Source organism: Oncorhynchus mykiss, chromosome 8 (genome assembly GCF_013265735.2).
Source record: "Oncorhynchus mykiss isolate Arlee chromosome 8, USDA_OmykA_1.1, whole genome shotgun sequence".
Classification (NCBI taxonomy): domain Eukaryota; kingdom Metazoa; phylum Chordata; class Actinopteri; order Salmoniformes; family Salmonidae; genus Oncorhynchus; species Oncorhynchus mykiss.
In genome coordinates this window covers 79,890,522-79,962,610 of record NC_048572.1, presented here as the reverse complement: position 1 = coordinate 79,962,610, position 72,089 = coordinate 79,890,522, and the positions used below count along the sequence as shown (strand labels likewise).

At 42.9% G+C, this 72,089-nt stretch overlaps 4 protein-coding genes across 4 annotated transcripts; all 4 read left to right on the top strand.

Annotated features, from left to right (window-relative positions):
• Nucleotides 1–14,028: 14,028 nt before the first annotated feature.
• Nucleotides 14,029–15,338, top strand: LOC110530729 (C-C motif chemokine 4-like). Its single transcript, XM_021613982.2, has 4 exons — nucleotides 14,029–14,209; nucleotides 14,355–14,469; nucleotides 14,632–14,709; nucleotides 14,840–15,338. The coding sequence occupies exons 1-4, from the start codon at nucleotides 14,122–14,124 to the stop codon at nucleotides 14,874–14,876; spliced, it is 318 nt and encodes a 105-aa protein (XP_021469657.2). The 5' UTR covers nucleotides 14,029–14,121; the 3' UTR covers nucleotides 14,877–15,338.
• A 17,735-nt stretch (nucleotides 15,339–33,073) lies between these two features.
• LOC110530730 (C-C motif chemokine 4-like) lies at nucleotides 33,074–34,558 on the top strand. The gene is made up of 4 exons (XM_036986858.1): nucleotides 33,074–33,255; nucleotides 33,399–33,513; nucleotides 33,676–33,753; nucleotides 33,994–34,558. Exons 1-4 carry the CDS (start codon nucleotides 33,168–33,170, stop codon nucleotides 34,028–34,030), a joined length of 318 nt encoding a protein of 105 aa, XP_036842753.1. The 5' UTR covers nucleotides 33,074–33,167; the 3' UTR covers nucleotides 34,031–34,558.
• A 5,699-nt stretch (nucleotides 34,559–40,257) lies between these two features.
• LOC110530731 (C-C motif chemokine 20) lies at nucleotides 40,258–42,090 on the top strand. Its single transcript, XM_021613984.2, has 4 exons — nucleotides 40,258–40,421; nucleotides 40,546–40,657; nucleotides 40,928–41,005; nucleotides 41,156–42,090. The coding sequence occupies exons 1-4, from the start codon at nucleotides 40,334–40,336 to the stop codon at nucleotides 41,190–41,192; spliced, it is 315 nt and encodes a 104-aa protein (XP_021469659.2). The 5' UTR covers nucleotides 40,258–40,333; the 3' UTR covers nucleotides 41,193–42,090.
• A 14,248-nt stretch (nucleotides 42,091–56,338) lies between these two features.
• Nucleotides 56,339–57,838, top strand: LOC110531007 (C-C motif chemokine 20-like). Its single transcript, XM_021614286.2, has 4 exons — nucleotides 56,339–56,502; nucleotides 56,627–56,738; nucleotides 56,991–57,068; nucleotides 57,219–57,838. Exons 1-4 carry the CDS (start codon nucleotides 56,415–56,417, stop codon nucleotides 57,253–57,255), a joined length of 315 nt encoding a protein of 104 aa, XP_021469961.2. The 5' UTR covers nucleotides 56,339–56,414; the 3' UTR covers nucleotides 57,256–57,838.
• The last annotated feature ends 14,251 nt before the right edge of the window (nucleotides 57,839–72,089 follow it).

The following is a 72,089-nucleotide window of genomic DNA, read 5'->3' as shown; positions in this document are numbered from 1 at the left end:
TTAACATACGAAGCCTAAGAAACAAGGTCCCTGAAGTCAATAACTTGCTTGTAACAGATGACATTCATATTTTGACTATCTCTGAAACTCACTTAGATAATACCTTTGATGATACAGTGGTAGCAATACATGGTTATAACATCTACTGAAAAGACGGAAGTGCCAACGGAGGCGGTGGTGCAGTCTATATTCAGAACCACATTCCTGTAAAGCTTGGAGACGATCTAATGTTAAATACTGTTGAAGTAATATGGCTACAGGTTCATCTGTCCTCATCTAAAGCCCATTCTGGTGGGAAGCTGCTATAGACCACCAAGTGCTAACAGTCAGTATCTGGATAACATGTGTGAAATGCTTGATAAAGTATGTTTTCTGGGTGATTTTAAATATTGACTGGCTCTCATCAAGCTGCCCACTCCGGAAAAACTTCAGACTGTCACCAGTGCCTGCAACCTGGATCAGGTTGTCAGTCAACCTACCAGGGTAGTTAGAAACAGCACAGGAATTAAATCATCAACATGTATTGATCACATCTTTACTAATGCTGCAGATATTTGCTTTAAAGCAGTATTCAAATCCATAGGATGCAGTGATCACAATATAGTAGCCATATCTAGGAAAAACCAAAGTTCCAAAGGCTGGGCCTAATATAGTGTATTAGAGGTCATACAATAAGTTTTGTAGTGATTCATATGTGGATGATGTAAAGAATAGTTGCTGGTCTGTGGTGTGTAATGAGGAGCAACCAGACGCTGCACTTGACACATTTATGAAACTACTTATTCCAGTTACTAATAAGCATGCACCCATTAAGAAAATGACTGGAGGACCAAAAAAAGCCGATAACGATTAATCTGACAATTTTTAAAATGTATTTGTAATAATGACAATTGCAACATTACTGAATGAACACTTATTTTAACTTAATATAATACATCAATAAAATCAATTTAGCCTCAAATAAATAATGAAACATGTTCAATTTGGTTTAAATAATGCTAAAAACAAAGTGTTGGAGAAGAAAGTAAAAGTGCAATATACATTGGTGCGGCTGGCTTTCGGGTTAAGTGGGCATTGTGTCAAGAAGCAGTGCGGCTTGGTTGGGTTGTGTTTTGGAGGACGCACGGCTCACGACCGTCGCCTCTCCCGAGTCTGTACGGGAGGTGCAGCGATGAGACACGACTGTAATTCCCAATTGGATACCACGAAATTGGGGAGAAACATTGGTAAGAAAAAAAAGAGTAGACCTCCAGTAGAGCTACCCAGAAGGCAGTGGGGGACTGGCAGCGGAACATTTTTGACACTGAGGCAGGGCAGATGATCGTCAACAGCCAGAGGCAGAAAAGGAAGGAGCCCCTGTACCCCTTCTCCCCCCACTGGGGCTAGGCAGGGGGCACCACCTGGTAAAGAGAGAGGGCACAGGGAAACATGTTGTTGTTCAGGCACATGCCCATTTATCAGTGTAACCTCTCTACACTGGCTTCCTGGCTTCCTTCAAGGTTTTACTGCTAACCTACAAAACGATAGGTAGGCTCGTTCTGATTTGGTCCTGCCGTACATACCTACACATACGCTACGGTCACAAGATGCAGGCCTCCTTATTGTCCCTAGAATTTCTAAGCAAACAGCTGGAGGCAGGGCTTTCTCCTATAGAGCTCTATTTTTATGGAATGGTCTGCCTATCCATGTGAGAGACGCAGATTCACTCTCGACCTTTAAGTCTTTATTGAAGACTCATCTCTTCAGTGGGTCATATGATTGAGTGTAGTCTGGCCCAGGAGTGTGAAGGTGAACGGAAAGGCACTTTAGCAACGAACCGCCCATGTTGTCTCTGCCTGGCCGGTTCCCCTCTCTCCACTGGGATTCTCTGCCTCTAACCCTATTACAGGGGCTGAGTCACTGGCTTACTGGTGTTCTTTCATGCCGTCCCTAGGAGGGGTGTGTCACTTGGGTGGGTTGAGTCACTGACGTGATCTTCCTGTCCCGGTTGGTGCCCACCCTTGGGTTGTGCTGTGGGGAAGATCTTTGTGGGCTATACTCGACCTTGTCTCAGGATGGTAAGTTGGTGGTTGAAGATATCCCTCTTGTGGTGTAGGGGCTGTGCTTTGGCAAAGTGGGTGGGGTTATATCCTGCCTGTTTGGCTCTGTCCGGTGGTATTGTCGGACAGGGCCACAGTGTCTCCCGACCCCTCCTGTCTCAGTCTCCAGTATTTATGCTGCAATAGTTTATGTATCAGGGGGCTAGGGTTAGTCTGTTATATCTGGAGTATTTCTCCTGTCTTATCTGGTGAATTTAAGTATACTTTCTCTAAATCTATTTCTTTCTTTCTCTCAGAGAACCTGAGCCCTATGACCATGCCTCAGGACAACCTAAACTGATGACTCCTTGCTGTCCCCAGTCCACCTGGTTATTTTATGTCATTTTGGGCGAAAATTGAAAAAAGGCGCGGATCCTTAATTAAGAGGAACATAACAGGAGGGTCAAAGTGGCCAGTGATTCCAAGTCTATGTATATAGGGCAGCAGCCTCTAAGGTGCAGGCTTGAGTCACCGGGTGGTAGCCGGCTATTGATGGCTATTTAACAGTCTGATGGCCTTGAGATAGAAACTGTTTTTCAGTCTCTCGATCCCAGCTTTGATGCACTTGACCTTGCCTTCTGGATGATAGCGGGGTGAACAGACTGTTGCTCGGGTGGTTGATGTCCTTGATGATCTTTTTGACCTTCCTGTGACATCAGGTGCTGTAGGTGGCCTGGAGGGCAGGCGGTGTGCCTCCGGTGATGCGTTGGGCAGACCACACCCCCCTCTGGCGAGCCCTGTGGTTGCGGACGGTGCAGTTGAATGCTCTCAATTGTACATCTGAGTCTTAGGGACCAAGCCAAATTACTTCAGCCTCCCGAGGTTGAAGAGGCCCTGTGACAAAGGTACAGCTTCTGCAACAAAGTTGTAGTTTTACTGTTCACAACAAACCAGTGGTGGAAAAAGTACTCAGATACTGTACCTTCATAGAAAATGATTAAAGTAAAAGTGAAAGTCACCCAGTAAAATACTACTTAGTAAAAGTCTGAAAGGATCTTGTTTTAAACGTACTTGAGGACAGTGGTGGAAAAGAACTCAAATGTAACACTCGCGTAAAAGTAAAAAGTACAATTAAATGCTTTACATCGACGTCCTTATATTAAGCAAACAGCATGACAACATCCGTTACTAACGCAGTACTTGTGTTTAGTTAGTCCGCCAGATGCTGCGTACCATTTTGCGCAAAGCTCTGTTGGTGTGATCAAGGCGTTAGTTACACATTCACCTTCTACTGCCATTTCTGTCAAGCCGTCTATGCATACATTTTGATGCATACGTTGAATAAATCCAATGTATGGACAATGTACCACACTGAACATACTGCAACTTAAGGTAAGGTAATACGCAATGAAGCTGTCGGTGTGATCGAGGCCTGCGCCATGGACCAGAACTATTTTCCCAACTCCTGCAATTTTTGTTTTGAAAATATGAGGATGATGGCTAGCTCGCTAGCAAACTAGGTATGTTATTTGATTGCTATAAGAAAATTAGAAAAGCTTATTCAAATGCTGAAATCCCAGATTATTACGCTTATAGGAAAACTCTGCAAAGAAACATAGCAGTTAGCTAAATACCTGAAAGTAACGTAAACTCACCCCATTCCGTACAAATGTGCGCAACCGCAACATTCAAACGAGGCAACAAAGAAAACTAATGGGACTGTAGCGACTGTGTTGACGTCAAAATCGGGGGTGTGAACTAGGTTTCTATTCAAGCGTTGATCGACATGGTAATGCCTCTATAGTATTGGAGAAAAGTTGAAAAAACGGACCCTCCGTTACATTGTGACGTGTCATGTCGTAACGTACAGCATAAAGCAACTATTTCTGTCTTACAATCTCTCTCCACCAGGTTTAGCACTTCTCTCATCCTTTAAAAACAAGAAATGGACAGTGACGGGGGTAAGGGGGGATACCTAGTCATTTTTTTCGTCATCATTGCATGCAGTCATCATTCTCAAAGCCGCTGTTTACTTCTAAGATCACTTTAGCACCGCACTAAAAACCTGATTCAAATTCGACACAAACCTTTAAATAGGTAATGACACATTATATAAACTCTTTCTGGTGTTTTATTTACATTTTAGAGGCGATAAGGTGATAAGTTGGACAGATCGAGTGAAAAAAAGCAATTTTCCCACACATCTCTCCTTCTCACTATCACGCATTAGTTTCGCTTCCCCACCCGCCATTTTTAAAAAGACCCGACGGGGCTCATTGCCTGCTTGAATTATGCAGAAACGGGCAGCGTGGGGGTCATGTAATTTATTATGTTGGAAAGGGGAGAAATTGTGCTTTACAATGGTATTGACATTACAGTTGATCTGGAAGTATTACGTTTTTGGGGTGCTAAAATAAGGTCAATTGTACGGACCAAGGCAATGTACGAGTTTACATGAGTTTACGTTACAAATGCTAAATCTCTCTCGGAAGGACAGCGACTGCCACCCGTTTCGGAGTTTATGGTCTTATGGTGCAACCCAGTGGCTGTAAATTTCATTGCACAAGGTCTATCTGGAATGTTAATTCAAAATTGTGTAGGGTTAGGCATAAGATTAGCATTGTGGTTAAGGTTAGGGTTAAGGTACGGCAACTGCTCGGCCTCCGACCGCAAGGCACTTCAGAGGGTAGTGCGTACAACCCAGTACATCCCTGGGGCAAAGCTGCCTGCCATCCAGGACCTCTACACCAGGCGGTGTCAGAAGAAGGCCCTAAAAATTGTCAAAGAATAGCCATTTATTATAAAAATAGATACAACATTATTTATTGTACTGAACATTTACATCACATTTTACACTGAGTACAGTATTGTTTTCACCCATTTTTATTTTTAAAAATGTTTATTTCACCTTTATTTAACCAGGTAGGAAGGTTGAGAACGTTCTCATTTGCAACTGCCAAGATAAAGCATAGCAATTCGACACATACAACAACACAGAGTTACACAAGGCATAAAAACAAAACATAGTCAATAATACAGTAGAACAAAAGAAAACAACAAGTATATATACAGTGTGTGTAAATGAGGTAAGATAAGGGAGTTAAGGCAATAAATAGGCCATGGTGGCGAAGTAATTACAATATAGCAATTTAACACTGGAATGGTAGATGTGCAGAAGATGAATGTGCAAGTAGAAATACTGGGGTTCAAAGGAGCAAGATAAATAAATACAGTATGGGGATGAGGTAGGTAGATAGATGGGCTGTGGACAGGTGCAGTGATCTGCTGCTCTGACAGCTGGTGCTTAAAGCCATAAAGATCATCAAGGACATCAACCACCCGAGCCACTGCCTGTTCACCCCGCTATCATCCAGAAGGCGAGGTCAGTACAGGTGCATCAAAGCTGGGACCGAGAGACTGAAAAACAGCTTCTATCTCAAGGCCATCAGACTGTTAAACAGCCACCACTAACATTGAGTGGCTGCTGCCAACACACTGACACTGACTCAACTCCAGCCACTTTAATAATGGGAATTGATGGGAAATGATGTAAATATATCACTAGCCACTTTAAACAATGCTACCTTATATAATGTTACTTACCCTACATTATTCATCTCATATGCATACATATATACTGTACTCTATATCATCGACTGTATCCTTATGTAATACATGTATCACTAGCCACTTTAAACTATGCCACTTTGTTTACATACTCATCTCATTTGTACATACTGTACTCGATACCATCTACTGTATCTTGCCTATGCTGCTCTGTACCATCACTCATTCATATATCCTTATGTACATATTCTTTATCCCCTTACACTGTGTACAAGACAGTAGTTTTGGAATTGTTAGTTAGATTACTTGTTGGTTATTACTGCATTGTCGGAACTAGAAGCACAAGCATTTCGCTACACTCGCATTAACATCTGCTAACCATGTGTATGTGACAAATAAAATTTGATTTGATTTGATTTACATAGAAATGTGGTGTTTCTCATTCAAACAGTTATGTTACAGTTCAGTCTTCTGTGACGTATATAAAGTGTAATATTGGGAGGCAAACTCAAAATGTAATACATTTAAACTCTATATCTGACATGGTACAGGTGTCCTCTTTTTTTTAAGCCCATAACCATGTGTGTGAGGTGTATACTTTTGTTTCAAAGTAGATTTGTTTAAGACTACCAATAAACACTCTGTGTGACCCTGATTTACTGTAGCCCACTGCCATACATGGTTAACTTGAACATTCAGAAAATAATCTCTTCTAAAACATATTAGAAAATAGGAAATAGCTGAATAAAACATCTGCTCTTCCTAGTTGTATTTGTAACGGTTTTCTTCGTGAGAAGGAGAGTCGGACCAAAATGCAGCGTGTCGATTGTGATTCATGTTTAATGAAAAAACACACTAAACACAAACACTACAAAAACAATAAACGTAACGAAAACCTAAACAGCCTATCTGGTGAAAACACATAGACAGGAACAATCACCCACAAACACACAGTGAAACCCAGACTACCTAAATATGGTTCCCAATCAGAGACAATGACTAACACCTGCTTCTGATTGAGAACCATATCGGGCCAGACATAGAAATAGACAAACAAGACATCCAACATAGAATGCCCACCCAGTTCACACCCTGACCAATCAAAACATAGAAAATACAAAGTAAACTATGGTCAGGGCGTGACAGTACCCCCCCCCCAAGGTGCGGACTCCGGCCGCAAAACCTGAACCTATAGGGGAGGGTCTGGGTGGGCATCTGTCCGCGGTGGCGGCTCTGGCGCTGGACGTGGACCCCACTCCATGACAGTTTTAATCCCCCTCCTAAACGTCCCTAAATAGGTTACCCACCACAATGATAACATGGGACAGAGGGACAGCTCGGGACAGAGGTAACTCGGGACAGATGGGTAGCTCAGCCCTGAGAGGAAGCTCAGCACTGAGAAGAAGCTCAGCACTGAGAAGAAGCTCAGGCAGGTGGTTAGATCCGGCAGATCCTGGCTGGCTGGCGGTTCTGGAAGATCCTGGCTGACTGGCGGATCCGGAAGATCCTGGCTGACTGGCGGATCTGGAAGAGTCTGGACGACTGGCAGATCTGGAAGAGTCTGGACGACTGGCAGATCTGGAAGAGTCTGGACGACGGGCAGATCTGGAAGAGTCTGGACGACTGGCAGATCTGGAAGAGACTGGTCGACACAGACTGGCTGCTCTGGCTGCTCCATGCTGACTGACAGCTCTGGCTGCTCCATGCTGGCAGACTGCTCTGGCTGCTCCATGATGACTGGTAGCTCTGGCTGCTCCATGCTGACTGGCTGCTCCATGCTGACTGGCAGCTCTTGCTGCTCCATACTGACTGGCTGCTCTGGCTGCTCCATGCTGACTGGCTGCTCCATGCTGACTGGCTGCTCCATGCTGACTGGCGGCCCTGGCTGCTCCATGCTGACTGGCGGCCCTGGCTGCTCCATGCTGACTGGCGGCCCTGGCTGCTCCATGCTGACTGGCGGCCCTGGCTGCTCCATGCTAACTGGCAGCTCTGGCGGCTCCTTGCAGACTGGCAGCTCTGGCGGCTCCTTGCAGACTGGCAGCTTTGGCGGCATCCTGCAGACTGGCAGCTCTGGCGGCTCCTTGCAGACTGGCAGCTCCATGCAGACTGGCAGCTCTATGCAGACTGGCAGCTCCTTGCAGACTGGCAGCTCCTTGCTAACTGGCAGCTCTAAGCTAACTGGCAGCTCTATGCTAACTGGCAGTTCTGAACAGGCGGGAGACTCCGGCAGCGCTGTAGAGAAGGCAGGCTCTAACAGCGCTAAACAGGCAGGAGACTCCGACAGCGCTGAAGAGAAGGGAGGCTCTGGCAGCGCTGGACAGGCGAGGCGCACTGTAGGCCTGATGCGTGGTGCTGGCACTGGTGGTACTGGGCCGAGGACACGCACAGGAAGCCTGGTGCGGGGAGCTGCTACCGGAGGGCTGGGGTGTGGAGGTGGTACTGGAAAAACCGGACCGTGCAGGCGCACTGGAGCTCTTGAGCACCGAGCCTGCCCAACCTTCCCTGGTTGAATGCTCACGGTCGCCCTGCCAGTGCAGCGAGGTGGAATAGCCCGCACTGGACTATGCAGGCGAACCGGAGACACCGAGCGCAAGGCTGGTGCCATGTAAACCGGCCCAAGGAGATGCACTGGGGACCAGCTGCGTAGAGCCGGCTTCATGGCATTAGGCTCGACGCTCAATCTAGCCCGGCAGACACGGGAGCTGGAATATACCGCACCGGGCTATGCACCCGCACTGGAGACACCGTGCGCACCACTGCATAACACGGTGCCTGTCCGGTCTCTCTAGCCCCCCGGTAAGCACAGGGAGTCTGCCCAGGTCTCCTACCTGGCATAGCCATACTCCCTGTTAGCCCCCCCCCAAGAAATTTTTGGGGCTGCCTCTCAAGCTTCCATCCGCGTCGCCGAGCTGCCTTCTCATACCAGCGCCTCTCTGCTTTCACCGCCTCCATTCTACGGTAACCTTCCTCGCACTGCTCCAGCGAATCCCAGGCGGGCTCCGGCACTCTCCCTGGGTCGGCCGCCCACCTGTCGATCTCCTCCCAAGTAGTATACTCCATACTGTACTCCTCTTTGGGCTGTTCCTGTTGTTTCTTCTCCCGCTGCACCTTAGTGCGGCTACACTCCCCTGGTTTAGCCCAGGGTCCTCTCCCGTCGAGGATTTCCTCCCATGTCCAGAAATCCTTATTGCGCTTCTCCTCGCGCTGCTCCTGCCTGTTGACACGCTGCTTGGTCCTTTTGTGGTGGGTGATTCTGTAACGGTTTTCTTCGTGAGAAGGAGAGTCGGACCAAAATGCAGCGTGTCGATTGTGATTCATGTTTAATGAAAAAACACACTAAACACAAACACTACAAAAACAATAAACGTAACGAAAACCTAAACAGCCTATCTGGTGAAAACACATAGACAGGAACAATCACCCACAAACACACAGTGAAACCCAGACTACCTAAATATGGTTCCCAATCAGAGACAATGACTAACACCTGCCTCTGATTGAGAACCATATCAGGCCAGACATAGAAATAGACAAACAAGACATCCAACATAGAATGCCCACCCAGTTCACACCCTGACCAATCAAAACATAGAAAATACAAAGTAAACTATGGTCAGGGCGTGACAGTATTTAGTTTAGTTTAGTCAGCCTCATCTTGGGGATGGGGTCCTTTTAGTATTTTGTGCAACATGTTGTGTTCTGTGCATTCTTGTGCCTATTTTCAGAGGACCTGCACAACACAAACATCACAGATATTAAGACAAACAATAAGATAATACAAAAAAGTTAAACTAGGTGGGAAACTAAGATATGACTAAGCCAACATTGATGGCAGCGAACAGCACATTTGATGACAGTTCCTGTCCTATTTACTAGTTTCACCCAGAGTCATCAGTGCCAACAACAGCAGCAGCAGAGTAGAGAGAGTCACAGCAAGCTTTGCCATCTTGTCAGGTTCAGAGGTCGAGGCAGGTAGTGAAGTTCAACAGATACCTGGAACTCTCTCCTCAGAATGAGATTCCTAGATGATCTGATCCAATGATCTGGAATTCTAGTTTAAATACTTTCACAGTTGGAAATATGATGCCCTTTTCTGGATCGTAGACCCAGCGTTTGAGGAACAAGGTGGATTTTTATTTGGGTCAGGGAGGGAAGTGTGACAAACAGGCCCCATTGTTTGTAACTTGGTACAAAACCCCCTTCCACTCTCTGGCCTCGTCAAGAATTTACAGCAACTATATATTGGTGCGTGTCAGCAACAAATGAAGGAAGATGTTATTGTTGTACTACACGCTTTGAAAAAAAGTTCCCATCTAGAACCTTTTTTGTTCCAGGTAGAAACTTTTTGGGTTCCATATAGAACCCTTTCCACAGAAGGTTCTACATGGAACCCAAAAGGTTCTACCTGGAACCAAAAAGGGTGTTCCTACTGTATGGGGACAGCCAAAGAAGCCTTTTGGAAGCCTTTTTTCTGAGAGTGTAGATCATTACATAATATTGGAACCGTGTGACATAATGTGATGTTATGTACAGTAGCCTTAAAAATAAGTTTGAGTGTTCAATTCAAACACAACAAATCTTGACCGTTGTGATTAGTAGGCCTACTGTATGTACTGTAGGAGATACTTTTCCATGTATCGCAACTGTAATATCAGCTACTGATATTACAAAAAGAGAACACTTGACTGCAAGAATCCTTTGATATATTAAATAGAAAACAAGTAGCAGTGGGTGTAAAAATGAAGCTTTTTCTCATCACTTCAGTCCATTGAAAGTGGTCTTCAATGGCTCTGTGAATGGAAACGATCCTTCATTTCAGTTAGTCTTTCAATCAGTATTGTGATCTCTGTTGTACATGATTGAAAGATTACCTGTAAGTAGTAATAGTAGTAATGGCTTTTTGTCATTTTATTTACAAAGGGTATTTCTATAGCAGAAAACAAGAAAAAGCCAACAATCTTAACGTTCTCCAAAGTGGAAGAACCATTCACTGCCAAATATTGTGAAGCTAAGACCACGTTTTTAAATGGTCGTCCTACAGTAGTTCTATGTCATTGTTTAACGTCCCCATCTTGATATACATGAAAATATCAAAAATGAGCGCATCGTGTGACAAACTCAAGGGGGAAAAGGTTGTGGTTGTCACAGGGACAGTTATGATGCAACAACTGAAGAGGAACTGTTAAAACTCCTTCATCATGACCTGTTTAGTTGTCACAGAAACACTTTTCCCCATTTGAGTTGAGGCCTCAACACATTCTGTGTTCCTCTGACCTAGAAAATAACCATATTATCAAGACAACCTACACGTAACAGCCCACGTCCCTGCACTTCAGTGCACAAGGTCTAAGTCACCAACCTGATCTCAGAGCATTTCATATTATTCTGTACGTAAATCCCAGACACTCTATTTAGAATGATAGGTTATGTTTGGTATAGTTTGGTATAGTTACATAAGACAGATGGTTACCTAATGCAACAATGAAAGGAGGGTGGTTGATCAGGGTGGACAGGTAGGCATGTAACGCCAACGTCTAGCAACCCAAAGGTTTCAAGTTCTAATTGCATCATGGACAATTTGAGGAAATAAGCGAATGTTCAACGACTTACTACTTTTTAGGTGCTTTGGAACTAAGGTGGCTTGCGACAGTATTCATCCCCTTGGCATTTTTCCTATATTGTTGCCTTACATCCTGGAATAAAATTTGATTTTTGGGGGGAAGGTTGTGTCATTTGATATAGACAATATGCCTACGACTTTGAAAATGCATTTTTTTTATTGTGAAACAAACAAGAAATAAGACAAGAAAACAGAAAACTTGAGCGTGCATAACTATTCACCCCCCTCCCTCAAAGGCAATACTTTGTAGAGCCACCTGTTGCAGCAATTACAGCTGCACGTCTTCATAATGCCCCTTGTTTGGTGGTGTTGCAGACTCTGGGCTCTTTCAGAACAGGTGTATATATACTGAGATCATGTGACAGATCATGTGACACTTAGATTGCACACAGGTGATCTTTATTTAACTAATTATGTGACTTCTCAAGGTAATTGGTTCCACCAGATCTTATTTGGGGGCTTCAGAGCAAAGGGGGTGAATACATATGCAACACTTTTCCGTTTTTCATTTAAAAAATGTTTAGAAATAAGTTATTTTTTTCATTTGACTTTTTTTTGTATATTTTGTGTATGTCCATTACATGAAATCCAAATGAAAGTCAATTTAAATGACAGGTTGTAATGCAACAAAATAGGAAAAATGCCAAGTGGGGTGAATACTTTTGCAAGGCACTGTACTTAGCATGTTAGCTAACCCGTCCCCGTCCCCTAACCCTTTATCCTAACTCCTAAACTTCAGTCTAACCCCTAACGTTTGTACCTATTCACCTAGCTAGAAATTGAAACATTTCAAATGAAATACAGTGTCTCAGATTGACATAATCATATGAAATGCTCTGAGACTAGGTTGCAGTCACACACACTCACACATAGAAGGGACTATTGTATTTATCAGATAAGATATTACATTCCTCTGTTGTATTTCAGTACAAATCAAATCAACGTTTATCGGTCGAGCGCACAGATTTGCAGATGTTATGCTTGTGTTTCTAGCTCTAACAGTGCAGTAATACCTAGCAATGTCACGTTCTGACCTTTATTTCCTTTGTTTTGTATTTATTTAGTATGGTCAGGGCGTGAGTTGGGTGGGCAGTCTATGTTTGTTTTCTATGATTTGGGGATTTGTATGTTTCGGCCTATTATGGTTCAGAGGCAGGTGTCATTAGCTGTCTCTGAGAATCATACTTAGGTAGCCTGGGTTGCACTGTTCGTTTGTGGGTGATTGTCTATGCTAGTTGCTTGCGTCAGCACAGGTCTCATTTGTAGCTTCACGGTCGTAATTGGTTTATTGTTTTTGTATGCAGTGTTCAGTACTTTCTTTAATTAAATATTCACTATGAACACATACCACGCCGCATTTTGGTCCTCTGATCCTTCTCGCCTCTCCTCTTCAGATGAAGAGGAGGAAGACCGTGACAAGCAAATGTAAATCAATAATACACACATCAATCCCATTTATATTCCCCTGCTCAACAGGTTAGAGGAGTGTTCCTCTAGTATAGAATGTTGACCATCAGTCAGAGCTTTAGAATTAGGAAGTACAACTCAGAGCCCTGGGGTCATTATGTCATCATAGCTGCCATATGTCTTGTAAGAAAAGTTCTTGCTCATCCTCAGTGAAACACCCTGTGGTGAAATTAAAGTTATTTACTGGTTCTGTGGTGCTATTGTGGTTTGTTTGCTATCCAACAGTCCAATCACGTATTTTCTCATCAATATCACCATCTTAAATGTGTCAACTGCTTCATAAGCTACAAACAGGGACAATCCTTTGGTTTGACTGTACAACCTTACCCACTGCGGTTCACAAAGTATTGTGATTCCTCCTAAATGAACTGATACATCTGATAACTGTAAATACAGTATGTTCAATGTTGATAAGATCTGCAGTGGTTTCCCAGACGTGGGTACATGGCTACACACACACACACACACACACACATAATCACAGAAAAAGGTGTTAATTTTAGACCACAGTGTTTTACTTTGTCTGAATTAAAATACATAGGTTTGATCTGATTGGCACATCTCACATATCCTTTCCTTATGAGGCCGAAAGTGGATTATACTGTGAGGTACAGCGGTTGGCAATGCAACCTCATAATAGAAAGGCAATAACCTGACACTCTCGAGGCTGTCAGATATGTGTATGTGTATTTAGGATCATAGGAAAGAGTATCAACACAGGCCTCCCGGTTGGCGCAGTGGTTAAGGGAGCTGGGTTCGCGCCCAGGCTCTGTCGTAACTGGCTGCGACCGGGAGGTCTGTGGGGCGACGCACAATTGGCCTAGCTTCGTCCGGGCATCGTCCTTGGTCGGTGGGGATGTCCTTGTCTCATCGTGCACCAGTGACTCCTGTGGCGGGCTGGGTGCAGTGCGCGATAACCAAGGTTGCCAGGTGCAGCCTCCGACACATTGGTGCAGCTGGCTTCCGGGTTGGATGCGTGCTGTGTTAAGAAGCAGTGCGAGCCCGTATGGGAGTTGTAGCGATGAGACAAGATAGATACCATGAAAAAGGGGTAAAAAAATATTTTTTTAATAAATAAAAAATAATAACACAAATTCTTCATTTAAATATTAGGTACTTAATACTATTACTTAATACTATGATTGCCGATCATGAAAAAGCAAGTAAAGATTGGGCTCAAAACATTCTCCCTCTTGTTCTGTTGAAGAATCTTGTTCCTTTTTGTTGCTCATTGGGGAAAGTGATGGGGAAATTCTGCTGTGGAACTTTGGTTTTAAAGCGTGGGTAGGAAAGCACATTTCACCTCTCAGAGAATACGTTTCTACCTGCACCAGTAGTATATATATGGCTCTGGTGAGGAGTAGGACCTCACACAGCCACTGAAGCTCTCTGTCTGAAGACAAGACAGCAGCTCATCACATCACTAACCACAGCACCACAGAAGAAGAGATGGCCCAGATCAGAGCCCCTGTTATTGTGCTGCTCGTGCTCCTGGCTGTGGGGCTGTTCACTACTGAGGCTTCTGCAGCTAAACAAGGTCAATATCCTGCTGTGAAAGTTGTGTCTCAGTCCGTCTGTCTGTGTTATTACTGGAACACTGAACTAAACTGTTGGACAATTAGAGTAATATTTAGTCTTCATCAAGAGTCCTCTTTAATTGTTAATTTGTTCATTTTTTACAGCACGTCGTAGACGATTCTGCTGTCAAAGTTATACTGGTGGGGAAATACCTTTTGAAGTTATCGTAGGATATACCCTACAGACCACGACTGAAATCTGCAGAATCCCTGCCATCATGTGAGTATCTTTGATTATTTATCTTTGAATTGAGGTTCAGGATTCTTTACAGAAAAATACATTATAGTGTAATTATAGTTGAATAGAAATATAGGTTAACAATGCAGTGAAAACAGAGTGTTTTGTATGTGAGACTTACAGTTTTGTATGTGTCTCTTCCAGATTCCACACTAAAAATGGGAAAGATTTGTGTGCAGACCCTTCCCAGAGCTCGGTGATCCAACATGTCAACCGACTGAGGTAAGAATGACTCTCATAAATAACATTACAACTGTTATAGTTGTTTATTATGAATGGTACAAACAAAGATGGTAATATAAGAGTGGCCTTAACAGCTGAAAATAATATGAATTTTTCTAATCTATTTCAGGGACACGGCGGTTCACATCAGCAAATCACAGTCCTAATCCGATGATGGGTTCTGGATACAGAGGAGCAGAACATGTGTATTTAACAGTCAGGAGCTGAACATGTTAATAACCAGTGTATATAGTGTATATCCCATCCTGTTTCCTCTGCTATCCATCTACCTAAATCTTCTTAGTCCTATATTTTCTGGGCTGATTTTATATGAATATATTTTGCAAATTAAAAAAATGTAGTTATAATATAACGCTTTATGAGCAATAAGGTTAAGATCTCGTTGTAAGACAGGAAACTAAATGTTTAAACTTTTTTTAATGAAAACATTTGTTACTTTTTGTCACTGTTACAATTTAAGTCTATAATAAATGTCATATATTTTACTATAACCTGTTTGTATATGAAATAGGCTTTGTCATTGCAGAGTTGAATGGTTTGATCTCGTTTTATGGGCATCAGAAATTGCACACGTTGTAACATTTTATTCATAAAAGTCTTGTGTATGATCATATCATTGATCACATCTGTTGCTTTAAACTGTTACTTTAATATTTTATGTCTATAATAAATATATTTTCCTAAGAATTCTCAATTGTTTTGTGTGTTCATCTTGTGTGGTATGAGTGGTGAATGGAAGATGAACCTTGGACAGTACAATGACAGATACTAACTGATGAAGGAGACAGAGACAAGATATTGAATAGTAACTGTGGAGGAGACAACATCATGAGAAGTCACCAGTGTGTGGATGTAGTAACTGTAGAGGACACAACACCATGAGAGGTCACCAGAGGGTGGATGTAGTAACAGTGGAGGACACTACACCATGAGAGGTCAGCAGAGGGTGAATCACTCTCACAGTTTCTTAAAAAACACTCCTATTCCAAAGGCCTTGTAGAGATGGCATACAGTATATTCACTTTGTATGTCTATGGTGTTTAAGCTCCAAATTGTTATTTTTGGATTACATTGAATTCTACATAGACCTGGCCTTGATGGTTGTATACAATGTACAATAACTTCTACCTGGCTAACAACAGGAGTTTCATACAACTGTTTCTTCTTATTCCTTTTGAGGTTTTAGGAAAGAGTTGATGTTGTGACAAATTGTTAAGGGAATTTTTATCAATGATGACTAATTATGTATACATTTCAATCAGGATGTACTAATCAGAATACTATTATGCTACTGTACATGTATGAATTTTCTCTCTTGATTCCAGTATTGAATATAATGTAGTGAATGTGGTCAAAAGTTAGAACAATGACGGTCTGTTCCTTGGTACAAATGAATTAACGATATCTCCAGACTGTCTAGAATGCTTATCTACACTGACTGACCTTGGCTCTAGGCGAGGAGGGAAGGCTTGAGAGCTATAGGGCCTTTCTACCAGTGTCAAGAAGAGACGGAACATTTAGAAAACGCTGACGTCATTTTCAGTTTATAACCTGTGGTAAAATGTGTATGTACTCAGTACTCTCTTGACTAAAGGCTGTTACTTGACTTTAAGACCGGGGCTCGGTCCATTCCTATAAAATAAGGGTCTTACAAATTATTATGAATTGACAGTGTTTCATTTTAATTGGGAATTAAAACAGAGGAATTAAAATTCCTTCAACACAAATGCATATTAATTCAAAACAATCAGATATATGACTATTTACAAGAGCTATTCAAATTCATGTATTAAGGTAGCACAACCAAGAGGAACCAATGACATCAGCACTGAGTCAAGGACCATATCACCTCCACCCTACCTGACACCCTAGACCCACTCCAATTTGCTTACCGCCCAAATAGGTCCACAGACGATGCAATCTCAACCACACTGCACAATGCCCTAACCCATCTGGATAAGAGGAATACCTATGTGAGAATGCTGTTCATCGACTACAGCTCAGCATTTAACACCATAGTACCCTCCAAACTCGTCATCAAGCTCGAGACCCTGGGTCTCGACCCCGCCCTGTGCAACTAGGTACTGGACTTCCTGACGGGCCGCCCCCAGGTGGTGAGGGTAGGTAACAACATCTCCACCCCGCTGATCCTCAACACTGGGGCCCCACAAGGGTGCGTTCTGAGCCCTCTCCTGTACTCCCTGTTCACCCACGACTGCGTGGCCACGCACGCCTCCAACTCAATCATCAAGTTTGCGGACGACACTACAGTGCTAGGCTTGATTACCAACAACGACGAGATGGCCTACAGGGAGGAGGTGAGGGCCCTCGGAGTGTGGTGTCAGGAAAATAACCTCACACTCAACGTCAACAAAACTAAGGAGATGATTGTGGACTTCAGCAAACAGCAGAGGGAGCACCGCCCTATCCACATCGATGGGACAGTAGTGGAGAGGGTAGTAAGTTTTAAGTTCCTCGGCGTACACATCACAGACAAACTGAATTGGTCCACCCACACAGACAGCATCGTGAAGAAGGCGCAGCAGCGTATGTTCAACCTCAGGAGGCTGAAGAAATTTGGCTTGTCACCAAAAACACTCACAAACTTCTACAGATGCACAATCGAGAGCATCCTGTCGGGCTGTATCACCGCCTGGTACGGCAACTGCTCCGCCCACAACCGGCAACTGCTCCGCCCACAACCAAGGCTCTCCAGAGGGTAGTGAGGTCTGCACAACGCATCACCGGGGGCAAACTACCTGCCCTCCAGGGCACCTACACCACCCGATGTCACAGGAAGGCCATAAAGATCATCAAGGACAACAACCACCCGAGCCACTGCCTGTTCACCCCGCTATCATCCAGAAGGCGAGGTCAGTACAGGTGCATCAAAGCTGGGACCGAGATACTGAAAAACAGCTTCTATCTCAAAGCCACCAGACTGTTAAACAGCCACCACTAACATTGAGTGTCTGCTGCCAACACACTGACTCAACTCCAGCCACTTTAATTATGGGAATTGATGGAAATTGATGTAAAATATATCACTAGCCACTTTAAACAATGCTACTTAATATAATGTTTACATACCCTACATTTTTCATCTCATATGTATATGTACAGTGCCTTGCGAAAGTATTCGGCCCCCTTGAACTTTGCAACCTTTTGCCACATTTCAGGCTTCAAACATAAAGATATAAAACTGTATTTTTTTGTGAAGAATCAACAACAGGTGGGACACAATCATGAAGTGGAACGACATTTATTGGATATTTCAAACTTTTTTAACAAATCAAAAACTGAAAAATTGGGCGTGCAAAATTATTCAGCCCCCTTAAGTTAATACTTTGTAGCGCCACCTTTTGCTGCGATTACAGCTGTAAGTCGCTTGGGGTATGTCTCTATCAGTTTTGCACATCGAGAGACTGAATTTTTTTCCCATTCCTCCTTGCAAAACAGCTCGAGCTCAGTGAGGTTGGATGGAGAGCATTTGTGAACAGCAGTTTTCAGTTCTTTCCACAGATTCTCAATTGGATTCAGGTCTGGACTTTGACTTGGCCATTCTAACACCTGGATATGTTTATTTTTGAACCATTGTAGATTTTGCTTTATGTTTTGGATCATTGTCTTGTTGGAAGACAAATCTCCGTCCCAGTCTCAGGTCCTTTGCAGACTCCATCGGGTTTTCTTCCAGAATGGTCCTGTATTTGGCTCCATCCATCTTCCCATCAATTTTAACCATCTTCCCTGTCCCTGCTGAAGAAAAGCAGGCCCAAACCATGATGCTGCCACCACCATGTTTGACAGTGGGGATGGTGTGTTCAGCTGTGTTGCTTTTACGCCAAACATAACGTTTTGCATTGTTGCCAAAAAGTTCAATTTTGGTTTAATCTGACAAGAGCACCTTCTTCCACATGTTTGGTGTGTCTCCCAGGTGGCTTGTGGCAAACTTTAAACAACACTTTTTATGGATATCTTTAAGAAATGGCTTTCTTCTTGCCACCCCTCCATAAAGGCCAGATTTGTGCAATATACGACTGATTGTTGTCCTGTGGACAGAGTCTACCACCTCAGCTGTAGATCTCTGCAGTTCATCCAGAGTGATCATGGGCCTCTTGGCTGCATCTCTGATCAGTCTTCTCCTTGTATGAGCTGAAAGTTTAGAGGGACGGCCAGGTCTTGGTAGATTTGCAGTGGTCTGATACTCGTTCCATTTCAATATTATCGCTTGCACAGTGCTCCTTGGGATGTTTAAAGCTTGGGAAATCTTTTTGTATCCAAATCTGGCTTTAAACTTCTTCACAACAGTATCTCGGACCTGCCTGGTGTGTTCCTTGTTCTTCATGATGCTCTCTGCGCTTTTAACGGACCTCTGAGACTATCACAGTGCAGGTGCATTTATACGGAGACTTGATTACACAGAGGTGGATTGTATTTATCATCATTAGTCATTTAGGTCAACATTGGATCATTCAGAGATCCTCACTGAACTTCTGGAGAGAGTTTGCTGCACTGAAAGTAAAGGGGCTGATCAATTTTGCACGCCCAATTTTTCAGTTTTTGATTTGTTAAAAAAGTTTGAAATATCCAATAAATGTCGTTCCACTTCATGATCGTGTCCCACTTGTTGTTGATTCTTCACAAAAAAATACAGTTTTATATCTTTATGTTTGAAGCCTGAAATGTGGCAAAAGGTCGCAAAGTTCAAGGGGGACGAATACTTTCGCAAGGCACTGTATATACTGTACTCTATCATCTACTGCATCTTTATGTAATACATGTATCACTAGCCACTTTAAACTATGCCACTTTGTTTACATACCCTACATTACTCATCTCATATGTATATACTGTACTTGATACCATCTACTGCATCTTGCCTATGCCGTTCTGTACCATCACTCATTCATATATCTTTATGTACATATTCTTTATCCCTTTACTCTTGTGTGTATAAGGTAGTCGTTTTGGAATTGTTAGGTTAGATTACTCATTGGTTATTACTGCATTGTCGGAACTAGAAGCACAAGCATTTCGCTACACTCGCATTAACATCTGCTAACCATGTGTATGTGATAAATACATTTGATTTGATTTGATTTGATCCATGTTAAATTCCCAAATTCCAAACTGTGTCACAACACACACTGTTGTCTCTACTATCAAAGCAGTGAAATTCCAGTTCTGGAAGTTCTCATTCTGCATTTTTAACCAAATTATTTTCTTGTGAGAATTCAATAGTTCAACACATGAACAGTGATAAAGAAATCTAAATGTTTATCATATATGCATAGTCACTTTAACTATATATTCATGTACATACTACCTCAATTGGGCCGACAAACCAGTTCTCCCGCAGATAGGCTAACCAGGTTATCTGCATTGTGTCCCGCCACCCACCACCCACCAACCCCTCTTTTACGCTAATGGTACTCTCTGTTCATCATATATGCATAGTCACTTTAACCATATCTACATGTACATACTACCTCAATTGTATGTATTTTTTCGCTTTATTCAACCAGGTAGGCAAGTTGAGAACAAGTTCTCATTTACAATTGCGACCTGGCCAAGATAAAGCTAAGCAGTTCGACACATACACCGACACAGAGTTTCACATGTAGTAAAACAAACATACAGTCAATAATACAGTAGAAACAAGTCTATATACGATGTGAGCAAATGAGGTGAGTTAAGGGAGGTAAAGGCAAAAAAAGGCCATGGTGGCAAAGTAAATACAATAAGGCAAGTAACACTGGAATGGTAGATTTGCAGTGGAAGAATGTGCAAAGTAGAAATAAAAATAATGGGGTGCAAAGGAGCAAAATAAATAAATAAATAAAATACAATAAATACAGTAGGGGAAGAGGTAGTTGTTTGGGCTAAATTATAGGTGGGCTATGTACAGGTGCAGTAATCTGTGAGCTGCTCTGACAGCTGGTGCTTAAAGCTAGTGAGAGAGATAAGTGTTTCCAGTTTCAGAGATTTTTGTAGTTCGTTCCAGTCATTGGCAACTGGAAGGAGAGGCGGCCAAAGAAAGAATTGGTTTTGGGGGTGACCAGAGAGATATACCTGCTGGAGCGCGTGCTACAGGTGGGTGATGCTATGGTGACCAGCGAGCTGAGATAAGGGGGGACTTTACCTAGCAGGGTCTTGTAGATGACATGGAGCCAGTGGGTTTGGCGACGAGTATGAAGCGATTTTGTAAATGACATCGCCGGAGTCGAGGATTGGTAGGATGGTCAGTTTTACAAGGGTATGTTTGGCAGCATGAGTGAAGGATGCTTTGTTGCGAAATAGGAAGCCAATTCTAGATTTAACTTTGGATTGGTGATGTTTGATGTGGGTCTGGAAGGAGAGTTTACAGTCTAACCAGACACCTAGGTATTTGTATTTGTCCACATATTCTAAGTCAGAGCCGTCCAGAGTAGTGATGTTAGACAGGCGGGCAGGTGCGGCAGCGATCGGTTGAAGAGCATGCATTTAGTTTTACTTGTATTTAAGAGCAATTGGAGGCCACAGAAGGAGAGTTGTATGGCATTGAAGCTTGCCTGGGGGGTTGTTAACACAGTGTCCAAAGAAGGCCCAGAACTATACAGAATGGTATCGTCTGCATAGAGGTGGATCAGAGACTCACCAGCAGCAAGAGAGACACCATTGATGTATACAGAAAAGAGAGTCGGTCCAAGAATTGAACCATGTGGCACCCCCATAGAGACTGCCAGAGGTCCGGACAGCAGACCCTCCGATTTGACACACGGCACTCTAGCAGAGAAGTAGTTGGTGAACCAGGCGATCATTTGAGAAACCAAGGCTGTCGACTCTGCCGATGAGGATGTGGTGATTGACAGAGTCGAAAGCCTTGGCCAGATAAATGAATACGGCTGCACAGTAATGTTTCTTATCGATGGCGGTTAAGATATCGTTTAGGACCTTGAGCGTGGCTGAGGTGCACCCATGACCAGCTCTGAAACCAGATTGCATAGCAGAGAGGGTATGGTGAGATTCGAAATGGTCGGTAATCTGTTTGTTGACTTGGCTTTCGAAGACCTTAGAAAGGCAGGGTAGGATAGATATAGGTCTGTAGCAGTTTGGGTCAAGAGTGTCCGCCCCTTTAAAGAGGGGGGATGACCGCAGCTGCTTTCCAATCTTTGGGAAACTCAGACGACACGAAAGAGAGGTTGAACAGGCTAGTAATAGGGGTGGCAACAATTTCGGCAGATAATTTTAGAAAGAAAGGGTCCAGATTGTCTAGCCTGGCTGATTTGTTGGGGTCCAGATTTTGCAGCTCTTTCAGAACATCAGCTGACTGGATTTGGGAGAAGGAGAAATGGGGAAGGCTTGGGCGAGTTGCTGTGGGGGGTGCAGTGCTGTTGACCGGGGTAGGGGTAGCCATGTGGAAAGCATGGCCAGCCGTAGAAAAATGATTATTGAAATTCTCAATAATAGTGGATTTATCAGTGGTGACAGTGTTTCCTATCTTCAGTTGCAGTGGGCAGCTGGGAGGAGGTGTTCTTATTCTCCATGGACTTTACAGTGTCCCAGAACTTTTTTGAGTTAGTGTTGCAGGAAGCAAATTTCTGCTTGAAAAAGCTAGCCTTGGCTTTTCTAACTGCCTGTGTATAATGGTTTCTAGCTTCCTTGAAAATCTGCATATCACGAGGGCTGTTCGATGCTAATGCAGAACGCCATAGTATGTTTTTGTGTTGGTTATGGGCAGTCAGGTCTGGGGAGAACCTAGGGCTATATCTTTTCCTGGTTCTAAATTTCTTGCTTATTTAAGATGGGAAGGCATTTGAAAAAAAATAACCAGGCATCCACTACTGACGGGATGAGATCAATATCCTTCCAGGATACCCCGGCCAGGTCAATTAGAAAGGCCTGCTCGCTGAAGTGTTTCAGGGAGCATTTGACAGTGACGAGTGGAGGTCGTTTGACCCGTTACGGATGCAGGCAAAGAGGCAGTGATCGCTGAGATCCTGGTTGAAGACAGCAGAAGTGTATTTAGAGGGCAAGTTGGTTAGGATGATATCTATGAGGGTGCCCGTGTTTACGGCTTTGGGGGGTAGGTTCATTGATAATTTGTGTGAGATTGAGGGCATCAAGCTTAGATTGTAGGATGGCTAGGGTGTTCAGCATGTTCCAGTTTAGGTCTCCTAGCAGCACGAGCTCTGAAGATAGATGGGAGGCAATCAGTTCACATATGGTGTCCAGAGAACAGCTGGGGACAGAGGGTGGTCTATAGCAGGCGGCAACGGTGAGAAACTTGTTTTTAGAGAGGTGTATTTTTAAAAGTAGAAGTTCAAATTGTTTGGGTACAGACCTGGATAGTTGGACAGAACTCTGCGGCCTATCTTTGCAGTAGATTGCAACACCGCCCCCTTTGGCAGTTCTATCTTGTCTGAAAATGTTGTAGTTAGGGATGAAAATTTCAGAATTTTTGGTGGTCTTCCTAAACTAGGATTCAGACACAGCTAGAACATCCGGGTTGGCAGAGTGTGCTAAAGCAGTGAATAAAACAAACTTAGGGAGGAGGCTTCTAATGTTAACATGCATGAAACCAAGGCGGTTACAGAAGTCATCAAAAGAGAGCGCCTGGGGAATAGAAGTGGAGCTCGGCAGTGCAGGGACTGGATTCACCTCTACATCACCAGAGGAAAAGAGGAGGAGTAGGATAATGGTACGGCTAAAAGCAATGAGAATTGGTCGTCTAGAATGTCTGGTACAGAGAGTAAAAGGAGGTTTCTGTGGGCGATAAAATAGCTTCAAGGTATAACGTACAGACAAAGGTATGGTAGGATGTGAATACAGTGGAGGTAAACCTAGGTAGTGAGTGATGATGAGAGAGATATTATCTCTAGAAACATCATTGAAACCAGGAGATGTCATCACATGTGTGGGTGGTGGAACTAATAGGTTGGATAAGGTTTAGTGAGCAGGACTAGAGGCTCTACAGTGAAATAAGCCAATAAACACTAACCAGTACAGCAATGGACAAGGCATATTGACATTAAGCAGAGGCAAGCTTAGTCGAGTGATCAAAAGGGTCCAGTGAGGAGTGAGGTTGGTTGAGGTCACGGCGATTCAGACAGCTAGCCGGGCCATCGGTAACATGCTAGCATAGGATGGAGGTCTGTTTTTAGCCACCTTGTGCGTTTCCGTCGGTAGGATTAGTGGGGTTCCGTGTGGTAGAAGGGATCAATCCAATTCGCAAAAAAAAAATAGATATAGTTATAGAGACCCAAGAAAAAAAGAAAATAATTGTCCGATAGGTCTATTCAGATAGCAGCCGATAAGACAACTAACGATTAGCGGGCCGCAGATGGGCATTCAGGTAACGTCGCGACAGAGGAGCCAGCTGGATAACTCCCTCGGGCAGATAACGTCGGTAGTCCAGTTGTGAAGGACCGGTGGGGCTCCGCGTTGGCAGTAAAACTGTCCGGGATAGGTGATTGTAACCCAGGAGTGACTGATGGAACTCTTCAGCTGGCTAGCTCCGGAATAATTGATGTCCGGAATCGACGTAAGCAGATAGTCACACGGATAGCAGCTAGCTAGCTGCGAGATCCAGGTATAAATGTCCAGAGCTTGCGGTTGAAATCCGGGGACATGGAGAGAAAAATAGGTCCGGTATGTTCCGGTCCGAGCCGCGTCGTACAAAACTGCCGATAGATTTTCGAGCTAAAGGATAGCTGATGACCACAAACCTTGGTTAGCTTCTGGTTAGCTGGTTAGCTGAATAAGCCTGTGTAAACAGTGTCTGTATGTAGCCTCTCTACTTTTATAGCCTAGCTACTGTATATAGTCTGTTTTTTACTTTTGTTTTATTTCTTTACTTACCTATTGTTCACCTAATACCCTTTTTGCACTATTGGTTAGAGCCTGTAAGGAAGCATTTCACTGTAAGTTCTACACCTGTTGTATTCAGTGTACGTGACAAATAAACTTTGATTTGATTTGCTTTGCTTTGCTACTCTCTGTTTATCATATATGCATAGTCACTTTAACTATACATTCATATACATACTACCTCAATTAGCCCGACTAACCAGTGCTCCCACACATTGGCTACCCGGACTATCTGCATTGTGTCCCGCCTCCCACCATCCACCAACCCCTCTTTTGCACTACTGCTACTCTCTGTTTATCATATATGCATAGTCACTTTAACCACACCTACATGTACGTACTAACTCAATTAGCCCGACAAACTCGCTACTGTATATAGCCTCCCTACTGTATATAGCCTCCCTACTGTATATAGCCTACCTACTGTATATAGCCTCACTACTGTATATGACCTCCCTACTGTATATAGCCTCCCTACTGTATATAGCCTCCCTACTGTATATAGCCTCACTACTGTTATTACTCACTGTCTTTTTACAGTTGTTTTTATTTCTTTATTCTTTATTATTCTTTGTTCACCTAATACCTATTTTTTACTTAACAATTGCACTGTTGGTCAGGGCTTGTAAATAAGCATTTCACTGTAAGATCTACTACACCTGTTGTATTTGGCACATGTGACAAATACACTTTGATTTGATCTGCTTTGACACTGATGGTAGCAAACAGAACATTAGATGGCACTTCCTGTCCTATTTACTAGTTTCACCCAGAGTCATCAGTGCCAACAACAGCAGCAGCAGAGTAGAGAGAGTCACAACAAGCTTTACCATCTTGCCAGGTTCAGAGGTCGAGGCAGGCAGTGAAGTTCAACAGATACCTGGAACTCTCTCCTCAGAATGAGATTCCAAGATGATCTGATCCAATGATCTGGAATTCTAGTTTAAATACTTTCTCAGTTGGAAATATGATGCCCTTTTCTGGACCGTAGACCCAGCTGTTGTGGAACAAGGTGGAAACTTTAGTCTTGACATGTATTTGGGTCAGGGAAGTTTGACACATATGTCACATTGTTGGTACCTTGGTAAACTCCCTTCCACTCTGGGCCTGGATCAAGAATTTACAGCAACTATACAATGATGCATGTCAGCAAAATTCTAAGGGAGATGTTATCATTGTATAATAGAGTATTACATAACGTTGGGATGATGTGATGTAATGTACAAGCAGCCTTCAAAAGAAGTTTGATTGTTCAATTCAAACACATTTAGTCCGTTGTGATTAGAAGGCCTACTGTATGAGTTATAGTGAATGTTCCTGAGGGGCCTAGTTACAGTTTGGACTTACATCACCTTGAAAATCTATGACAAGACTTCAAAATGACTGTCTAGCAATGATCAACAACCAACTTAAGAAGCAGTGCGGGGCCTCCCGGGTGGCGCAGTGGTTAAGGGCGCTGTACTGCAGCGCCAGCTGTGCCATCAGAGTCCCTGGGTTCACGCCCAGGCTCTGTCGTAACCGGCCGCGACCGGGAGGTCCGTGGGGCGACGCACAATTGGCCTAGTGTCGTCCGGGTTAGGGAGGGCTTGGTCGGTAGGGATGTACTGTGCCCAGCCCGCACTCTTGTGGCGGGCTGGGCACAGTGCGCGCTAACCAAGGTTGCCAGGGGCACGGTGTAGCCTCCGACACATTGGTGCGGCTGGCTTCCGGGTTGGATGCGCGCAGTGTTAAGAAGCAGTGCAGCTGGTTGGGTTGTGTATCGGAGGACGCATGACTTTCAACCTTCGTCTCTCCCGAACCCGTACAGGAGTTGTCGCGATGAGACAAACAATTGGGGAGAAAGAGGGGTAAAAATTTTAACAAAAAAACAAAAACAAAAATCATATAAAAACCTTTGTATTTTGATTCAGACAGAGAATAACTGTGGTCTCAAATCAATAGCCTGTTTACGCACCCATTCATCAATCTAAGTGACAGTAAATAAAATCCCCATCAAAATACGTCAGTTTAAGTTAGAGATATCAGATTTTTGAATGAGATGCTTCTCAATCCACCACATCCACATATGCAGTGAAAGATGTCAGACCATGAGAATTCCCCAAAATCTGTCTTCTCACAAAAACGTCTGTAGCATCTGAATGGTTCTCCAGATCTCTGTTTTGATCTACGTCCCCCACAAGTAACACTGATGTGTCAACTTCTGTCTGTAGTGTCTGAACCGTTTGGACTAGAAACTAATACTCCACTAATACCACACTGACTCTCACCAACACGATGGTGTTCTCCGTTTTTCTCTACGAGCCCCACAAGTGTCACGGGACTCGTCTGAAGGTACCAACACAAATGAATAGACGTATGGAGGTAGTTTTGTGCCAACAAAAACATGGGGATAAATATGTATCCCAAAAAACCTAAATATTTCCTGAGTTTTCTTACATGTCCTAGATGTAGGACAGACACTTTTAGGGGTTTTAACACCTTTGCTGTGATTATGTGTGTATGTGTAACCATGTACCATCTCCGTGGCGGAGATCTTTGTGGGCTATACTCAGCCTTGTCTCAGGATGGTAAGTTGGTGGTTGAAGATATCCCTCTAGTGGTGTGGAGGCTGTGCTTTGGCAAAGTGGGTGGGGTTATATCCTTCCTGTTTGGCCCTGTCCGGGGGTGTCCTCGGATGGGGCCACAGTGTCTCCTGACCCCTCCTGTCTCAGCCTCCAGTATTTATGCTGCAGTAGTTTATGTGTCGGGGGGCTAGGGTCAGTTTGTTATATCTGGAGTACTTCTCCTGTCCTATTCGGTGTCCTGTGTGAATTTAAGTGTACTCTCTCTAATTCTCTCTTTCTCTCTTTCTCTCTCTCGGAGGACCTGAGCCCTAGGACCATGCCTCAGGACTACCTGACATGATGACTCCTTGCTGTCCACAGTCCACCTGGCCGTGCTGCTGCTCCAGTTTCAACTGTTCTGCCTTATTATTATTCGACCATGCTGGTCATTTATGAACATTTGAACATCTTGGCCATGTTCTGTTATAATCTCCACCCGGCACAGCCAGAAGAGGACTGGCCACCCCACATAGCCTGGTTCCTCTCTAGGTTTCTTCCTAGGTTTTGGCCTTTCTAGGGAGTTTTTCCTAGCCACCGTGCTTCTACACCTGCATTGCTTGCTGTTTGGGGTTTTAGGCTGGGTTTCTGTACAGCACTTTGAGATATCAGCTGATGTACGAAGGGATATTTAAATACATTTGATGTGATTTTGATTTGATATGTGTAACCATGTACCCACATCAGTGAAACCACCACAGATCATATCATAGAGCATACTGTATGTACAGTTATCAGATGTATCATTTGGTCTAGGAGGAAACACAGTGCATTGTGCGCCACACAAAGGAGGCTGATGGAAGGAGCTATAGGAGGACGGGCTTATTCTAATGGCCAAAACGGAATTGATGAAATGGTCCCAAACACATCAAACACATGGAAACAACGTGTTTGACTCTTTTCCAGCCCCTCTCACCAGCCTCCTCTAGCGCCACAGTGATAAAGTTGTCTTGGAAATTTCCTCTATTTACCAAATCATGAGCGCAAACCACACACAAGTCAGAGTTAGTTATCAAAGTCCATCTTTAATTATATCAGCTCTATCACAATCCTGTGACTCTCAGATAAATTCAGTGTCTCTCAATGAATTCTCTGAGAGCCCCTTCCACATTTCAAATGAGGTCCTTTATAGCAAAGACAGACACAGGATAAGACAGCATCGGCATAATTCATCGTTCAGCTTTGTCTCCTATCTCAAACCCCAGAACCATAAACCAACCCTCCATATCAACAGGCATATATCAAATTGTCATTTAGATACAACCAACTCTAAATACAACCAATCCTGGACAAACTCACAGAGACACACTGACTGGCACACAGACATTGTGGAGCCAAGAGATATGTTTGCACATGATGATACTTTGACCTCTCCCCTCTCTGCGGCCCATGCAACTTAGTCTTGACATAGAATAGAAAACTGCAACCCTGCCACAGTATTATACAAAAATAACATTCTTGAAGTGATTTACAAACATATGATAAATATAAAACATCTTACATGTGTTACCAACAAATTCTGATTATTCCACGACAAAGTCTATTGAGTCAAACCATGGAACTGCCCCTGTTGATGTCCTATGAAGCTGTGAAAGGGCACATTTGGGGTGGTGATATTTATAAACAAATATGTGATGAGTTAGATATGAACCAAACCAGAGAATCACCACAGAACCAGTAAAGAACTTCACCACAGGGTGTTGCACTGAGGATGAGCAAGAACTTTTCTTACAAGACGTATGACAACAATGATGACATAATGACCCCAGGGCTCTGAGTTGTAATTCCTAATTCTACAGCTCTGACTGATGGTCAACATTCTATATTAGAGGAACACTCGTCTAACCTGTTGAGCAGGGAATTTCAAATGGCGAATGTGAAGGGGAACTTTCAGGTGTGACTTTGGGAAGTAAATAAACACAGCAGGGAAATACAAGAGGAATTCAATCTCCTATCTGATCAATCTAATTGTCATGTCTGTGTGCGTGTCTGTGTCTTTGTGTGTGACTGAGACATCGTTCACTGAAGTGCATGGATGTGGGCTGTTAGGTGTAGGTTGTCTTGATAATATGGTTATTTTCTAGGTCAGAGGAACACAGAATGTATTGATACCGTCAAGTCAAAGGCGGAAAAGTGTTTCTGTGACAACTAAACAGGTCATGATGAAGGAGTTTTAACCGTTCCTCTTCAGTTGTTGCATCATAACTGTCCCTGTGACAACCACAACCTTTTCCCCCTTGAATTTGTCACAATGCATTAATATGAATATTGAGACATTTAACACATTGGTGCTGTTTCTTTGCAATGTATAACCTCACACAACTACCATGTGAAAACTGGGACAGAGTGGGAGGATCCTCTACATTCACAGAACAATTGAAGACCACTTCAATGAGCTGAAGAGATGAGTAAAAGTTTATCTCTCTCACCCACTGATACTTGTTTAATATAATATAGAACTCAAAGGATTCCTGCAATTCAGAAGTTCATGTTTCATATCATTAGCTCTTATTACAGTAAGATGAGATACATGGAAAGTACAGTGTCTTCAGAAAGTAACTACACCCCTTGATTTTTAACCACATTTTGTTGTGTTACAACCTGCATTTAAAATGGATCAAATGTAGATTTTGTGTCACTGGCCTACACACAATACCCCAAAATGCCAAAGTGTAATTGTGTTTTCAGATTTTTTTCAACAAATGAATAGAAAAGGAGTCAATAAAGATTCAACCCCTTTGTTATGGCCAGCCTTAATAAGATCAGGAGTACGTTTGTGCTTAACAACTCACAAAATAAGTTGCATGGACTCGCTCTGTGTGCAATAATAGTGTTCAGCATGATTTTTGAATGACTACCTCATCTCTGTACCCCACACATACAATTATGCTTAAGGCCCCTCAGTTGAATTGTGAATTTCAAACACAGATTCAACTACAAAGACCAGGGAGGTTTTCCAATGCCTCCCAAAGAAGAGCTCCTATTGCTAGATGGGTCAAAATAAAATGAAAAAACAGACATTGAATATCCCTTTGAGCATGGTGATGTTATTAATTACAATTTGGATGGTGTATCAATACACCCAGTCACAACAGAAATACAGGCGTCCTTCCTAACTCAGTTTCCGGAGAGGACGGAAACCGCTCATGGATTTCACCATGAGGCCAATAGTGAATAATGGTTGAATAATGGCTGTGAAAGGAGAAAACTGAGGATGGATCAACAGTGTAGTTACTCCACAATACTAACCTGTAAGGACAGACGCTGGGAGACGGGAAGCAAGTAAAGGGAGTGAATATTTAATCAGTAATGGACATGAAACAAAACAAGGCCAGCGTCTGGACAAGAGGAATACAATCACATCAATGCTGAAAGGGGAAGAAACTGAGGAAGTGACAGATATAGGGGAGACAGTCAATAAGGTAATAGAGTCCAGGTGAGTCCCATGAAGTGCTGACGCGCATAACGATGGTGACAGGTGTGCGTAATGATGGGCCGGCCGCCTGGCGCCCTCGAGTGCCAGAGACGGGGAACGGGAGCAGGCGGGACATAACCTAAATGACAGAATGAAAAGAAGGAAGCCTGTACGGAATAAAAATATTACAAACATGCATCCAGTTTGCAAGAAGGTACCACAGTAAAACTGCAAAAGATGCTTCAAAGAAATTAACTTTACGTCTTGAATACGAAGCGTTATAAGAGAACCTGGTTCAGTCTGCTTTCCAACAGACACTGGGAGACAAATTCACCTTTCAGCAGGACAATACTCTAAAACACAAGGCCAAATATAAACTGGAGTTGCTTACCAAGATGACATTAACTGTTCCTGAGTGGCCCAGATAGAGTTTTGACTTAAATAAGATTCTAAATCTATGGCAAGACTTGAAAATGGCTGTCTAGCAATGATCAACAACCAACTTGACAGCGCTTGAAGAACATTGTACAATCCATGTGTGCAAAGCTCTTATAAATTGACCTTGAAAGAGTCACAGCTGTAATCACTGCCAAATGTAATTCTAACATGTATTGACTCAGGGGTGTGAATACTTATGTAAATGAGATGTTTCTGTATCTCATTTTCAACTAAATTGCAAACAGTTCTAAAAACATGTTTTCACTTTTTCATGATGAAGTATTGTATGTAGACGGTTGAGAAGACAATCTATTTCATCTATTTTGAAGTCAGGCTGTAACATAACAACGTGTGGAATAAGTCAAGAGGTGTGAATACTTTCTGAAGGCACTCTATTTAACCCGCTGAGTCAATACATACAGACTTGGAATCATTGGCCATTTTAATAAATGGAACACTAGTCACTTTAATAATTACACGTTAATAATGTTTACATATCTTGCATTACTCATCTCATATGTATATACTGTATTCTATACTATCTATTGCATCTTAGTCTATGCTGCTCTGACATTGCTCATCCATAGGTTTATATATTATTATTCCATTCCTTACCTAGATTTGTGTGTTTTAGGTAGTTGTTGTGGAATTGTTAAATATTACTTGTTAGATATTACTGCACTGTCGGAACTAGAAGCACAAGCATTTTGCTAAACTCGCAATAACATCTGCTAACCATGTGTATGTGACCAATACCTTTATTTTACCTTTATTTAACTGGGCAAGTCAGTTAAGAACAAATTATTATTTTCAATGACGGCCTAGGAATAGTGGGTTAACTGCCTGTTCAGGGGCAGAACAACAGATTTGTACCTTGTCAGCTCGGGGGATTTGAACTTGCAACCTTCCTGTTACCAGTCCAACGCTCTAACCACTAGATAGCCTAATGGTTAGAATCACTTTTGGCAGCTATTACAGCAGTGAATCTTTCTGGGTCCCTAAGAGCATAGCACAGCTGGATTTTACAATATTTTTCCATTATTCCTTTAAAAATTATTCAGCCTCTGTTTACACAGCGCACATCCAACCCAGAAGCCAGCAATGTGTCAGAACCCCTGGGCGCCAACTCAGGGTCTCTGGTGGCACAGCTGTAGCTGCAGTACAGCACCCTTAACCACTGCGCCACCCAGGAGGCCTCAGGTTTTTATATGATTGACACATCTCCCACATCCTTTGGTTATGAGGGTTAAAGGACATTATAATGTAGAATTGATATATTGTTCAATTGAGGTACAGTGGTTGGCATGTAATTCACCCTACACTCCTTGTATTTATAACTAGTTCATATAGGATCATAGGATAGAACGGTGTTTCTTAATGGGGACCCAAAAGGTGTGCACTTTTATGTTAATGCCGTAGCACTAGACACCTGATTCCACTAATCATTGGGAGTGTTCCTCTGCCTAGGCGTTGCTGATGCATGCTGGATCTTACAATGCCTGGATAGGTATTTTAAGTATGTTCTAATGTTCTATTAGCAATCTGATGCTTGTCAGCACGGTCGATGACATCCCACACAACCATTGGTTGATGCATGCAACGTCTGAGCAGGGTTTTGATGATGAGGTAATTAGTGGAATCAGGTATGTAGCGTTTGGGGCAAAACTAAACCCTTTGGGTTCCCAGCACCAGAATAATGAAATACTGAGATATAATATAAAACACAAACTCACTTAACATAGTCCAAAAATGTATTCCTTAACCCAGGAGACTTCAACAAAGGTACAATCATTTAGGTACACTAATATTGTTGTGCATTTCAATCAGCTCACAATAAATGCTGTATGTAAATAAACATGTCAAAGTTGTTCAAACAGTCTCCCTCTTGTTCCGTTCAAGAATCTTGTTTCCCTTTTTTGTTCATTGGGGAATGTGGTGGGGAAATTCTGCCGTGGAACTTTGGTTTTAGGGCGTGGGTAGGAAAGTCAATTTCTCCCTCTCAGAGAATAAGCCTCTACCTGCACCAGGAGTATATATATGGCTCTGGTGAGGAGTAGGACCTCACACAGCCACTGAAGCTCTCTGTCTGAAGACAAGACAGCAGCTCATCACATCACAGCACCACAGAAGAAGAGATGGCCCAGATCAGAGCCCCTGTTATTGTGCTGCTCGTGCTCCTGGCTGTGGGGCTGTTCACTACTGAGGCTTCTGCAGCTAAACAAGGTCAATATTCTGCTGTGAAAGTTGTCTCAGTCCGTCTGTCTGTGTTATTACTGGAACACTGAACTAAACTGTTGGACAATTAGAGTAATATTTAGTCTTCATCAAGAGTCCTCTTTAATTGACAATTTGTTCATTTTTTACAGCACGTCGTAGACGATTCTGCTGTCAAAGTTATACTGGTGGGGAAATACCTTTTGAAGTTATCGTAGGATATACCCTACAGACCACGACTGAAATCTGCAGAATCCCTGCCATCATGTGAGTATCTTTGATTATTTATCTTTGAATTGAGGTTCAGGATTCTTTACAGAAAAATACATTATAGTGTAATTATAGTTGAATAGAAATATGGGTTAACAATGCAGTGAAAACAGAGTGTTTTGTATGTGAGACTTACAGTTTTGTATGTGTCTCTTCCAGATTCCACACTAAAAATGGGAAAGATTTGTGTGCAGACCCTTCCCAGAGCTCGGTGATCCAACATGTCAACCGACTGAGGTAAGAATGACTCTCATAAATAACATTACAACTGTTATACTATTTACACTTGAATATTAAAAGGGATTTAGAATATAGTTGTTTATTATGAATGGTACAAACAAAGATTGTACTCCTGAATGTAGACACATTGAACCTGTTTCAGATTTTACAACAGATACACCTCTAAATTGGAGATATTGAAATATAAGAGTGGCCTTAACAGCTGAAAATAATCTGAATTTTTCTAATCTATTTCAGGGACAAGGCGGTTCACATCAGCAAATCACAGTCCTAATCCGATGATGGGTTCTGGATACAGAGGAGCAGAACATGTGTATTTAACAGTCAGGAGCTGAACATGTTAATAACCAGTGTATATAGTGTATATCCCATCCTGTTTCCTCTGCTATCCATCTACCTAAATCTTCTTAGTCCTATATTTTCTGGGCTGATTTTATATGAATATATTTTGCAAATTAAAAAAATGTAGTTATAATATAATGCTTTATGAGCAATAAGGTTAAGATCTCGTTGTAAGACAGGAAACTAAATGTTTAAACTTTTTTTCATGAAAACACTGTTACTTTTTGTCACTGTTACAATTTAAGTCTATAATAAATGTCATATATTTTACTATAACCTGTTTGTATATGAAATAGGCTTTGTCATTGCAGAGTTGAATGGTTTGATCTCGTTTTATGGGCATCAGAAATTGCACACGCTGTAACATTTTATTCATAAAAGTCTTGTGTATGATCATATCATTGATCACATCTGTTGCTTTAAACTGTTACTTTAATATTTTATGTCTATAATAAATATATTTTCCTAAGAATTCTCACTTGTTTTGTGTGTTCATCTTGTGTGGTATGAGTGGTGAATGGAAGATGAACCTTGGACAGTACAATGACAGATACTAACTGATGAAGGAGACAGAGACAAGATATTGAATAGTAACTGTGGAGGAGACAACATCATGAGAGGTCACCAGTGGGTGGATGTAGTAACTGTGGAGGAGACAACATCATGAGAGGTCACCAGTGGGTGGATGTAGTAACTATGGAGGACACAACACCATGAGAGGTCACCAGTGGGTGGATGTAGTAACTGTAGAGGACACTACACCATGAGAGGTCACCAGTGGGTGGATGTAGTAACTGTAGAGGACACTACATCATGAGAGGTCACCAGAGGGTGGATGTAGTAACTGTGGAGGACACTACATCATGAGAGGTCACCAGAGGGTGGATGTAGTAACTGTAGAGGACACTACACCATGAGAGGTCACCAGTGGGTGGATGTAGTAACTGTAGAGGACACTACACCATGAGAGGTCACCAGTGGGTGGATGTAGTAACTGTAGAGGACACTACACCATGAGAGGTCACCAGTGGGTGGATGTAGTAACTGTAGAGGACACTACACCATGAGAGGTCACCAGTGGGTGGATGTAGTAACTGTAGAGGACACTACACCATGAGAGGTCACCAGTGGGTGGATGTAGTAGCTGTAGAGGACACTACACCATGAGAGGTCACCAGTGGGTGGATGTAGTAACAGTGGAGGACACTACACCATGAGAAGTCAGCAGAGGGTGAATCACTCTCACAGTTTCTTAAAAAACACTCCTATTCCAAAGGCCTTGTAGAGATAACATACAGTATATTCACTTTGTATGTCTATGGTGTTTAAGCTCCAAGTTGTTATTTTTGGATTACATTGAAATCTACATAGACCTGGCCTTGATGGTTGTATACAATGTACAATAACTTCTACCTGGCTAACAACAGGAGTTTCATACAACTGTTGATTCTTGTTCTTTTTGAGGTTTTAGGAAAGAGTTGATGTTGTGACAAATGCATATTCTTTCAAAACAATCAGATATATGACTATTTACAAGAGCTATTCATATTAATCTATTAAGGTAGCACAACCAAGAGGAACCAAAGACATCACCACTGAGTCATCAATCAGTGTTAAATTCCCAAATTCCAAACTGTGTCACAACACACACTGTTGTCTCTCTCCAGTTCTGGAAGTTCTCATTCTGCATTTTTAACCAAATTATTATCTCGTGAGAATTCAATAGTTCAACACATGAACAGTGATAAAGAAATCTAAATGTTTCAAATAGATGGGAAGTTGACAATAGATTATTAGTAGCATGTATTCATGCTTTGTTGTTGTGATTTCATTCATATAATTCAGTTATTATTCTATTGTTACAGTCATGAAATATTCAAATGCTGTAAGAGCCGACGCTGGAGATGAGAAGTAGTGACCGGGAGTCAACATTTAATAGGAACAGACAAGGAACGAGCAACAGCCTCAAGCAACCCGGGAAACATACGGACAGACTACAAACAATACAGTCGGGAACAGAGATGGGGAACTGACAAATATAGGGGAGGTAATAAACAGGTGAGTCCAATAATACGTTGATGCGCGTAATGGGGAAAGGCAGGTGTGCGTACTGACGGTGGCAGGAGTGCGTAATGCTGGGGAGCCTGGTGCCTTCGAGCACCAGGGAGGGGGAGCGGGAGCAGACGTGACAATTGCATTGAATTGCAAAATCTGATGCAATGATTTACTGCCATAGGGCTGGGTGCAGCTAGTATTGATATATTGGTCAATTTACAGGAAGAAAATACATAGTTATCTTCATATTTGCTAAACCGAATATATTTGTTAGGCCTAGTCCATTGGACAATTAAATAGGAATATCAAACGTCTGAGGTATGATAACACCATGTACTCTGCATCTCAGATAGAGATGGAAATCACAATTCAGAAACATGAACCAAAACTCATTACAACTGTTATTGACCCGGTGTGTCAACTCAACCATAACAGACATGCAGCCAAACATGCTGGTTGAAATGCTCTCTTCCTCTCTCTCTCGTCATCCCTATCTCCATCTCTTTCCTTCCCTCTCTCCCCATCTCTCTCTCTACCTCCTTTTCCCTCTCTCCCACTCTTCCTCCCTCTCTTTCTCTCCCTGATCTCTCCCCCCTAACCATCTCTCTTTCTCTCCCCTCTCTCCCCAACTCTACTCCCTCTCTCTCTCAATCTCTCTCTCTTTCTTACTCCCTCTCCCTCTCCCTCTCTCCCCTGTCTCTCTCTCTCCCTCCTCTCTCTGCCTCTCTCTCCCCCTTCCCCTGCCCTATCTCTCTCTCTCTAACCGCCAGGGGTTTGAGGTTTGGGGCGAGGGGGGCTGTTCATTGACCCGGTGTGATGTAGATCATCATGTGTTTTCCCACTTCAATCAATCTGAAAGGCAGTTAGATGGGTAAGTACCCTCTTAGAAAAATTGGTTCCAAAACGGCTCATCGGCTGTCCCCGTAGGAGAACCCTTTTTGGTTCCGGGGAGAACCCTTTTTTATTTCCACATAGATCCATTTTGGGTTCCATGTTGAACCCTCTGTGGAAAGGGTCGTACATGGAACCCAAAAGGGTTCTCCTTGAACCAGGTTCTAAATAACTTATTATTTTAAGGATTTGAACTCATAGTTGAACAAAGTTACCTCGCAAACTCCTCAAACCTGATTCTTAGTACAGGGCTCTGATGTTCCCACTCCTATCTAGTGTAAGTCTCACTCTAGCAACTAGAGGGCAGCAGAACCTTTCAAACTTTAGAAAATCCAACTGTAATTCATTTAACCTTTATTTAACTAGGCAATTCAGTTATTTTCAATGACGGACTACCAAAAGGCAAAAGGCCTCCTGCGGGGACGGTGGCCTGGGATTAAAGAAATAAAATAAATACAATGTAAATATAGGACAAATCACACCAATAACGAGAGAGACAACACAACACTACATAAACAGAGACCTAAGACAACAACATAGCAAGGCATCAACACATGACAGCACAGCATGGTAGCAACACAACACAACAACAACATGGTAGCAACACAACATGGCAGCAGCACAAAACAGGGTACAAACATTATTGGGCACAGACAACAGCACAAAGGTCAAGAAGGTAGAGACAACAATACATCACACAAAGCAGCCACAACTGTCAGTAAGAGTGTCCATGATGGAGACTTTGAATGAAGAGATTGAGATAAATCAGTCCAGTTTGAGTGTTTGTTGCAGCTCGTTCCAGTCGCTAGCTGCAGCGAACTGAAAAGAGGAGCGACCCAGGGATGTGTGTGCTTTGGGCACATTTAACAGAATGTGACTGGCAGAACGGGTGTTGTATGTGGAGGATGAGGGCTGCAGTAGATATCTCAGATAGTTGGGAGTAAGGCCTAAGAGGCTTTTATAAATAACATCAACCAGTGTGTCTTGCGACGGGTATACAGAGATGACCAGTTTACAGAGGAGTATAGAGTGCAGTGATGTGTCCTATAAGGAGCATTGGTGGAAAATGTGATCGCCGAATGGTAAAGAACATCTAGTTGCTCGAGAGCACCCTTATCTGTCGATCTATAAATGATGTCTCCGTAATCTAGCATGGGTAGGATGGTCATCTGAATCAGGGTTATTTTGGAAGCTGGAGTGAAAGATGAGGGATTACGATACAGGAAACCAAGTCTAGATTTAACCTTAGCCTGCAGCTTTGATATGTGCTGAGAGAAGGACAGTGCACAGTCTAGCCATACTCCCAAGTACTTGTATGATGTGACTACCTCCAGCTCTAAACCCTCAGAGGTAGTAATAACACCTGTGGGGAGAAGGGCATTCCCCTTACCAAACCAGACCTTTGTTTTGGAGGTGTTCAGAACAAGGTTAAGGATAGAGAAAGCTTGTTGGACACTAAGAAAGCTTTGTTGTAGAGCATTTAGCACAAAATCCGGGGAGGGGCCAGCTGAGTATAAGACTGTATCATCTGCATATAAATGGATGAGAGAGCTTCCTACTGCCTGAGCTATGTTGTTGATGTAAATTGAGAATTAAATTGAGGAATCATGACTTGAAGTGGTGATTATAGAGCTCAGCCATGTGCTTCTTGTCAGTAACAGCCACATTATCAATGGGCAGCTGGGAGGAGGAGGGTTTATTCTCCTGGTCTTGAAACATTTTCCAGAACTTTTTGGGGTTAGACCCACAGAGAGAGAACTTCTCCTTAAAGTAACTACCTTTGGCCTTCCGGATAGCCTAAGTGCACTTATTTCTCATTTACCAGAATGATAGCCAGTGAGCTTGAGTTTGAGTTGAGTTTGAGCTTGAGATGCGTATGCCGAGCCTTTCGCCAAATACAACTCTTGAGGTGGAGTCACTCTGCCTATAGGGGCGGCAGGGTAGCCTAGTGGTTAGAGCGTTGGACGGAGAAAACCATTGTGTTGGTGAGAGTCAGTGTGGTATTAGTGGAGTATTAGTTTCTAGTCCAAACGGTTCAGACACTACAGAAAGAAGTTGACACATCAGTGTTACTTGTGGGGGACGTAGATCAAAACAGAGATCTGGAGAACCATTCAGACGCTACAGACGTTTTTGTGAGAAGACAGATTTTGGGGAATTCTCATGGTCTGACATCTTTCACTGCATATGTGGATGTGGTGGATTGAGAAGCATCTCATTCAAAAATCTGATATCTCTCATTTAAACTGACGTATTTTGCTGGGGATTTTATTTACTGTCACTTAGATTGATGAATGGGTGCGTAAACAGGCTATTGATTTCAGACCACAGTTATTCTCTGTCTGAATAAAAATACAAAGGTTTTTATTTGATTGACACATCTCCCACATCCTTTGGTTATGAGGGTTAAAGGACATTATACTGTAGAATTGATATATTGTTCAATTGAGGTACAGTGGTTGGCATGTAATTCACCCTACACTCCTTGTATTTATAACTAGTTCATATAGGATCATAGGATAGAACGGTGTTTCTTAATGGGGACCCAAAAGGTGTGCACTTTTATGTTATTGCCGTAGCACTAGACACCTGATTCCACTAATCATTGGGAGTGTTCCTCTGCCTAGGCGTTGCTGATGCATGCTAGATCTTACAATGCCTGGATAGGTATTTTAAGTATGAACTAACCACATGTTCTATTAGCAATCTGGTGCTTGACAGCACGGCCGATGACACACAACCATTGGTTGATGCATGCAACGTCTGAGCAGGGTTTTGATGATGAGGTAATTAGTGGAATCAGGTATGTAGCATTTGGGGCAAAACTAAACCCTTTGGGTCCCCAGCACCAGAATAATGAAATACTGAGATATAATATAAAACACAAACTCACTTAACATAATCCAAAAATGTATTTCTTAACCCAGGAGACTTCAACAAAGGTACAATCATTTAGGTACACTAATATTGTCGTGCATTTCAATCAGCTCAGAATAAATGCTGTATATAAATAAACATGTCAAAGTTGTTCAGACATCCTCCCTCTTGTTCCGTTCAAGAATCTTGTTTCCCTTTTTTGTTCATTGGGGAATGTGATGGGGAAATTCTGCCGTGGAACTTTGGTTTTAGGGCGTGGGTAGGAAAGTCCATTTCACCTCTCAGAGAATAAGCCTCTACCTGCACCAGGAGTATATATATGGCTCTGGTGAGGAATAGGACCTCACACAGCCACTGAAGCTCTTTGTCTGAAGACAGCAGCTCATCACATCACAGCACCACAGAAGAAGAGATGGCCCAGATCAGAGCCCCTGTTGTTGTGCTGCTCGTGCTCCTGGCTGTGGGGCTGTTTGCTGCTGAGGTTTCTGCAGCTAAACAAGGTCAATATTGGATGTGAAAGTTTTGTCTCAGTCCGTCTGTCTGTCTCCCTCTCTCCTTGTTTTTTGCAAATGGTGTTTTTTAATTGCCATACAAGATAACGTTTCTTGTCTTTTTGCTCAATAGGTTTTCCTAGAGGCTGTTGTACGAGTTACTCCCAGGGTAGGATGGACATTCGTCTCATCCTTGGCTTTTCCATACAGACAGTGATTGACGGGTGCAACATTGATGCTATCATGTGAGTGACTCTGGAAGGCCTAACAGTAGAACTGGGACAAATTGCAAGTAAAATGATAATATTAATTGTAACACATGTATTATTTCTTCAATTTAAGTATATCATTAAGTATAACATAATTGTACAACAGAAGTAAAACAATTTGATAACTTGATGTTATTTGCATTGCTTCATTTGCGATGTGATATTGCATTGTGATGTTATAGAGATGTAAGCCTATAAAGCACTGATGATTGACTGATGTTTTCTCCTCAACATGTTCTCTTCCAGTTTCCACACTGTCAGAGGGAGATTCCAATGTGTGGATCCCACCAAGGACTGGGTTATGAAAGCTGTTCGCAAGCTGAGGTAAGAATTCATTCATATTTATTCAGGATAAAATGATTTGGCTCCTTGGAATTGAATTATACTGACAGTGTGTGTAGGGTTTATCATAAGGATATTAGGTAAAACGATCGTATAAGAAATGGATGACATAACTTTATTTCTTCTCTACAGGGAGAGAGCGGAACGATTGAACAAGAAAAGGTCATAGGAATAGTGTTCATCACAAGGGTACACGGGACGAAGAGTTTGTGTTGCTATCTTCATTGACGGAGGAGAATGCAAACATGCTGGAACCCTGCTATCTCTAAGTTTATCCAACTACCTGAATTTTATCAGACATTTCTCTGTGCTGAAAAGGATAATAAATGAAGAATATAAACAACGCGGAGCACCTGGACACAGCCCTTAGCCGTGGTATATTGGCCACATATGACAAACCCCTGAGGAGCCTTATTGCTATTATAAACTGGTTACAAACATAATTAGAGCAGTAAAAATATTATTTATTGTCATACCGATAGTATAGGGTCTGACATACTACAGTTGTCAGCCAATCATCATTCAGGGCTGGAACCACCTAGTTTATTATTTTACATAACCTATTTGTATGTCATGACTTCGGCTGAGGTCGGCTCCTCTCCTTGTTGGGGCGGCGTTTGGCGGTCGGCGTCACCGGCTTTCTAGTCATCACCGATCCATGTTTCCTTTTTCCTTTTGTTTTGTCTTGACTACACACACCTGATTTCTATTCCCTTATTATGTTCCTTATTTACCCTCTCGTCTACCTTTCTGTTTCATCCGTGATTGTTTTGTGTTACCGTGTGTGTTGGAGGGTTTTTCTCTATACGTTATGTTTCCTTGTTGGAGATATTCCAGTTTTGAATATTTTGAGTAAAGTCTTTTGTGTTTTCTCAAACCTGTGTCCTGAGCCTGACTCAGACAACGAACCCAGCATTTTATCACATTGTATGTGAAATCATCTGTGTTGGCAGAGTTTAATGGTATAATCTTGTTGTATGAGCATCAGAAATCACATGTTTTAACCCTTTTATTCATAAAGGTCTTGTGTATGATCAGATCATTGATCACATCTGTTATATTTAACAGTTACTGTTACATTTTATATCTATAATAAATCATATATTTTACTAAGAATTCTCACTTCTTTTGTGTATTCATCTTGTGTGGTATGAGGGGGGCTCCTGAGTGCCACAGCGGTCTAAGGCACTGCATCTCAGTGCTTGAGGTGTCACTACAGACATCCCTGGTCTGAATCCAGGCTGTATCACAACCGGCCGTGATTGGGAGTCCCATAGGGCGGCGCACAATTGGCCCAGCATCGTCCAGGTTTGGCCGGTTTAGGCCGTCATTACAAATAAGAATTTGTTCTTAAAACCTCTTTGGGCTAGGGGGCAGAATTTTCACTTTTGGATAAATAGCGTGCCCAATTTCAACTTCCTGCTACTCATGCCAAGAATATAAGATATGCATATTATTCATAGATTTGGATAGAAAACACTCTGAAGTTTCTAAAACTGTTGAATCATGTCTGTAAGTATACCAGAACTTATGTAGCAGGCAAAACCCAGAGGACTAACTGCTCAGATTAGTTATTTTTTTTAGCCCTCTCCGTTCCCTGAGTTGTCTTTGCCAAGGGATATTTCATAGGTACCTGTTTTCAGTTCCTACCGCTTCCCCTGGATTTCACCAGTCTTTGGAATTTGGTTGAGGTTATTCCTTTGTGCAATGAAGAAGTAGGCCAACTCGGAACTAGGGACACTTTTGTGAGTTGTGCAAGACGTGAAAAGCAGCGCTGGTTTGTTTTCATTCCTGTATTGAACACAGAAAGACCCGACTACAATTTGATCGATTATTAACGTTTAAAAATACCTAAATTTGTATTACAAAAGTAGTTTGAAATAGTTTGGCAAAGTTTATAGGCAACGTTTGAAATATTTTGTAGTGACGTTGCGTTTTTTGTAAGATGTTTTTTTCTGGATCAAATGCGCTTTATAAATGGAGATTTTGGATATATATGGACGGAATTAATCGAACAAAAGGACCAATTGTGATATTTATGGGACATATTGGAGTGCCAACAAAAGAAGCTTGTCAAAGGTAATGCATGTTTTATATTTTATTTCAGCGTTTTGTGTAGCGCCTGCAGGGTTGAAATATGCTTACTCCTTTGTTTACTGCTGGTGCAGATGGTGCAGGCTATAAGATAATAGCTTCTTATGCTTTCGCCAAAAAGCATTTTTAAAATCTGACAGGTTGGCTGGATTCACAACGAGTGTAGCTTTAATTGAGTATCTACATGTGTGAATTAATGAAAGTTTGAATTTCATAGTATTTTATTTGAATCTGGCGCTCTGCATTTTCCCTGGCAATTGGCCAGTTGAGACATTTGCGTCCCGCCTATCCCAAAGAGGTTTAACCTGTCTACGATACTGGTTCCCAATTGGGAATCAACCCTCCCACGTTCAGCTGAAACGGTGGCGCATGGAACGCAAAAATATTCTTAAAAATATTTAACCTCCACACATTAACAAGTCCAATAGCTCAAATGAAAGATAAACACCTTGTTCATCTAGCCAGCAAGTCAGATTTCTAAAATGTTTTACGGCGAAAACATAGCACATATATATGTAAAACCACCACCAGACACAGCTCATTTGAATAGCCAAAACATGCAATCAACAAACGCAGGATTAAAAAATAAATCGCTCACTAACCTTTTGAAAATCTTCATCAGATGACAGTAATATGACATGTTACACAGTACCTATTTTTTTTTTTCAATAATATGCCATTTATATCCATAAATGTCCATTTACAGTGAGTTCACGTTCAGAAATTACTCAAAAATGCCCGCAGGAAATCTATGTAGCGCGGCAAGATAACGTAAATAGACATCATAAACTTTGACTAAATATACATGTTCTACATATAGTTAGAAAGATACACTGCTTCTTTATGCAACCGCTGTGTTAGATTTATTTTTAACGTTACAGAAATCGCACACTATTCCATATGCTGAGACAGCGCTCAGTTCCAAGCTACATTTCTACGTAATGTTGGAGTCAACAGAAACACAGATTTAAGCATAAATATTCCCTTACCTTCGATGGTCTTCGTTCAGAATGTTCTGGAAGGCTTCATACTTACCCAATACATCGTTTGGTTTCAAGTCTTGCGTCTTTGTATTAGCTACTGCTAATAACATCAGCTGAAATGCACCCAAAACCTCCTCTGGTCCGGAAAAGTTGCGCATCAAAACTTCAAAATTACATATTATATGTCGACTAAACAGGTCAAACTAAGTGCAGAAGCAAGCTTTATGATGTTTTAGACACGCAAAACAAACTTCAATTCAATCGGCCATCGTCTGCCCTTCTCTTGAGTGCTGGAACAAAGGAATGGCTGGGACCAATTCGCGCCCATACGCACAGCCTATTCTCTCGTGGCACGCACTAATTTCACTCCCATAGGGTCAATTCTCGCGGGATTTGAACGATTCAAAGCTCTACTGAAAGAGGACATCTAGCGGAAGAGGTAGAAAGTGAACGATTCAAAGCTCTACTGAAAGAGGACATCTAGCGGAAGAGGTAGAAAGTGTCCCCAGAATCATAACTGGTTGGGAAGGGTGGGGGCCATGACGTCAAAGTTGCTCCAACTTTCATGGCCACAAAAACTAGTTTGGAAGAATGCCTGCCCTGTGAGTTCTGCTATACTTACAGACATAATTCCAACGGTTTTAGAATCTTTAGAGTGTTTTCTATCCAATAATAATTTTTATTTGCATATATTAGCATTTTTTGACAGATTTTTTTTCCAGTTTACTAGGGGTACCCAATCTCTCCAAAGGGGGCGTATGTCTGCCATATCCTTAACAGGTTCTGACTTGCCTAGTTAAATAAAGGTTACTTTTTTTGGACAGCAAAATGACAGATACTAACTGATGAAGCAGACAGACAGAGAAAATATCGTATAGTAACTGTGGAGGACAATACACCATGAGAGGTCACCAGTGGGTGGATGTAGTAACTGTAGAGGACACTACACCATGAGAGGTGTCGTGTTTTTACTATCATTAACTGAAGACTTTTAGTTTTTATCAAAGATTCTCTGTAATTAGCATTTCGTGATTAACTAATCAGGCAAATGGAATTAACTAGGAAGTCAGGGGGAAATGAAAATATTCAGATTACAAAGTTATAATTTTCCTAATATAACTTTTCAGATATTTTAATATCTGATCAATTAGTCTTCAGAATAATTACTTATTTATTTTATGTTAGTCTCATTCCAAATGTCGTAAATTGTTTGTTATCTGCACGAACCCCGTCTTCACTATGAGTCATCCATACATCAATTGTCTTAAATCATTTATTTATTAACTAACTAAACAATCACAGAAGTGCACACACAAACAAACAAAGTAAATGTGGTTTCAAGAAATTATAGGGAATGTGCCCTAGTGGGCTAAATAGGCATGGCGGCTTGTTAGACAAAAGGGAAGTGGGGGTCGACTGAGATAAGACAACACATAGTTGATAATTATAACAATTGAAATGCTAATCCTTTGCACATGAACGCTCACACATTCGGGAACAATTGCAATCAATATATATATTTCCGCTCAGTGTGTCGTCGGGATCTCTGTTAAAAAGTTTGATCTGTTGGAGAGTGTCCGACCTCTCTCTCTCTCTCTGGCGTGGTTAGAATGGGTAGTTCAGAGTGACATTCATTCAGGTCGTTATAGAATAGATGTTTTCGGCGGTTGTCGATTTTCCCGTTCAATTATACCGAATTCCTAGCTGCAGACTAGTAATTTATATCAAAGACTTGTTCTTATTCTGCCGGTATCGATAGTCTAAGAGTTTAACCACGTGGGATGGTTAAAAGATTCAGCAGTCTGGTCTCAAACCTTGGCCCTCTCGTAATTGAGAGCAACATGGTCTGCCTATTTCTCAGGCCCAGAATCTAGAATATGCATATAATTGTCAGATTAGGATAGAAAACACTCTAAAGTTTCCAAAACTGTCAAAATATTGTCTGTGATTATAACGGAACCCATATTGCAGGCTAAAACCACAGCGGTGCGCTCTGTGCCAGCTCCTCGCATTTGCCGTGCTAGAGTGGGCATTCAGCCAGGTCGGATGGTGTCGGCTCAGCGCTCCTGGTCTCCGGTGCGTCTCTTCGGCCCAGGATATCCTGCGCCGGCTCTGTGTACTGTGTCTCCGGTGCGCCTTCACTGCCCAGTGCGTCCTGTGCCAGCACCCCGAAAGTAAGCATCCAGCCACGACTGGTTGTGCCAGCTCCACGCTCGAGACCTCCAGTGCGCCTCCACTGCCCAGTGTATCCGGTGCCTGCTCCACGCACCAGGCGTCCAGTTCATCTCCCCAGTCCGTGAGACCTGTTCCAGTTCCACGCACCAGGCTTCTAGTACGTCTCCTCAGTCCGATGAGACCTGTTCCGGCTCCATGTACAAAGCCTCCAGTGATGATCCATGGCACGAAGCCTCCAGTGATGATCCATGGCCCGAAGCCTCCAGTGATGATCCATGGCACGAAGCCTCCAGTGATGATCCATGGCCCGGAGCCTGCAGTGATGATCCATGGCACGAAACCTCCAGTGATGATCCATGGCCCGGAGCCTGTAGTGATGATCCATGGCACGAAGCCTCCAGTGATGATCCATGGCACGAAGCCTCCAGTGATGATCCATGGCCCGGAGCCTGTAGTGATGATCCATGGCACGAAGCCTGCAGTGATGATCCAGGAAAAGGAGCCTCCAGCAACGGTCCCCATTCCGGAGTCTCCGACGACGGTCCCCAGTCCAGAGCCTCCGGCAACGGTCCCCAGTCCGGAGCCTACGGCGACGGTCCCCAGTCCAGAGCCTCCGGCGACGGTCCCCAGTCCGGAGCCTCCGGCGACAGTCCCCAGTCCAGAGCCTCCGGCGACGATCCCCAGTTCGGCGCCTCTGGCGACGGTCATCAGTCTGGAGCCTGCGGTGAGGGTTCCCAGTCCGGAGCCTTCGGCAAGGGCTCCCAGTCCAGAGCCTTCAGCGAGGGTTCCCAGTCCAGAGCCTCTGGCGACGATCTACGGTCCGGAGGTCCCGGCGACTATCCCTGCACGAGAGGCGCCACCGAAGTGGGCGGGGCCTCAAGCGGAGCAGGGTCTGCGTCCCGCACCGGAGTCCCCACCGAGAGTAGATGCCCACCCGGACTCTCCCCTATAGGTTCAGGTTTGCGGCCGGAGTCCGCTCCTTTGGAGGGGGGCTTTTACCCCCAAGCCATAAGACTCCTGAACAAGTAATCAAATGGCCACCCGGACTCTTCACATTGTCTCCTCCCCAACCCCTCTTTTACGCTGCTGCTACTCTCTGTTTATCATATATGCATAGTCACTTTAACTATACATTTATGTACATACTACCTCAATTGGCCTGACTAACCAGTGTCTGTATATAGCCTCGCTACTGTATATAGACTCTATACTGTATACAGCCTTCCTACTGTTTATAGCCTTTTTACTGTTATAGCGTCACTACTGTTATTATTCACTGTCTTTACTGATATTTTTATTTCTTTACGTATCTATTGTTCACCTAATACCTATTTTTTACTGAAAAATTGCACTGTTGATCAGGGCTTGTAAGTAAGCATTTCAAAAAGGTGTATTCGGCGAACGTAACAAATAAACTTTGATTTGATTTGCTTTGACACTGATGGTAGCAAACAGCACATTAGATGACAGTTCCTGTCCTATTTACTAGTTTCACCCAGAGTCATCAGTGCCAACAACAGCAGCAGCAGAGTAGAGAGAGTCACAACAAGCTTTACCATCTTGTCAGGTTCAGAGGTCGAGGCAGGCAGTGAAGTTCAACAGATACCTGGAACTCTCTCCTCAGAATGAGATTCCTAGATTATCTGATCCAATGATCTGGAATTCTAGTTTAAATACTTTCTCAGTTGGAAATATGATGCCCTTTTCTGGACCGCAGACCCAGCGGTTGTGGAACAAGGTGGAAACTTCAGTCTTGACATGTATTTGGGTCGTCAGGGAAGTTTGACACATAGGTCACATTGTTGGTACCTTGGTAAACTCCCTTCCACTCTGGGCCCGGATTAAGAATTTACGGCAACTATACAATGATGTGGCAGGGTAGCCTAGTGGTTAGAGCATTGGGCTAGTATTTGAAAGGTTGCAAGTTCAAATCCCTGAGCTGACGAGGTACAAATCTGTCATTCTGCCCCTGAACAAGGCAGTTAACCCACTGTTCCTTGGCCGTCATTGAAAATAAGAAATTGTTCTTAACTGACTTGCCTAGTTAAATTAAGGTTAAAAAAAATGCATGTCAGCAAAATTCTAAGGGAGATGTTATCATTGTATAATAGAGTATTACATAACGTTGGGATGATGTGATGTAATGTACAAGTAGCCTTCAAAAGAAGTTTGATTGTTCAATTCAAACACATTTAGTCCGTTGTGATTAGAAGGCCTACTGTATGTAGGAGTTATAGTGAATGTTCCTGAGGGGCCTAGTTACAGTTTGGACTTAAATCACGTGAAAATCTATGACAAGACTTCAAAATGACTGTCTAGCAATGATCAACAACCAACTTACCAGAGGCTGAAGAATATTTAAAGGAATAATGGACAAATATTGTAAAATCCAGCTGTGCAAAGCTCTTAGGGACCCGGAAAAATTCACCGCTGTAATAGCTGCCAAAAGTGATTCAAATCAAATCCAAAGCAAAATGTATTGGTCACATACACATGGTTAGCAGATGTTATTGGTCACATACACATGGTTAGCAGATGTTATTGGTCACATACACCTGGTTAGCAGATGTTATTGGTCACATACACCTGGATAGCAGATGTTATTGGTCACATACACATGGTTAGCAGATGTTATTGGTCACATACACATGGTTAGCAGATGTTATTGGTCACATACACCTGGATAGCAGATGTTATTGGTCACATACACATGGTTAGCAGATGTTAATGGTCACATACACATGGTTAGCAGATGTTATTGGTCACATACACCTGGTTAGCAGATGTTATTGGTCACATGCACATGGTTAGCAGATGTTATTGGTCACATGCACATGGTTAGCAGATGTTATTGGTCACATACACCTGGTTAGCAGATGTTATTGGTCACATACACCTGGATAGCAGATGTTATTGGTCACATACACATGGTTAGCAGATGTTATTGGTCACATACACCTGGTTAGCAGATGTTATTGGTCACATACACCTGGTTAGCAGATGTTATTGGTCACATACACCTGGTTAGCAGATGTTATTGGTCACATACACATGGTTAGCAGATGTTATTGGTCACATACACATGGTTAGCAGATGTTATTGGTCACATACACATGGTTAGCAGATGTTATTGGTCACATACACATGGTTAGCAGATGTTATTGGTCACATACACCTGGTTAGCAGATGTTATTGGTCACATGCACATGGTTAGCAGATGTTATTGGTCACATGCACATGGTTAGCAGATGTTATTGGTCACATACACCTGGTTAGCAGATGTTATTGGTCACATACACCTGGATAGCAGATGTTATTGGTCACATACACATGGTTAGCAGATGTTATTGGTCACATACACCTGGTTAGCAGATGTTATTGGTCACATACACCTGGTTAGCAGATGTTATTGGTCACATACACCTGGTTAGCAGATGTTATTGGTCACATACACATGGTTAGCAGATGTTATTGGTCACATACACATGGTTAGCAGATGTTATTGGTCACATACACATGGTTAGCAGATGTTATTGGTCACATACACATGGTTAGCAGATGTTAAGGGTCACATGCACATGGTTAGCAGATGTTATTGGTCGCATACACCTGGTTAGCAGATGTTATTGGTCACATACACCTGGTTAGCAGATGTTATTGGTCACATACACCTGGTTAGCAGATGTTATTGGTCACATACACATGGTTAGCAGATGTTATTGGTCACATACACATGGTTAGCAGATGTTATTGGTCACATACACATGGTTAGCAGATGTTATTGGTCACATACACATGGTTAGCAGATGTTATTGGTCACATACACCTGGTTAGCAGATGTTATTGGTCACATACACCTGGTTAGCAGATGTTATTGGTCACATACACCTGGTTAGCAGATGTTATTGGTCACATACACCTGGTTAGCAGATGTTATTGGTCACATACACCTGGTTAGCAGATGTTATTGGTCACATACACATGGTTAGCAGATGTTATTGGTCACATACACATGGTTAGCAGATGTTATTGGTCACATACACATGGTTAGCAGATGTTATTGGTCACATACACATGGTTAGCAGATGTTATTGGTCACATACACATGGTTAGCAGATGTTATTGGTCACATACACATGGTTAGCAGATGTTATTGGTCACATACACATGGTTAGCAGATGTTATTGGTCACATACACATGGTTAGCAGATGTTATTGGTCACATACACCTGGTTAGCAGATGTTATTGGTCACATACACATGGTTAGCAGATGTTATTGGTCACATACACATGGTTAGCAGATGTTATTGGTCACATACACATGGTTAGCAGATGTTATTGGTCACATACACATGGTTAGCAGATGTTATTGGTCACATACACCTGGTTAGCAGATGTTATTGGTCACATACACATGGTTAGCAGATGTTATTGGTCACATACACATGGTTAGCAGATGTTATTGGTCACATACACCTGGTTAGCAGATGTTATTGGTCACATGCACATGGTTAGCAGATGTTATTGGTCACATGCACATGGTTAGCAGATGTTATTGGTCACATACACCTGGATAGCAGATGTTATTGGTCACATACACATGGTTAGCAGATGTTATTGGTCACATACACATGGTTAGCAGATGTTATTGGTCACATACACATGGTTAGCAGATGTTATTGGTCACATACACATGGTTAGCAGATGTTATTGGTCACATACACATGGTTAGCAGATGTTATTGGTCACATACACATGGTTAGCAGATGTTATTGGTCACATACACCTGGATAGCAGATGTTATTGGTCACATACACCTGGATAGCAGATGTTATTGGTCACATACACATGGTTAGCAGATGTTATTGGTCACATACACATGGTTAGCAGATGTTATTGGTCACATACACATGGTTAGCAGATGTTATTGGTCACATACACATGGTTAGCAGATGTTATTGGTCACATACACATGGTTAGCAGATGTTATTGGTCACATACACATGGTTAGCAGATGTTATTGGTCACATACACATGGTTAGCAGATGTTATTGGTCACATACACATGGTTAGCAGATGTTATTGCGAGTGTAGCTTGTGCTTCTAGTTCCGACAGTGCAGCAATATCTAACAAGTAATATCTAACAATTCAAACTTCTAACAAAAAAAGTGTTTTACAATTGTATTGAAAATGAGATACAGAAATATCTAATATTACATAAGTATTCACACAAATTACATTTGGCAGTGATTACAGCTGTGACTCTTTCTGGGTAAATTTATAAGAGCTTTGCACACATGGATTGTACAATATTCTTCAAGCTCTGTCAAGTTGGTTGTTGATCATTGCTAGACAGCCATTTTCAAGTCTTGCCATAGATTTTGAATGTTATTTAAGTCAAAACTGTATCTAGGCCACTCAGGAACATTCAATGTCATCTTGGTAAACAACTCCAGTGTATATTTGGCCTTGTGTTTTAGAGTATTGTCCTGCTGAAAGGTGAATTTGTCTCCCAGTGTCTGTTGGAAAGCAGACTGGACCAGGTTCTCTTATAACGCTTCGTATTCAAGACATAAAGTTAATTTCTTTGAAGCATCTTTTGCAGTTTTACTTCAGTACCTTCTTGCAAACTGGAGGCATGTTTTGGAATATTTTTATTCTGTACAGGCTTCCTTCTTTTCATTGAGGTCATGTAGGTTATGTCATGCCTGCCCCCCATCATTATGCACACCTGTCACCATCGTTACGTGCATCAGCACTTATTGGGACTCACCTGGACTCTATTACCTTATTGACTGTCTCCCCTATATCTGTCACTTCCTCAGTTTCTTCCCCTTTCAGCATTGATGTGATTGTGTTCCTCTTGTCCAGACGCTGGCCTTGTTTTGTTTCATGTCCATTACTGATTAAATATTCACTCCCTGTACTTGCTTCCCGTCTCCCAGCGTCTGTCCTTACAGGTTAGTATTGTGGAGTAACTACAATGTTGATTCATCCTCAGTTTTCTCCTTTCACAGCCATTATTCAACTCTAACTTTTTTAAAGTCACTATTTGCCTCATGGTGAAATCCCTGAGTGGTTTCCGTCCTCTCCAGAAACTGAGTTAGGAAGGACGCCTGTATCTTTGTAGTATTGATACACCATCCAAATTGTAATTAATAACATCACCATGCTCAAAGGGATATTCAATGTCTGTTTTTTTTTTATTTTATTTTGACCCATCTACTAATAGGAGCTCTTCCTTGGGAGGCATTGGAAAACCTCCCTGGTCTTTGTAGTTAAATCTGTGTTTGAATTTCACAATTCAACTGAGGGGCCTTAAACATAATTGTATGTGTGGGGTACAGAGATGAGGTAGTCATTCAAAAATCAGGTTGAACACGATTGTCACACCCTGATCTGTTTCACCTGTCTTTGTGATTGTCTCCACCCTCCTCCAGGTGTCGCCCATCTTCCCCATTATCCCCTGTGTATTTATACCTGAGTTCTGTCTGTTGCCAGTTGTTTTTGTTCGTTCAAACCTACCAGTGTTTTTCCCCTTGCTCCTGTCTTTGCTATAATCCCTGCATTCTAGTTTCCCGGTTTTGACCTGCCTGCCCTGACCTGAGCCTGCCTGCTGTCCTGTACCTTTGCCCCACCTACCTGGAATCTGACCTCTGCCCTTGACCTGTCCTTTTGCCTGCCCCTGTTCGAGTACAACTTTATTTACTTTGACGCTGTCTGCGCCTGGGTCTTACCTTAAACTTGATAAGTTGCATGGACTCACTGTGTGCAATAATTATGAGTTAAGACAATTTTTACTCCTGAACTTATTTAGGCTGGCCATAACAAAGGGGTTGAATACTTATTGACTCCTTTTCTATTCATTTGATGAGAATTTGCTGGGGTATATTGTCTAGTCCAGTGACACACAGTCTCAATTTTTATCTATTTTAATTTCAGGCTGTAACACAACAAAATGTGGAAAAAATCAAGGGGTGTAATAACTTAAGACACTGTACTTTTCCATGTATCTCATCTTACTGTAATAAGAGCTAATGATATGAAACATGAACTTCTGAATTGCAGGAATCCTTTGAGTTCTATATTATATTAAACAAGTATCAGTGGGTGAGAGAGTTAAACTTTTACTCATCTCTTCAGCTCATTGAAGTGGTCTTCAATTGTTCTGTGAATGTAGAGGATCCTCCCACTCTGTCCCAGGTTTCACATGGTAGTTGTGTGAGGTTATACATTGCAAAGAAACAGCACCAATGTGTTAAATGTCTCAATATTCATTAAAACATGATAATGTCCCGATTAATGCATTGTGACAAACTCAAGGGAGAAAAAGTTGTGGTTGTAACAGGGACAGTTATGATGTAACAACTGAAGAGGAACTGTTAAAACCCGTTTATGATGACCTGTTTAGTTGTCACGGAAACACTTTTCCCCATTTGAGTTGAGGCCTCAACACATTCTGTTTTCCTCTGACCTAGAAAATAACCATATTATCAAGACAACCTACACGTAACAGCCCACATCCATGCACTTCAGTGAACGATGTCTCAGTCACACACAGACACAGACACGCACACAGACATGACAATTAGATTGATCAGATAGGAGATTTAATTACTCTTGTATTTCCCTGCTGTGTGTATTTACTACCCAAACAAAGTCACACCTGAAAGTTCCCCTTCACATTCGCCATTTGAAATTCCCTGCTCAACAGGTTAGACGAGTGTTCCTCTAATATAGAATGTTGACCATCAGTCAGAGCTGTAGAATTAGGAATTACAACTCAGAGCTCTGGGGTCATTATGTCATCATTGTTGTCATACGTCTTGTAAGAAAAGTTCTTGCTCATCCTCAGTGCAACACCCTATGGTGAAATTAAAGTTCTTTACTGGTTCTGTGGTGATTCTCTGGTTTGGTTCATATCTAACTCATCACATATTTTTAAAATAAATATCACCACCCCAAATGTGTCCTTTCATAGCTTCATAGGACATAAACAGGGGCAGTTCCATGGTTTGACTCAATAGACTTTATCACTGTGGCGCTAGAGGAGGCTGGTGAGAGGGGCTTTAGGAGGACAGGCTCATTGTAATGGCTGGAATGGAATCAATGGAAAAGAGTGAAACACGTTGTTTCCATGTGTTTGATGTGTTTGGGACCATTTCATCAATTCCATTTTGGCCATTAGAATGAGCCCGTCCTCCTATAGCTCCTTCCATCAGCCTCCTTTGTGTGGCGCACAATGCACTGTGTTTCCTCCTAGACCAAATGATACATCTGATAACTGTACATACAGTATGTTCTATGATATGATCTGTGGTGGTTTCACTGATGTGGGTACATGGTTACACATACACACATAACCACAGCAAAGGTGTTAAAACCTCTAAAAGTCTGAGCCATTTCGGGGGTGGGAGGGTGTTCTACTAATCTAACATATGGAATTGTCTTCAGATGGTCACACCATGGATCATTTAGCTATTTGATGTTGAATTTTAGGACCCCTTTAGGTATCAAAAATAATTAATAAAATGTTGCAATTTTCCTTTGCTACTATACCCAACAGAAAGCATTGAATAACACATTCATAAATCACAAGAAAAGACAGTAAAAAGATAAATCATAAGGAATCAGGTTTTGAAGTGTCTGTCCTTTTTATAGGAGATATAAGAACACAGGAAATATTTAGGTTTTTTGGGATACATATTTATCCCCATGTTTTTGTTGGCACAAAACTACCTCCATACGTCTATTCATTTGTGTTGGTACCTTCAGACGAGTCCCGTGACACTTGTGGGGCTCGTAGAGAAAAACGGAGAACACCATCGTGTTGGTGAGAGTCAGTGTGGTATTAGTAGAGTATTAGTTTCTAGTCCAAACGGTTCAGACACTACAGACAGAAGTTGACACATCAGTGTTACTTGTGGGGGGCGTAGATCAAAACAGAGATCCGGAGAACCATTCAGATGCTACAGACGTTTTTGTGAGAAGACAGATTTTGGGGAATTCTCATGGTCTGACATCTTTCACTGCATATGTGGATGTGGTGGATTGAGAAGCATCTCATTCAAAAATCTGATATCTCTAATTTAAACTGACGTATTTTGCTGGGGATTTTATTTACTGTCACTTAGATTGATGAATGGGTGCGTAAACAGGCTATTGATTTCAGACCACAGTTATTCTCTGTCTGAATAAAAATACAAAGGTTTTTATTTGATTGACACATCTCCCACATCCTTTGGTTATGAGGGTTAAAGGACATTATACTGTAGAATTGATATATTGTTCAATTGAGGTACAGTGGTTGGCATGTAATTCACCCTACACTCCTTGTATTTATAACTAGTTCATATAGGATCATAGGATAGAACGGTGTTTCTTAATGGGGACCCAAAAGGTGTGCACTTTTCTGTTATTGCCGTAGCACTAGACACCTGATTCCACTAATCATTGGGAGTGTTCCTCTGCCTAGGCGTTGCTGATGCATGCTAGATCTTACAATGCCTGGATAGGTATTTTAAGTATGTTCTAATTTTCTATTAGCAATCTGATGCTTGACAGCACGGTCGATGACGTGCCACACAACCATTGGTTGATGCATGCATCGTCTGAGCAGGGTTTTGATGATGAGGTAATTAGTGGAATCAGGTATGTAGCATTTGGGGCAAAACTAAACCCTTTGGGTTCCCAGCACCAGAATAATGAAATACTGAGATATAATATAAAACACAAACTCACTTAACATGATCCAAAAATGTATTTCTTAACCCAGGAGACTTCAACAAAGGTACAATCATTTAGGTACACTAATATTGTCGTGCATTTCAATCAGCTCAGAATAAATGCTGTATATAAATAAACATGTAAAAGTTGTTCAAACAGTCTCCCTCTTGTTTTGTTCAAGAATCTTGTTTCCCTTTTTTGTTCATTGGGGAATGTGATGGGGAAATTCTGCCGTGGAACTTTGGTTTTAGGGCGTGGGTAGGAAAGTCCATTTCACCTCTCAGAGAATAAGCCTCTACCTCTACCAGGAGTATATATATGGCTCTGGTGAGGAATAGGACCTCACACAGCCACTGAAGCTCTTTGTCTGAAGACAGCAGCTCATCACATCACAGCACCACAGAAGAAGAGATGGCCCAGATCAGAGCCCCTGTTGTTGTGCTGCTCGTGCTCCTGGCTGTGGGGCTGTTTGCTGCTGAGGTTTCTGCAGCTAAACAAGGTCAATATTGGATGTGAAAGTTTTGTCTCAGTCCGTCTGTCTGTCTCCCTCTCTCCTTGTTTTTTGCAAATGGTGTTTTTTAATTGCCATACAAGATAACGTTTCTTGTCTTTTTGCTCAATAGGTTTTCCTAGAGGCTGTTGTACGAGTTACTCCCAGGGTAGGATGGACATGCATCACATCCTTGGCTTTTCCATACAGACAGTGATTGACGGGTGCAACATTGATGCTATCATGTGAGTGACTCTGGAAGGCCTATTTGCAAGTAAAATGATAATATTAATTGTAACACATGTATTATTTCTTCAATTTAAGTATATCATTAAGTATAAAATAATTGTACAACAGAAGTAAAACAATTTGATAACTTGATATTATTTGCATTGATTCATTTGCGATGTGATATTGCATTGTGATGTTATAGAGATGTAAGCCTATAAAGCACTGATGATTGACTGATGTTGTCTCCTCAACATGTTCTCTTCCAGTTTCCAAACTTTCAGAGGGAGATTCCAATGTGTGGATCCCACCAAGGGCTGGGTTATGAAAGCTGTTCGCAAGCTGAGGTAAGAATTCATTCATATTTATTCAGGATAAAATTATTTGGCTCCATGGAATTGAATTATACTGACAGTGTGTGTAGGGTTTATCATAAGGATATTAGGTAAAACGATGGTATAAGAAATGGATGACATAACTTTATTTCTTCTCTACAGGGAGAGAGCGGAACGATTGAACAAGAAAAGGTCATAGGAATAGTGTTCATCACAAGGGTACACGGGACGAAGAGTTTGTGTTGCTATCTTCATTGACGGAGGAGAATGCAAACATGCTGGAATCCTGCTATCTCTAGATTTATCCAACTACCTGAATTTTATCAGACATTTTTCTGTGCTGAAAAGGATAATAAATGAAGAATATAAACAACGCGGAGCACCTGGACACAGCCCTTAGCCGTGGTATATTGGCCACATATGACAAACCCCTGAGGAGCCTTATTGCTATTATAAACTGGTTACAAACATAATTAGAGCAGTACAAATATTATTTATTGTCATACCGATAGTATATGGTCTGACATACTACAGCTGTCAGCCAATCAGCATTCAGGGCTGGAACCTCTCAGTTTATTATTTTGCATAACCTATTTGTATATGAAATCATCTGTGTTGGCAGAGTTTAATGTTATAATCTTGTTGTATGAGCATCAGAAATCACATGTTTTAACCCTTTTATTCATAAAGGTCTTGTGTATGATCAGATCATTGATCACATCTGTTATATTTAACAGTTACTGTTACATTTTATCTATAATAAATAATGTATATTTTACTAAGAATTCTCACTTCTTTTGTGTCTTCATCTTGTGTGGTATGAGTGGGGCTCCTGAGTGCCACAGCGGTCTAAGACACTGCATCTCAGTGCTTGAGGCGTCACTACAGACACCCTGGTTTGAATCCAGGCTGTATCACAACCGGCCTTGATTGGGAGTCCCATAGGGAGGCGCACAATTGGCTCAGCGTCGTCCAGGTTTGGCCGGTGCAGGCCGTCATTGTAAATAAGAATTTGTTCTTAACTGACTTGCCTAGTTAATTAAAGGTTACTTGTTTTGGGACAGCACAATGACAGATACTAACTGATGAAGCAGACAGACAGAGAAAATATTGTATAGTTACTGTGGAGGACAATACACCATGAGAGGTCACCAGTGGGTGGATGTAGTAACTGTAGAGGACACTACATCATGAGAGGTCACCAGTGGGTGGATTTAGTAACTGTAGAGGACACTACACAATGAGAGGTCACCAGGGGTAGATGTAGTAACTGTAGAAGACAGTACACCATGAGAGGTCACCAGTGTGTGGATGTACTAACTGTAGAGGACACTACACCATGAGGTCACCAGTGTGTGGATGAAGTAACTGTATAGGGCACTACACCATGAAGTCACCAGTGTGTGGATGTAGTAACTGTAGAGGACACTACACCATGAGGTCACGAGTGTGTGGATGAAGTAACTGTAGAGGACACTACACCATGAGGTCACCAGTGTGTGGATGTACTAACTGTAGAGGACACTACACCATGAGGTCACCAGTGTGTGGATGTACTAACTGTAGAGGACACTACACCATGAGATCACCAGTGTGTGGATGAAGTAACTGTAGAGGACACTACACCATGAGGTCACCAGTGTGTGGATGTACTAACTGTAGAGGACACTACACCATGAGGTCACGAGTGTGTGGATGAAGTAACTGTAGAGGAGACTACACCATGAGGTCACCAGTGTGTGGATGTACTAACTGTAGAGGACACTACACCATGAGGTCACCAGTGTGTGGATGTACTAACTGTAGAGGACACTACACCATGAGGTCACCAGTGTGTGGATGTACTAACTGTAGAGGACACTACACCATGAGGTCACCAGTGTGTGGATGTACTAACTGTAGAGGACACTACACCATGAGGTCACCAGTTTGTGGATGAAGTAACTGTAGAGGACACTACACCATGAGGTCACCAGTGGGTGGATGTACTAACTGTTGAGGACACTACACCATGAGGTCACCAGTGGGTGGATGTACTAACTGTAGAGGACACTACACCATGAGCTCACCAGTGGGTGGATGTACTAACTGTAGAGGACACTACACCATGAGGTCACCAGTGTGTGGATGTACTAACTGTAGAGGACACTACACCATGAGGTCACCAGTGTGTGGATGTACTAACTGTAGAGGACACTACACCATGAGGTCACCAGTGGGTGGATGTAGTTACTGTAGAGGACACTACACCATGAGGTCACCAGTGTGTGGCTGAAGTAACTGTAGAGGACACTACACCATGAGGTCACCAGTGTGTGGATGTACTAACTGTAGAGGACACTACACCATGAGGTCACCAGTGGGTGGATGTACTAACTGTAGAGGACACTACACCATGAGGTCACCAGTGTGTGGATGTACTAACTGTAGAGGACACTACACCATGAGGTCACCAGTGTGTGGATGTACTAACTGTAGAGGACACTACACCATGAGGTCACCAGTGTGTGGATGTACTAACTGTAGAGGACACTACACCATGAGGTCACCAGTGGGTGGATGAAGTAACTGTAGAGGACACTACACCATGAGGTCACCAGTGTGTGGATGTACTAACTGTAGAGGACACTACACCATGAGGTCACCCGTGTGTGGATGTACTAACTGTAGAGGACACTACACCATGAGGTCACCAGTGTGTGGATGTACTAACTGTAGAGGACACTACACCATGAGAGGTCACCAGTGTGTGGATGTACTAACTGTAGAGGACACTACACCATGAGGTCACCAGTGGGTGGATGTACTAACTGTAGAGGACACTACACCATGAGGTCACCAGTGGGTGGATGTACTAACTGTAGAGGACACTACACCATGAGGTCACCAGTGTGTGGATGTACTAACTGTAGAGGACACTACACCATGAGGTCACCAGTGGGTGGATGTAGTTACTGTAGAGGACACTACACCATGAGGTCACCAGTGTGTGGCTGAAGTAACTGTAGAGGACACTACACCATGAGGTCACCAGTGTGTGGATGTACTAACTGTAGAGGACACTACACCATGAGGTCACCAGTGTGTGGATGTACTAACTGTAGAGGACACTACACCATGAGGTCACCAGTGTGTGGATGAAGTAACTGTAGAGGACACTACACCATGAGGTCACCAGTGTGTGGATGTACTAACTGTAGAGGACACTACACCATGAGGTCACCAGTGTGTGGATGTACTAACTATAGAGGACACTACACCATGAGGTCACCAGTGTGTGGATGAAGTAACTGTAGAGGACACTACACCATGAGGTCACCAGTGTGTGGATGTACTAACTGTATAGGACACTACACCATGAGGTCACCAGTGTGTGGATGTACTAACTGTAGAGGACACTACACCATGAGGTCACCAGTGTGTGGATGAAGTAACTGTAGAGGACACTACACCATGAGGTCACCAGTGTGTGGATGAAGTAACTGTAGAGGACACTACACCATGAGGTCACCAGTGTGTGGATGTAGTAACTGTAGAGGACACTACACCATGAGGTCACCAGTGTCTGGATGTACTAACTGTAGAGGACACTACACCATGAGGTCACCAGTGTGTGGATGTACTAACTGTAGAGGACACTACACCATGAGGTCACCAGTGTGTGGATGTACTAACTGTAGAGGACACTACACCATGAGGTCACCAGTGTGTGGATGTACTAACTGTAGAGGACACTACACCATGAGGTCACCAGTGTGTGGATGAAGTAACTGTAGAGGACACTACACCATGAGGTCACCAGTGTGTGGATGTACTAACTGTAGAGGACACTACACCATGAGGTCACCAGTGTGTGGATGTACTAACTATAGAGGACACTACACCATGAGGTCACCAGTGTGTGGATGAAGTAACTGTAGAGGACACTACACCATGAGGTCACCAGTGTGTGGATGTACTAACTGTATAGGACACTACACCATGAGGTCACCAGTGTGTGGATGTACTAACTGTAGAGGACACTACACCATGAGGTCACCAGTGTGTGGATGAAGTAACTGTAGAGGACACTACACCATGAGGTCACCAGTGTGTGGATGAAGTAACTGTAGAGGACACTACACCATGAGGTCACCAGTGTGTGGATGTAGTAACTGTAGAGGACACTACACCATGAGGTCACCAGTGTCTGGATGTACTAACTGTAGAGGACACTACACCATGAGGTCACCAGTGTGTGGATGTACTAACTGTAGAGGACACTACACCATGAGGTCACCAGTGTGTGGATGTACTAACTGTAGAGGACACTACACCATGAGAGGTCACCAGTGTGTGGATGTACTAACTGTAGAGGACAATACACCATGAGGTCACCAGTGTGTGGATGTACTAACTGTAGAGGACACTATCAAAGATGGGCACCATCAAAGTACAGTTTCTTCCTGTTTGTGGAGTTGTTTTCTTGTAAATTACTGATCATTCTCTTGATCCTAGGCCAGAGTTGCCAATAAGCATGTTGTTATAAATGCATAAGAAATTCTAAGTTAAATTCAGGTTGATATGTTGTCATGAATAGCTATCTAAAGACTGCAAAAACAAAGATCAGCAAATGACAAAAAGCATTGAGATGTCAATCACTTGTTCATTCTCAAATGTACAACTGTCACCAACAAACATCTCTATTGTCTTGTATCTCTCTCACGGAATCAGTGAAAATCCAGTTCTGGAAATGTTCTCATTCCATTGTTCGTGACCTGTAAATGAATGAATGTTAAGAGGATGTAGTGAAAGTCCTATGACATCAGAAGGAGGAAGTCAACAGAACATCTTGTTTTGAGGAAGTAATCATACAGGTTTGGTACGTCAACAGTTACAATCACAGCAGTAAAATGCTGACTCAAACATGCAGGGCAATGGAATTCCCTCACTAAATATCTTGCTTGTTTTGTCATGATTAAGAGGTACAAAGGTATTTATGTTTTATTTTGTATTTTTACAGAGGACAGGAGAGCCATGCTTGAGAGAGACGAGAGTGGACACTGGAAAGAAATAGACAGTAAGAATGATTATCTCGTTTTTACTGACTGCCAAGACTTTTCAAGTGGATGTACATTCCTCTGCCATTTTGATTTATTACCACATTAAGTATTGAAATAACACCAGACTACCGCAGGACTGTGCTGGCATTTCTGTAATACAGGACATCAACACTAGATGGTAGTCTAGTACCGTTGCTATACTACATACTACAGGAACACAATACTACAGGAACTCCATACTACAGGAACACAATACTACAGGAACTCAATACTACAGGAAAACAATACTACAGGAACTCAATACTACAGGAGCACGATACTACAGGAACTCAATACTACAGGAACTCAATACTACAGGAACTCAATACTGCAGGACACAATGCGTTTGAGCTAATATTACATGAGAGGTGCAGGAACTGAAACAGTAGAAGATTTGAGGTGCCGGTACTCGGTTCTGGTGAGCTCCTGTCAAGCACTGCCCCTCAGACATTTTTTGTACCAAGTACCAATTTTACAAAATGGACCGTATTATATTCATGCCCTGGTTTCCTCCTAGCAGTCTCCAACGTTAGAAAATATGTGGACGGTTCTGGACGAAGGATCAGTCTGGTAAATATGGAGCTGCTCAACCCATTGGCTCCAAATCACTTACTCCATCTTCAACTATGTTCACATCTTGATGCCTGGCTGGTGCCTAATTCAGTGACAGCCAAGGAGTTTGGACACTATTGCAACCTTTTCAAACTAGATCCTTTCGTATTTGGCTGTAAATAACAGTAAAGAATTGGAGAGGGGCCTAACTACACTAGCCCCCATGTATTTAGAGAGGGACCAGCTCAACAGTGGACAATCACATGAAGCTATCCACCGCATAGAAATATAAGAATAGAACCTTCTTGGAAGTTCTAACCCTGGCAATTTGACTGGTAAACTCATGGGTACACTCACAATGGCCACCTAGTATTGTGATGAAATCATTTTCTCTCAGCTGATGCTGGATCAACAAGGGAAATAGCTAACATATTCCATTTGTTGTGTGTTAGCCGCGTTAGTGAACAGTCTGTGAAGGTAGTGTGAGGCGAACGTAAGTGTCTGTTTTGGGTCTAAAATGCCGCAAAAAAAGAATCAAGTGGCCATGTAGACTTTAGTAAGAATTGCTAGGTCATTTTCAGTTTGAATTCTGTTGCTAAAACGCCTGGGGAATCCTTACAAAAAGTAGCTGTTTGATGTTTCGCCATAACACTTTGGAATGTTCATTCAAATCGTTCAACTGAAGTTGTTACTCCGGGAACATGTTCCATGCAAACAGAAGCCTTGTTGAACTCGCCTCTGATGTGTCTCATGTAATGGAATGTATTTTTTGGAATGTCAGTTGAGTTGACAAATCATAGCACAGATTGACGGGTACCATTCCTGCTTTTATTCTAGGTCGAAAATATACAGGCTAAGACAGAGTTGTCACATATCTGGGATCAACATCATTTCTAATTACCAGTGCAATTGCTATACTAGCATAGCTGGTCCCATTGTTGCAAAGAGTTCTGGGATATTAGAATCCCGTTGTCTTAACCTTCATCATCTTCAACCTAGCTTTTACTTCCTGGCATGGGTACACTCAAAATGGCTGCCAGTCCACCCATTATGAAATCATTGACTGGAATGGAGATGCCCTTTCTATTCATTCTATTTCTATGATCCACCCACACACAGCCATTATTACATCATAATCATCACCTGTGGTCCGTTTCTGCACAACTGAACAGAGTGCTTCTCAATGAATAATACAGGGGACAGGGGAGAGGGATGGGGACAGAGAGAGAGAGAGAGAGCGAGAGATAGAGAGATAGAGAGAGAGAGAGAGAGAGAGAGAGAGAGAGAGAGAGAGAGAGAGAGAGAGAGAGAGAGAAAGAGAGAAAGAGAGAGGGAGAGAGAGAAAGAGAGATTATTCCCTGTTGGGACAAGGACACATACATTCCTAAGTACCCATCATGCTGAAAGAGCAGTCACCAGTCTCTATGATGCTGGTCTACTTTACAGTTTCGTTTTGAGTTTATGGAACACGTTTATGGGACTATTGGGATTGATGTGGAGGTTTATAGAGCTATTGGATCAATGAATTTTTTATTACTGTACAGGTTATTGTTCTGCTAGGAAACACGACATGTGTTGAAGGACTGAGAATCAACCACAGATGTTTGGATCTCATTGAACTTTATTATAATAAAATACACATCACACCAAACATCAAACTTACAGCTGAGTTCTTCCCATGTGTGGTCACATTGTGTGTGTGTGTGTGTGTGTGTGTGTGTGTGTGTGTGTGTGTGTGTGTGTGTGTGTCAGTCAATATGTCTAAGGATAATGAAAAGGGGAGGAAAGCAGTATGAATGTACACCCAAGACTGACTGAAGGTAAGGTTAAAGGCTGAGTTTCAGGCACTAATAACTCATGCACAGACAGTCAGCTAGTGTCACACACACTTACACACCAAGCCAGACTATCACTGCCCAAGCACAGATAATCAGGCAGGGTTTGAGAGACCAGATTCCCAGTCACCGAGGTGGCTGTCTATCAGTCTATCAGTGTATCAGTCTATTGCGTATCAGTGTATCAGTGTATCAGTCTATCAGTGTATCAGTCTATCGTGTATCAGTGTATCAGTGTATCAGTGTATCAGTTTATCGTCTATCAGTGTATCAGTGTATCAGTCTATTAGTCTATCAGTGTATCAGTGTATAAGTCTATCGTCTATCAGTGTATCAGTGTATCAGTGTATACGTCTATTGTGTATCAGTGTATCAGGCTATCAGTCTATTATTCTGTCAGTGTATCAGTCTATCGTGTATCAGTCTATCAGTCTATCGTGTATCAGTGTATCAGTCTATCGTGTATCAGTCTATTGTGTATCAGTCTATCGTGTATCAGTGTATCAGTCTATCAGTGTATCAGTCTATTAGTGTATCAGTGTATAAGTGTATCAGTCTATCAGTGTATCAGTGTATCAGTCTATCAGTCTATCGTGTATCAGTCTATCAGTCTATCGTGTATCAGTCTATCAGTCTATCAGTGTATCAGTTTTTCCTTGTCATGCTGTGTTACGCCAGAAAGAGTAGCTGCTGCTTGTGCAAAAGCTAATGTGGATTCTAATGAACTAATCAACACATTTGGAAGGTGGATTGAGAGGGCTAAATTCAATATATTTTTGCACACATCCCTTCCTCCCTCTATCTCTCTCGTTCTCTTTCTTACACACAAACACACACGCACGCATGCACACACACAAATGCACACACACAGGAAGGGAGCAGAACACTCCAGCTGAGGATGCGGCAGGCTGCAGCTTTACTAAGGGCCATTTGAGCCGCTCAGCACACCGAGCTAACACAGCACACATACACACACACACACACCGAGCTAACACAGCACACATACACACACACACACACACACACACACACACACACACACACACACACACACACACACACACACACACACACACACACCGAGCTAACACAGCACACATACACACACACACACACACACCGAGCTAACACAGCACACATACACACACATACACACACACACACAGGGGTAACACAGCACACATACACACACATACACACACACACACACACACACACACACCGAGCTAACACAGCACACATACACACACATACACACACACCGGGCTAACACAGCCCACTATAATTACACAGGCATAAAAAGAGAGGGATGGAACAGCTAAAGGAGAAGCGACTCCAGATGATTACACATTCACTCGGCTTCCTTCCCCCTCGCCGCACACACAACCTCCAATTAGAGGAGGGGAAGATGAAGATGAGGGAGCAGTCACAGACGAAGACTCTATTTACGTCTTTCTCTCGCTCCCCTGAAGACATCCAGAGCCAGGGAGAGAGGGAATAGAGGGAGAGAGAGAACATGGTGCATCCTGCTGAGATATTAAATCCGATGTCAGTCTGGGACACAGTTGCACTCATTGTTCAGTGAGCTTTTCCACAAAGTTCAACCCAGCGACAGCAATGAATGTTTATTGTGACCTTTGAAGTGGAGGGGCCTTTGGAGGGACCAGGGTAGCAGAGATGGGGGATGGGGGGGTTGGTGGGTGTGAGGGGTGAGTGTATGTTTGTACGTTCGTGTAGTCAAAGAAGGAAAGACAGCTGGTAGCCACGTGTGTGTTCACATCCACTTCTATCCAGCAGGTATTCACCCATCAACATTATAACCTTCTCTTCAACTCTATGGTGTCTTGGTCAGGGCAGGCCGCGGGGCACAGTCAACGGTCGATGGTTTTTATGTGATTCATACCAAACTCACCGACAGCGTTGAATGTTCACCGAGGTGAGCAGGACCGCAGGACTGCAGTGAGAGGGTGAGCCTGACAGCGCTGACAGATGTGCTTACTGAGGGCTGGGCTGAGGGGAGGCGAAAGGGACAGGAGAGGAGGGGAATAGGAGGGAGACAGGAAGGAGACAGGATAGGAGGGGACAGTACAGGAAGGAGATAGGAGGGGACAGAAGGGGAGCGAGACAGGAGGGAGATAGGAGGGGACAGGACTGGAGGGAGACAGCAAGGGAGAGGACAGGAGGGGACAGGAAAGGAAGGGACAGCAAGGGAGAGGACAGGATGGAGACATAAGGGGAGGGGACAGGACAGGAGAGAGACAGGAGGGAGACAGGACAGGAGGGAGACAGCAAGGGAGAGGACAGGAGGGGACAGGAAAGGAAGGGACAGCAAGGGAGAGGACAGGAGGGAGACAGGAGGGAGACAGGACAGGAGGGAGACAGCAAGGGAGAGGACAGGAGGGGACAGGAAAGGAAGGGACAGCAAGGGAGAGGACAGGAGGGGATAGGAGGGGACAGGACAGCAAGGGAGAGGACAGGAGGGGACAAGAGGGGACAGGAAAGGAAGGGACAGCAAGGGAGATGACAGGAGGGGACAGGAAAGGAAGGGACAGCAAGGGAGAGGACAGGAGGGGACAGGAAAGGAAGGGACAGCAAGGGAGAGGACAGGATGGAGACATAAGGGGAGGGGACAGGACAGGAGAGAGACAGGAGGGAGACAGGACAGGAGGGAGACAGCAAGGGAGAGGACAGGAGGGGACAGGAAAGGAAGGGACAGCAAGGGAGAGGACAGGAGGGAGACAGGAGGGAGACAGGACAGGAGGGAGACAGCAAGGGAGAGGACAGGAGGGGACAGGAAAGGAAGGGACAGCAAGGGAGAGGACAGGAGGGGATAGGAGGGGACAGGACAGCAAGGGAGAGGACAGGAGGGGACAAGAGGGGACAGGAAAGGAAGGGACAGCAAGGGAGATGACAGGAGGGGACAGGAAAGGAAGGGACAGCAAGGGAGAGGACAGGAGGGGACAGGAAAGGAAGGGACAGCAAGGGAGAGGACAGGAGGGGACAGGACAGGAAGGGACAGCAGGGGACAGAAGGGAACAGCAGGAGACAGGACACACATAAATGTAAAAACCACGCAGGGCTCTATTCAATTAGAGCCTCAAGAGCCCACTTCAATAAAACCCCCTTACCTGGTTTCTGTGACACCGCAATATAAAATAGCATTCATCCCCACTAGAGTGAGTGAGGAACATAGAGAATGAAATGCTTTCTCTCGTTGTTTGTTGGCAAAACAGGCTACCAACAAGTCAATGATGTTTACAGCACATCTACCACAACCTTATAACCAAACATAAAACTGAAGAGTAAGAAGGCAGGATCTGAGGCGTCTGGTCACCGACTGTTGAACAGCCCCTTAAATACAGCAGCAGAGGGTTAGTATTGTTGCATCACAGTGAACAAATGCAGATTTAATGTCTATACTGTATACTCATTCGTATACATTCATACAGATACAGGCAGGGTTTGAATCGTCTGCATTGATAACTGTTGTAAAGGTGTCTAATGGTGTGTAGACAGTGTGCGACATACACTGCTGTGTGTGTTGTCTCAGGGGGTTGGGAAGAAGCTAAATGTATTCCCCTCACCAATGGACAATGACATTCTATTGTTGGACTATTCTATTCTACTGCCTGCACCCCTGGACACCCTGTGTAAATGGAACTCTAGGGTTAGAATGATATTGTTGGACTATTCTATTCTACTGCCTGCACCCCTGGACACCCTGTGTAAATGGAACTCTGGAGTTAGAATGATATTGTTGGACTATTCTATTTTACTGCCTGCACCCCTGGACACCCTGTGTAAATGGAACTCTAGGGTTAGAATGATATTGTTGGACTATTCTATTCTACTGCCTGCACCCCTGGACACCCTGTGTAAATGGAACTCTGGAGTTAGAATGATATTGTTGGACTATTCTATTCTACTGCCTGCACCCCTGGACACCCTGTGTAAATGGAACTCTGGAGTTAGAATGATATTGTTGGACTATTCTATTCTACTGCCTGCACCCCTGGACACCCTGTGTAAATGGAACTCTAGGGTTAGAATGATATTGTTGGACTATTCTATTCTACTGCCTGCACCCCTGGACACCCTGTGTAAATGGAACTCTAGGGTTAGAATGATATTGTTGGACTATTCTATTCTACTGCCTGCACCCCTGGACACCCTGTGTAAATGGAACTCTAGGGTTAGAATGATATTGTTGGACTATTCTATTCTACTGCCTGCACCCCTGGACACCCTGTGTAAATGGAACTCTGGAGTTAGAATGATATTGTTGGACTATTCTATTCTACTGCCTGCACCCCTGGACACCCTGTGTAAATGGAACTCTGGAGTTAGAATGATATTGTTGGACTATTCTATTTTACTGCCTGCACCCCTGGACACCCTGTGTAAATGGAACTCTGGAGTTAGAATGATATTGTTGGACTATTCTATTCTACTGCCTGCACCCCTGGACACCCTGTGTAAATGGAACTCTGGAGTTAGAATGATATTGTTGGACTATTCTATTCTACTGCCTGCACCCCTGGACACCCTGTGTAAATGGAACTCTGGAGTTAGAATGATATTGTTGGACTATTCTATTCTACTGCCTGCACCCCTGGACACCCTGTGTAAATGGAACTCTGGAGTTAGAATGATATTGTTGGACTATTCTATTCTACTGCCTGCACCCCTGGACACCCTGTGTAAATGGAACTCTGGAGTTAGAATGATATTGTTGGACTATTCTATTCTACTGCCTGCACCCCTGGACACCCTGTGTAAATGGAACTCTGGAGTTAGAATGATATTGTTGGACTATTCTATTCTACTGCCTGCACCCCTGGACACCCTGTGTAAATGGAACTCTGGAGTTAGAATGATATTGTTGGACTATTCTATTCTACTGCCTGCACCCCTGGACACCCTGTGTAAATGGAACTCTGGAGTTAGAATGATATTGTTGGACTATTCTATTCTACTGCCTGCACCCCTGGACACCCTGTGTAAATGGAACTCTAGGGTTAGAATGATATTGTTGGACTATTCTATTTTACTGCCTGCACCCCTGGACACCCTGTGTAAATGGAACTCTGGGGTTAGAATGATATTGTTGGACTATTCTATTCTACTGCCTGCACCCCTGGACACCCTGTGTAAATGGAACTCTGGAGTTAGAATGATATTGTTGGACTATTCTATTCTACTGCCTGCACCCCTGGACACCCTGTGTAAATGGAACTCTGGAGTTAGAATGATATTGTTGGAACCATTTTTTCCGCCAGTCACAGTGCTTATAGATTTGCTGCATGGTGAACAATACGATGGACTCACACTGTGCTGTCCCTGCAGTGAGACTGAGCTAGACTGTGTGTGTGTTTGGTCTCCCTCTCCCTTTGCGACTGAACGCTCCCATTGTCATTGGCAGGTCATTGCTCGGTGGACAAACGACCCCTGCCAACCTCCTGGCCAGCAAGACGAACTGAGGCTGACGTCATGATGCTACATGCTAATGCGCTCATTCATCAATCTCTTTCATAGACTTAGAGTTGACGTCATGGTGGGTGCTAGCCTAGCGTGCCCACTGCTCTGGGGAAACTAATTTACTGGCATTTACTAACGTCATGCTAATATGCTAGTAGCTTTACCACAATGGAAGCCTGATGGACTGCATGCTAATAGACTAACAGTCTTGATACCACACTTCACAACCTGGAGCATACGTCGTGACAGGACGCTACCGCTCCAACAATGCCTTCTGGACCAGTATGCTAATACGGTGATCATTCTTCCCATAGTCTCTTCATTGTAGAGCGGGTTCCTTGTAGACACCCTATTCACTGACTATTACATATATATAAAGGATCAAGGCCTTATAATTAGACATAATAAACCATATTAGCGCACCCCCTTCTCAATCACACATGCGTGCATGCGCGCTCTCACACACACACACACACACACACACACACACACACACACACACACACACACACACACAGACACACCCCTGTTGCCCCCCGTTGAGACCTGAAATAAGAAACAGACACAGGGTGGGGGAGAGAAACGGTTTCTCCATGGCAACCTCAGTGTTAGCCAGGCATTTCTTCATTCCCCCGTTCAATGTCGCGCCCTTAGAGGCGGAGGGAGGACCCCTGTTCTACAGCTGAATATTGCCATTGTGTTGGGGGTGATTGTGTGTGTGTGTCCGTGTGTGTGTCAAGGGGGGTGAATGAGGGGACAAGCTGCAGGCATATGAGTCGCAACAATGACATAGATCAGAGGGAACACACAGACACACACAAACACACACATGCGTGTAAAACTATGTTGATGAAGATAGAGATAAACCTCTGAAATAACTATATAATTACACCATAGGGCAAGCGCTTATCGCAGTCCAACCCATGGTTTCTGGTTATTCTCTTCTCTTATGAATATGATTGTGTCTCTCTCTCTCTCTGCCAGTCTATACAGGACACTTTGCCTCTCAGACAGTAGAGATTTAGAGGGGGGGGGGGGGGTCAGCTGCTAGAGTAAATAAAAGCCTCTGTTTGTAACGTTGGCCATCTTGGAAAAACTCCACAGCCACAAATTTGGCTTTTATTACATTTCAGGCAGGAAGGGAGGTATTTATTTTGACTGTTCTTCGCTGGAAACGACAAATGATGGCTAAATGAACTCAAGGCATAATGATAGTCAGGAGGATAAGCCAGTGGATCTATGCGGGTGTTATGCAAACAAAAACACTGAGGGAAAAAAACAAGAAGCAAAGGAATGTGTTACAGTATGTCTCGTTACTGTTGAATAATGAATGCAAACAGTACAGCCTTTTGTTTCATCTACATGACATTTCAATATATGGCTATTTGCATGTTCAAGCCTTTCTACTTTAAGATGCGTTTTCACACACAGATTAAGCCTAGTCGTGGACCAGAAAACCCCAGAGATAAATGGTAGAATCTCAGTTGCAAATGATTTATATTCCAGGACTAGGCTTAATCAGTGCCCGGGAAACCAGTCCTATGTATCTGTCCTGGGAAGAATTACCTCCGTTTGAAATGTTCTTTGCGGATTCTCCGATGGCTGATTCTTATAGGAACCTAAAGGGAGACACAGAAAGATGTGAATTAATATGCGCATTTCTGATCAAATTGGATCAAATCCCCCAGTTGTTTTATATTTATTTAAATAATGACCATCGTCTCCACCAATGTTATGGTACATCCAAGCAGGAAGTCTTCAAAACCCTTCCCTGAGGGCCAGTCAATGAAAAGACGAGAGGAAGAGCCACTGCTCTGTCTAGGGTGGTCTGCCGTAGGCGAAGCTTTAATGTATGTCCGAACAGTATGTCCAATACACTGTACACATCTATTGATAATGACTTACAGACTCACGGACCAACAGTTTGCCTGGAAGAGCCTCACTCAGACATAGTACACACAACAAGCAGACATCACATCCTAAAGAAAGGAAATATAAAAACATTGGCCGCTTTTTGGATGTGGTGTTTAAACATTCTTTTCTCTCAGTAATAGCCTCTTAAATATGCCCAATTACCCAAAAATAGA

Coding starts and splice junctions, on each gene's coding strand:
- LOC110530729 (XM_021613982.2), top strand. CDS start 14,122: ATGGCCCAGATCAGAGCCCCTGTTATTGTGCTGCTCGTGCTCCTGGCT. Junction 14,210..14,354: donor GGCTTCTGCAGCTAAACAAG/GTCAATATCCTG, acceptor CATTTTTTACAG/CACGTCGTAGACGATTCTGC. Junction 14,470..14,631: donor TGCAGAATCCCTGCCATCAT/GTGAGTATCTTT, acceptor TGTCTCTTCCAG/ATTCCACACTAAAAATGGGA.
- LOC110531007 (XM_021614286.2), top strand. CDS start 56,415: ATGGCCCAGATCAGAGCCCCTGTTGTTGTGCTGCTCGTGCTCCTGGCT. Junction 56,503..56,626: donor GGTTTCTGCAGCTAAACAAG/GTCAATATTGGA, acceptor TTTGCTCAATAG/GTTTTCCTAGAGGCTGTTGT. Junction 56,739..56,990: donor TGCAACATTGATGCTATCAT/GTGAGTGACTCT, acceptor GTTCTCTTCCAG/TTTCCAAACTTTCAGAGGGA.
- LOC110530730 (XM_036986858.1), top strand. CDS start 33,168: ATGGCCCAGATCAGAGCCCCTGTTATTGTGCTGCTCGTGCTCCTGGCT. Junction 33,514..33,675: donor TGCAGAATCCCTGCCATCAT/GTGAGTATCTTT, acceptor TGTCTCTTCCAG/ATTCCACACTAAAAATGGGA. Junction 33,754..33,993: donor CAACATGTCAACCGACTGAG/GTAAGAATGACT, acceptor AATCTATTTCAG/GGACAAGGCGGTTCACATCA.
- LOC110530731 (XM_021613984.2), top strand. CDS start 40,334: ATGGCCCAGATCAGAGCCCCTGTTGTTGTGCTGCTCGTGCTCCTGGCT. Junction 40,422..40,545: donor GGTTTCTGCAGCTAAACAAG/GTCAATATTGGA, acceptor TTTGCTCAATAG/GTTTTCCTAGAGGCTGTTGT. Junction 40,658..40,927: donor TGCAACATTGATGCTATCAT/GTGAGTGACTCT, acceptor GTTCTCTTCCAG/TTTCCACACTGTCAGAGGGA.